This window comes from Bubalus kerabau, chromosome 4 (genome assembly GCF_029407905.1).
Source record: "Bubalus kerabau isolate K-KA32 ecotype Philippines breed swamp buffalo chromosome 4, PCC_UOA_SB_1v2, whole genome shotgun sequence".
In the NCBI taxonomy this organism is placed as follows: Eukaryota; Metazoa; Chordata; class Mammalia; order Artiodactyla; family Bovidae; genus Bubalus; species Bubalus kerabau.
The window spans coordinates 56,511,819-56,582,009 of record NC_073627.1 but is presented as its reverse complement, the minus strand read 5'-3'; the positions used below and the strand labels follow the sequence as shown (position 1 = coordinate 56,582,009).

The window sequence follows — 70,191 nt, the reverse complement described above, 5'->3', positions numbered from 1 at the left end:
AGAAGTAACTGGAGGGTCAGACTGTTGGAGAGCCAACTAACAGCTAAATCAGGTGTTATAGCATCTGGCTGTCCTCACTGGAGAAACTTTATAGGAAGTTCTTTATCTCTCTGGATAAAGGATAGAATTTGTACTGTGTCTATTTGACTAAGCTGGGGTGTGCAGTTCCCAAGATCCCTTTCTCTGTATGATTCCAGGTAGGAGCTGGCCAAAACAGGAAATTGCACGAGATTTGGAAGATGGAGGAGAAGCAGCAGCCATCCCCCTCCTTCATTTATCTCTACTGTACCCCATCTGCTGCTGCTGCTGCTAAGTCACTTCAGTCATGTCCCACTCTGTGCGACCCCGTACCCCATCTAGTAAGTTAAATTGGCAATTTTGAACATAAGAAAAGTTCTTTCTAGCTGAGGTATCCAAAGAGATATCTAGTGGTTGGAAGACACAAATAAATTGCCTAGGCCTCTTATAGAATCTGATATTAAATGAATATGCTTTAAGACCTTGTGAATTACATTAGAAACTTTAAAAACAATCACCAGGATACCACTGAGCATCTTTAACTTTTTTTAAAAAAACTTATTTGGCTGTTCTGGGTCTTAGTTGCTGCATGCAGGATCTAGTTTCCTGACCAGGGATTGAACCCTAGGCCCCCTGCATCGGGAGCGTGGAGTCTTAGCTCCTGGACCACCAGAGAAGTCCTCACATTGGGCATCCTTAGATGGAGCCCTGAAACATTTCACTAGAGGCTTGCTAAGATAGGCAGAAGACAGTCTGGCAATGAAAGAGTTGTTACCTTCTTTATTTTTGGACATTATAGAAAACAAGAAAATGAGAGAATGAGAAGTATAAGTCTTCATTTGGGAGCAAAGGAAATGAAAGATGGAGACTATTACAACATATCTTTACCACACTGAGTTTCCCCAGCCACAGACATGGTGTCATCTCTCTGTTTGTTTAGGAATCCTTTTAGGTCTTTGCTGCTCTAAGTCACTTCAGTCGTGTCCGACTCTGTGCGACCCCATAGATGGCAGCCCACCAGGCTCCCCCGTCCCTGGGATTCTCCAGGCAAGAACACTGGAGTGGGTTGCCATTTCCTTCTCCAGTGCATGAAAGTGAAAAGTGAAAGTGAAGTCGCTCAGTCGTGTCCGACCCTCAGCGACCCCATGGACTGCAGCCTTCCAGGCTCCTCCGTCCATGGGATTTTCCAGGCAAGAGTACTGGAGTGGGGTGCCATTAAGACTTTAAATTTTTTCATAGACATTTGACCATATATATGAATTAAGACTTATTCCTACATAGCTTTGTAGATTTTGATCCTATTATGAATGGTATTTTTTAAAATCTAATTTTCTAATTGTTTCCTTTCTCTTTTTTTTCAAGTTTGTTTTGTCTGGAAATGGTAGTCAACTTTTTCACCAGTTCTGAGGATTTGTCTGGAGTGGTTCTTGATCAGAAATTTTATCTCTTAATTTTGACACACAAGTTAGTTTTCCTTCTGTAAAACATGCAAATTCCACAATGTAAACCTAGGATTGTGGTACCATGTATTGACTTAACAATTAACATTTATTTAATTCTTACTGGAAGCCATATGGTCTATGGAAGTGTTTTGCAAAGCATGTCTCATTGACTAAGAGGAGGTTTTCATATTTCATACTATACTTATTTCTCAGAGATTCACAAAGGCCCTGAGAAGTCCTGCAAAGAACCCCCTCTACCTCACTTAAATCCTGCATTACAAATTTATTTCATCACAGAACTCCTTTTCAGGCAATACCTTTCAGCCTTCTGAGGAACTGTTTTTAACAAAGAGCTCCCTTTGGGAAATGATGGTCTCAGGGAATAGTTATTGTGAAAACTGGTTAACTCCAGGATTGTCGTAAAGAATCTATTGTCTCTGTCACTACATTCTGTGAAAGCTAACCTGGGTAGAACAAGGCTCTGTTTGGCATTTTCTGATCCTACTTTTGTATTTAACAATAACACCCTATGGGTTAATGCTATCATGATAAAAAGAAAGAAAAATATGCATATTGGTCTTCATGAGCCTACTTATTACCTCTGTTCCCTGGGAAAGGACCACAGCTGGTCACAGTGGGAGAACGTCCTTGAAATTCTATTGCTATCTTTTGCCTGTTATGGAGATGACATTTTTTCCTGCTGCTATTACTCTTCCTGTTAAACCCCAGGCCCTCAGCTCTTCTGTAATGTTTTTTCCTTACATTGTACAGAACCACATATGTTTACTGAAAGCAGTCCTTTCTGTGTTCTGGATTATGTACAAAGGCTACAGTTTATCAGAGTATAACTAAATAACTGGAAATGGAAAAGGCCCACAAGTAGGAACAACTTTTATCAGGGAAAAAGGGTTCTAGTTATTAATATATAAGTTTTCCTTGTATTGCTATTTCTTATCAGTGTTTATTAGAGCATTTGAAAGGATAATGATGAAGTTCATCCTCGTGTACATTAAAATCATTTGTGAGCTCTGAGAAAATATGTATAAAAAACCGGTCCCTATCTGGGACTTTCTGAATTGGAATCTCCAGGGAGCAGCTTAAGCATTTGCTTTTTTAAAAGCTCTGCAATTTACACCCTGGCTTTTATGATGTGGACTTTCTTTTTTCATAAACCACTTTCCCATATGGCTCTGCCTATGTTCTTCTTCTGATTTTGATGTAAAACAATAAAGAATATTTTTAAAGAAAATAAATCAATTTCAAAATCAGTTCCAACACCCTAACACATTTTTTTTTCCTTGTCTGGCCCTAGTTGCTGTTTATGTAGAGAAATTTTTGAGTTCCAAATTTGTCACTTAGCATTTTGTTTAAAAATGTTTCCAGGCTTTCATATAGTAATAATAATTGTCACTTTAGGAATCATAATATTCCAACAAGTACTTATTTGTGTTGTAATTTAGCTAACCGTTTCCTTACTACTGGACATTTAAGCTGTTTATTTTTAGCTGCTCTAGACAAAATGGCAATGAAGAACTTGGCGTGTATGCATTTTGCTTTTCTTTTGAATCAGTTCCCTTGGGATAATTTTCTTGAAATCTGGTTATTGGGTCAAAGGATATGAACGTTTTTTTATGACTTTTGTTAATGATTACTAAATTGCTTTCCAAAAGGTTGAAGAAATTCATAAAGTCATGCCTCAACTCCACAGCTTAATGGCTGAGGTTTTCAGGGAGTGGCAAGCAGTACTCGAAGTCTGTTGGGTGTTCCCATGACAGGTAGAAGAAATTGTTCTGTTAGCAGTCCTGTTACCCCACTTCTCCCTTCTCCAGCAGATCTTCTCAACCCCGGAATCAAACTGGGGTCTCCTGCACTGCAGGTGGACTCTGCCAGCTGAGCTATCAGGGAGTGGGTAAACGCATCTACAGTTCTCTGCCTCTTCCCCCGCCCAGAGGTGGAGCCTACTGACACTTCCCTTGGACCCTGGAACCCAGGCTGTCATGTTAACTTCTTTTGACCAATAGAATACAGCACAGTGACGCTGCCTAGGTCTGGACGTTGGTCTTAAGATGCCTGGCAGGTTCAGCTTTCATCCTCTCGGAACCCCAAGCCACTATACAGAGAGGCCCAGCTTCGTTGCTGGAGAGTACATGGAGGGAGAGGGAAATCCCTGGCCAGTCCAGCTGTCCCAGCCATAGCAGTTGAGGCACCAGACAAAGGTGACTCCATCTTGAATTCTTCAACCTCAGTCAAGTCACCCAGCCAACATCTGGAGGAAAAACAAACCTTCCTGATGAGCTGATAATCAAGGGTTGTTTTAAGCCATTTGTTTGGGGGTGAACTGAAGTAATGCATTTTATTTTGCTGAATGTCAAGTGCAGAGGCATACCAGTGATACATTCAAGCTTCCTTAACCCTGTTTCAAGCAGAATGAAACTCACTGACATTCACCACCTCTCATCCCACCTCTGTACTGACCTCTGTCACAGAACTGACCCTGCTGTGCCATCTTCATGTCCATTTGCATCTGCTTTCCCTACCACATTGTGGGTATTCACCTTGGTAACCACAACACTTTTCAGTAGGCCTGGCACAAAACAGTTGTTAACGGGGACTTCCCTGGTGGTCTAGTGGTTGAGAATCCACCTTGCAAGATAGGGGGGCCCAGGTTCAATCCCTGGTTGGGGAACTAAAATCCCATATGCCATGGGGCAACTAAGCCTGGGCTCTGCAACCATTGAGCCCCGGCACTCTGGACCCTGTGCACCACACCTAGAAAGCCCCCACACCACAACGAAAGCCCCCACGTAACACAACGAAACTCCTGAGTGCCACAACTAAGACATAATGTAGCCAGATAAACACATACTAAAAAGCAGTTGTTAGAACTTATTTGCTGAGTGAATCTTGACTTGCTCTTGATTAAGTGATAAAAGCACTTGAAACGCAGTGATAGTTTTTATTCCTGGGCTCAGCACTGTGCAAAGTATTTTATGCTGAATACCTCATTCAGCTGTCACAACAATCCCATGAAGCAGGTTTTATTATCTTCATTTTGCACGCAAGGAAACAGAGGCTAGGCAAAGTTACTTGAGGCAACAAGTGGACTTGTGCTGATCAAGGCAATGCTTTAGGCTTTGGCAGCAATAAGATGAAAAGTCACTTCAGTTAGGTGGCCAAAACCTACTGACATCTGGTTAGATGACTGTGTCATAGTGGACAGCACTCTCTCTGAGAGGGCTGCCTTCCAACTGCAGGAATGTCATGGAGGCTTGTGCAGGGCAAGTTCTGCACAAGGGTATCCAGCCCAAGGTCAGGTAGGGGCTAAAATCCAGGCTGTGCTCACCATGGTGCCTGGCATAGAGCTGTCTCTGGGGGAAGGGACACTTGTTGCTTAATCTGTACCGTGTCACTGGGTGGATTAGTGGCAGTCCTGGGTAAAATGTGCTAGTCTATGGGAAACTGAAATGCCTGATTAAACAGAAGACAGAGATGACTAAGAAACATGCCAGGTTTTAGAATGGATAGAGCAAGGAGACGGTTCCAGAGAAATAGCAGAGTATGTGGAACCTGGGGGCAATGGAAAATCTAGGTGTGGTATCTGAGTGCTGTTCACCATCCTAGAGGTGGGTCACTTTGGCTAAATGTCTCATCCCTGGGAAATTCCTGTCTCTCTGCCGTTGTTTGAGATTTCCAGACCTTGCTGTTTCAGTCCATCCCGGCTGCAATGGTGCACAGTAAGTTATGCAAACTAGCGAAAATATTTCATAAAGATTATAAACTTTGCCAGAGAGGGCTTACCGCAATTTTTCTTAGAGAGTCCAAGCAATTCAATGTCCAAACAGCACCCAGCATGTGGGGCCTTATGGATCCCGACAGTTAACCCAAAAGAGATGCCTCTCATGGAATAAAATGAGATAGGTAACAGTCTCTGATTGCTTTTCTATACGCATGAGCGGAGCTAGAGCTGAAGGACCGAAGCTGGTTTGGAGTAGAACTTCACCCTGTCCGAAGTAGCTTGCAGAGTTCCTCACGCTCCACGTCAAAACTGGGAAAAACTGGGAAGAGTGGAGAGGGCTCTGGGAAATGGCTAACCATACTCCTGTCAGACACCCACTGAACAGAACCAGAATTAAGATCTTCAAAATGTAGCTGGAAAAATTCCCAAGAACGGTGTGGCAGTGATGGTGTCTGAGTCTGGCTAGTACTTATCTGAGGCCCTTTCATCATAGCCACTTGGACGAGGCCTCTGCCTTGTGAACACATGGCACATGGGTCCAGACAGGCGGAAGGGGACAGCCCTCTTTTATCACCTGCCGAATGACATCACATTCTCTTGTACCACCTGGCATCTATGGGTTCAAGAAAGAAAGGCACTATTTCAGTTTCCTAAGGCTGCTGTAACAAAGTACCACCAACTGGGCAGCTTAAAAGAATGGCAATGTATTGTCTCACAGTCCAGGGGGGATTAAGTCCCAAATCAAGATGGTAGCAAGGCTCTGTTCCTCTGAAGCCTGCAAGGGAATCCTGCTCCTGGTGGTTTGTGGGCAGTCTTTGGCATTCGCTGGCTTGCAGATGCATAAATCCAATCCACTGTCTTCCCAGGATATTCTCTGTTCCCCTGTCTTCACAAGGCCATCTTCTTATAAGGACACCAATCATTTTGCGTTAGGGGTCCAATCTACTCCAATACCACCTCAGCACAACTGATTACATCTGCAACGGCTCTATTTCCAAGTGAAGTCACACTCGGAGGTACTGGGGGTTAGGACTTCCTCGCTGGGGAGGGGACAGGGTCACACTTCAATCCATAGCAGACACGCTCCTGTATAAAACTACTTTCTGGACTCCTAGATCTGCCTCTAGTATAGTGAACTGGTTAATCCATGGGTTCTGAGTCAGATTTCTCAAGTTAAAAATTTGGTCTGTCATACAGATGGCCAATAAACACATGAAAAAAATGCTCAACATCACTCATTATTAGAGAAATGGAAATCAAAACTACAATGAGGTATCACCTTACTCTGGTCAGAATGGCCATCCTCAAAAGATCTACAAACAATAAATGCTGGAGAGGATGTGGAGGAAAGGGGACCCTCTTGCACTGTTGGTGGGAATGTAGATGAAGACAGCCACTATAGAAGACAGTATGGAGATTCCTTAAAAAACTAGGAATAAAACTACCATCAGTTCAGTTCAGTTCAGTTCAGTCGCTCAGTCGTATCCGACTCTTTTCGACCCCATGAATCGCAGCACTCCAGGCCTCCCTGTCCATCACCAACTGCCGGAGTTCACTCAGACTCACGTCCATCAAGTCGGTGATGCCATCCAGCCATCTTATACTCTGTCATCCCCTTTTCCTCCTGCCCCCAATCCCTCCCAGCATCAGAGTCTTTTCCAATGAGTCAACTCTTCGCATGAGGTGGCCAAAGTACTGGAGTTTCAGCTTTAGCATCATTCCTTCCAAAGAACACCCAGGGCTGATCTCCTTTAGAATGGACTGGTTGGATCTCCTTGGAGTCCAAGGGACTCTCAAGAGTCTTCTCCAACACCACAGTTCAAAAGCATCAATTCTTCCGCGGTCAGCTTTCTTACCCAACAATCCAACTACTGGGCAATCCCACTACTACCCTGAGAAAATCATAATTCAAAAAGACACAGTTGCCCCAAATTTCACTGAAGCACTATTTACAATATCCAGGTCATAGAAGCAACCTAGATGTCCATCAACAGATGAATGGATAAAGAAGTTGTGGTGCATATATACAGTGAAATATCATTCAGCCATAAAAAAGAATGAATTTGAGCCAGTTCTAGTAATGTAGATGAACCTAGAGGTGGTTATATAGAATGAAGTAAGACAGAAAAAGAAAAACACATATCATATATTAACACACATATATATAGAACCTAGAAAAATGGTACTGATGAGTCTGTTTGGAGGGCAGGGATACAGATGCAGACCTAGAGGACAGACTTGGGCACTTAGCAGGGGCAGGAGCGGGCGGGATGAATTGATTGGGTTGCACTGAAACAAATATATTACCATATGTAAAACAGATAGCGAGTGGAAAGCTGCTGTGTGACACAGGAAGCTGAACCCAGTGCTCTGGGTCAACCTAGAGGGGTGAGAAGGGGTGGGGGGTGGGAGGAAGTTTCCAGAGAGAGGGGACACAGGTATATACTTCTGATTGATTCACTGTTGTTGTATGGCAGAAACCAACACAACATTGTAGAGAAATGACCCTCCAGTTTAAAAAAAAAAAACTACTGTCTCTACTTCTGTACGAATGAGGGTGGGGGAGGTTAGAATAAGGTGAAGTGCACAGCACTGGGTATTAAGTGCTCATTTAAGTACCAGCCGTCAGTGTTTTTACCTGTCACATCTTTCCACTGACTTCTCTGGAAGGAAATAATTTATTCTTTCCTGCAGACACACACGGTCCAGGGCAGAATCAAATGCTCTGCAGTTACGCGAACAGGGAGCAGAATGGAGAGTCGGAGAGGTTAGTTTCACTTGTTCATTCAGTTAGACTGAAGGAGGAAAGCCACTCCTTCACTGTATTACCCGTAAAGGAGACAGTTCATATTTGTTAGCACTGAAAAAGTTCTCTCTGTAGACGCTTCCAGTAGGAAAGGCAGGCATTTCTCAAACACATGCCCTTGACGTTGGAGAGGTTGCTGGGAGAAGACAACTGACTCATGCTTAAAGAGAGCCTCACAAGATGATGTTTTTGGTTTTTGGTTGTTTGTTTGGCAGAGCTGAGCTGCATATGGGATCTTTTTTTTTTTTTTTTTTTTTGACGAGGGTCAGACTTTATTGTGAGCAGGATGGTAGGGAGTGGGGCTCAGGTGCATGCGGGATCTTAAGTTCCCAACCAGAGACTGAACGAATGTCCCCTGCATTGGAAGTGCGGAGTCTTAAACAAGTCTTAGACCCTGGACTGCTTTTGATGAAAGCACGTTTGAGGATGTTTTGATGAAATTCCCTGTGGTCAGGTATCAAGCCCTCACTCAGTTTTAAGACAGGCTCAGAAACTTCACAACAAAGACCCAGAACTGAAAGCTGAGTCAAACAAAAAACATTCATAAAAATGTACGAGATGTCGAAAACCAGAGGGCCACTTTTATAATTTGCAGTGACAAAAATCTACATCTGTTGGACCAGAACTTTCCATCGGTCCAACCAATGGAAAGTCTAAGTCTAAGTCTCTCCTTAGACTTAATGGGCCCAAAAGGAAACGAATGATTCTCTGCCCCCATCTGGGTCAGTTGCACCCACTTCACACCCATAATCCAGGCCAGAGGAAGCCCGGTTCCCTCTTCTTTACTGTCCATGACATGAGCCAGCCTCGTCGCTACTACTTCTAAAACCTACCTTGAGTCCAAAGCGTCTCTCTTCTGGTTCACTGCCATGGCTCTTGCCTCAGGCCACATAATTTTTCATCTGAACCTCTGTACCGGCCTCCCAACTGGTCTCATTTTTTCTGTGCCAGTCTTCCTCTAGTCCATCGGTCCCCAACTTTTTTGGCACCCAGGGCTGTTTTCATGGAAGAGTGCTTTTCCACAAATTGGTGGGGGTGGGGGGCCATGGGTCCAGGATGATTCAAATGCATTACATTTATTGTGCACTTTATTTCTAATCTAATGCCACCGCTGATCCGAAAGGAGGTACCTCTGTAGCCTGGAGGTTGGGGACACCCTGCTCTAGCCTGTCCTTTCCGCAACAGTTACAGCTCCCATTTCAAAGCAGAAATTACAGTGTCACTCTCTACTTCATCCTCTTTATGGCCTCCCATTCATTCACTAAACATTTTTACTGAGTGCCCTCTCTGTGCTCTACCCTCAACAATGCCTCCATTCAGGAAAAGAAATAGTATGTAGATTGCGGTAAATGCCGTGAAGAAAAATTAAGAAGGTGTGAAGGGGCAGGGAATTGTGTGTGTGTGTGTGTTTACAGTTATTAAACAGGGTCTCTGAGGAAGGTTTCACTGAGACTGAGTAGGAGCTGAAAGAGGTGAGAGAGTTGAATTCTGCAGAATATTCCAGTGGGAGGGAATAACTAGTGCAAAGGCCCTGGGGTAGAACAGAAGCATGCCCGGGAGCTGAACAGAGTAAAACAAAATCAAAGCTTCACTATGGTTTATAAACTGACCCAGTTCCCTCACCCTCCAAAAAAACCCTTCCCTTGTCAGTCCTCCAACCTTCTCCAGCACTCTCCTCACCTCACTGCAGTCCATTCACACTAATCTAGTTCATCAGACGCTGTTTGCTGAAACACAGGCAATGTAGCTGCCTCTGCAGGAATACTTCCCAATCCAACTCTTAAGTACAATTTGCTAGATGGGCTCCTTCTCATCAGGCAGGTTTCAGTTTAAATTTCACCTCAGGCCTTTTTGAACCACAGAAATTAAAATAGGTCTCTTCTTATTACTTCTTTCCTAATTGTTTCCCTCCTGTCCCTAATAACATCATACAATTGGGATTCATATTTACATATATATATATATGAATTTATACTTACAACTCAATAGGCAAATGTTATATCATCATTTAAATTTGTATTTGAAAACTAGGGAGGATTAAGCATGTTCATAAGTAATATGAACTTATATGAACTTTTTTCATTTCCTGTCCCCACTTCCCTGTCCAGCTGGAACCCTACCCTGTCCACCTGTACCGGCGGTTGGGGGGGCGCAATTTATTTTCCTAAGTTTCCTCTTGGCAAGAATTATTCCAAATCCCAACCGTCTTTAGAGCAAAGTGTGTCACTTCGAAAAGGGGCAAAAGTGACATTTGAGTTGTGACGGGCACTCCCATTATGCAGTTGCTGCTAAGTCACTTCAGTCGTGTCCGACTCTGTGCGACCCCATGGACTGCAGCCCACCAGGCTTCTCCGTCCCTGGGATTCTCCAGGCAAGAACACTGGAGTGGGTTGCCATTTCCTTCTCCAATGCATGAAAGTGAAAAGTGAAAGTGAAGTCGCTCAGTCGTGTCGACTCTTAGCGACCCCATGGACTGCAGCCTACCAGGCTCCTCCGTCCGTGGGATTTCCCAGGCAAGAGTACTGGAGTGGGGTGCCATTGCCTTCTCCCATTATGCAGTTATTATCGTGCAATTATTAAATATCACCAAATCACGTACAATGCAATGATGAATCACACTGAATATATCTATTTAAGTGAAGGCGAGGGAGGCGCTGCCCACCAGCGGCCCCTCTGCCTGTTTCAGGGGCCTCCCGAGGCAGGCAGACGGTCTCACTAGCCCCGGAGACCGTCCGCGGCCGAGGCGGGCGAAGCGGCACAGAGCTCGGAGCTTCACCGACGGAAACGCGCGAGAAGCGTCCCAGAGCATCCAGCGCGGCCTGTCTCCCGAGCCCCACCGAGACGACAGCTCATCTCGCGAGAGCACGGGCAGCGCCCAGCGGCGGCGGCGGGCGGTGGCGAGCGGCGGGCGGCGGCGAAACGCTCTAGACCGCGCCCCCTCTGGCGCGGCCAGGAGCGGCGCGCACGCGCAGGGGTGGCGGGCCGGCGTGGGGGCACGAGGGCGGGGGGCGGGGCCTGCGTCGCGCCGCGGGCACGTCGCCGCGCGTCCTCGGTATTTAATGTGTCTGTGTTCCCCTGGCCCGGCCGAGCACGTGGGGGAGCGGTCAGAACGCTGCGCTGAGGGGCCGCGCGGTAGAGGCGGGGGCCGGGGGGCCGGGGGACGGCGGCGGCGGCGGCGCGAGGACTCTGCACCCTGACGGGGGCCGAGCAGCGGTGAGTGGGAGCCGCCGGTGAAACGGGGAGCACCTGCGGGGGCCCCGGGGGCGGCGCCGTCGGGGCGGCGCTGAGGCGGCCGGGCCGTCGCCGCCTGTCAAGCAGGCCCTCTCCCTCCCGCCGCCCGCGAGCTCCGCCGGGCCCCGCCTGACGCGTCTCTGGTGACCGGCCGCGGCCGCCCTCGGCAGCCTCGCGGGCCCCCGCGCGCGTCCTCGTCCCCGGGGGGCGGGAATCGCGGGCGCGGCGCTCCGTACGCCTCTCCGCGGCTTAACTTTCCGCGAGCTGCGGCTCACACCCTCCCGGGGCGCGGACGCCAATGCGTCCCACCCAAGGTCGCCCGGCCTCGCGCGCGTTTCCCTTTCAAAGGTCGCGTGCGCCCGGCCTGCGCCGGGAGAGGCGGCGGCGGCGGGCAGGGCCAGGTGCTCACAAGGGCGCGGGAGTGTCCGAAGGCCCGCGGGCGCCCTTCCCCCGCCCCCTCCGGGGTTGGAGCTGAGCTGGTCACTTCAGAGAGCTCCCCCCAACTTCTGGGCTCTCCCGTCGTGCCCCGGGTTTCGCCGCACCGAGGCTCGGCGGTGGCACACCCGAGCGGGCAGCCCAGCCCCTGGGAGCGGCACGCGGCGAACTCAGGGCACGGGGTCTCGGTCTGCGGGACCGCGAGGCTGAGCTCGGAGATCGGCTGTGCTTGGAACCCTGTTGCGGGAGGAGGGAGGTTTAGGGTCCTGGTATCGAAGGCTTGGTGTCTCTCGAGGACAAGCTCTCCCAGCCCCTTTACAGGGAGTCCGGGGAGACGGAGGCGTGCCGCCCTGGGCGCCGGCTGACCTGGCTCCCCGGGGTGGCCCGGGGGGAGCACGCTGGTTTCGGGGTCACAGGTCCCAGTGTGCGTGGGCAGGCTTTGGTCTGGATGCCTCGGGGGCGAGCTTTCACCAGCTCTCCTGTATTATGCCACTTTGGGTACGGTCGCTCCTATTTCCCACCCCTGGAGGAGGCCCAGAGAAGGACCGGAGCTGAGGGTGGCAGGTGGTGCCCAGTCGACTGGCTGGGAAAACTGCGCGTTTCGCGGTCCCCCTTTCCCGCGGAGATGACGAGGTTGGCGGGCGCCTTCTTGCCCCCTCGTCCTCCGCTAACACCAGCCGGGTGTACATAACTCCAGGTGTCAGAGGAGGCCTCTCAAGCCGTGTCGGGTGTATGGGCAGAGCCCTGAGGTTGAACTAGCTGTCTTTCCCCTGGGGAAGTACAGGCTGTCTGGTGTTTAAATGTATCTCCTATAGGTTAATCTGGGTTGCTGGACACTAGGTACAGTCATATCTTGTTGGTTGGTTTGTTCTCCAATACCCCCACCTCCTTTGTCGACATTATTGATAAAGAAATCCCATTCACAAAAAGCTGTCAATTCTGGGAATTAGTAACCTTACTTTGCTGCCACATTCTTGGAACTAAGTCCTTCCAAATAATTTTCTTTTAAATTCTAATTAGAAGTTTGAGCTCTTAGCACTGCCCATCCCCTTTGCTCTTAAAGGTACAGAGCACCTTTGAAGTGAAGAGAGGGGAGCATGACGTGCCCGTCTGTCAAATTCCTCTGTTCTTGAAGTTCAGGGGATCCCCCTGCTGATGATTTAAGACATTCTTAGCACTGGAGACAAGTGAAGTAGTCTTGGGGGAGCTTTTTTTGACTTGTGTTGAACCTTTCCTCTAACTTCTGAACTTGTTTTATGGGTTCTGGGAAGTAATTCCTGGGTGTGCATTTAGATGAAGAATGGCCTTGGGCTATAGTAGGTTCTCTGGATCCTACAGGTATGCAAATCATTGAAGCCTTGGTGCCTATCTGAATTAAATAGGCTGTATTGTCACACATATTCTCAGGCGAAGGCCCCTGAAGTCGCAGATAACTGATCCCCTCCCAGCCTGTGAGTGAGACTGGTCTACTGTCTAGCTCTTGGATTATCTGTGCTTCCGCCCAGCAGTTTCTAGGAAGTACTTGGCCACTGTAGGGTGTCGGTGAGGATGTTTGTTGAAGTGGCAGCTCAGGTGCCAAGGAGATATGTCTCCAGAATAAGGTTGCTCAGCGTAAATATTTTAAAGTAATTTATTCTACCTAGTAATGCAGATTATTCTTGGGTGTTGAACCCAGGCCAGGTCAAAATCACCGTTTGTGGGTGTAGGCTAGTTTTAAGCTTTTCAGTCTTCTTTCATCCTCAAGACAAATTGAGATAATATTTGTGGGGCGCGGCGCTGTGCCTGGCACATGTTGGGTACTCACACATTATTTTTTTTTTCCCTCCTTCTCATGAGTCTCTCAGACAGACTCTGTTTCTCTTGAATCTGTTAAGTGACTTGAATATTAATAAAAGGACTCGATTCCCCAACCTCTCACCTGGAAACTTGGTTGGAAGGAGGAAAAATTGGCTTCCTACACATTGCCAGCCAGCCTCCTGGCTCAAGCCACGTGCCTGGTGAGCTGGTGCTTTCCAGCGCATTCTCCCCAAGTGCTTCCTTCCTAATCTTCCTTGTGAGTCTTGAATGAGGGGTCTTCTCTGCAGTGTGGACTGTTGTGCTATGGTGGGGATGTTTGGGTGTGAGTTAATGCCTTCACCCTGCTATCTAGGGAGTTTATCCCCTCTGGGGAGGAGGTTGGTCCTTATGGGCCTCTTAGCCCGTTAAAATCATCTGATACTATTTGAGTTGCTAATCTGTGTGGGATATATTTTAATCCCAGACCTTCATTCCTAGGGCATGTGTTTTCATCTACATCCCTTTCTGATGTAATGCCTCACACAGATTTCACCTTTGATTATTAACATCAAGTACCGATTGTGTGTGGCATTCTCACTGAGCAAACCTCCTGGCCCTCATGCCTAATTTTAAACTTGGGCAATGCAGAACAAGGACAGTGCTCTGGGTAGGACAGAGTGGCTGGAGAAGTCACTTGTGGAGACAGAAGCTAAAATTTAGGGGGCGCCTTTTCCTTGATAGAGTTACAAGCAGGCACCTCCCTGATCCTTTAATCCTCACACTTCTGAGTACAGTTGAGGAGAGTGAAGCTGGAGGCCATTCGGGATTGTTTCAGTGGCAAATGAAAATACAAATTGAAGGATAGAGAAACTGACTAAATTTGGGTTTGAACTTACACTCAGTCCTCTGGAGGGCTTTTGTGAGAAGAACAAGGAGTCGTCAAGTCTATGGGGTTTTCACCTTTTCTGTCTGCTGCTTCCTAAGCAGATTGTTGCAGTAAAAGGAGTGTGTGTTGCCGTTCAGCATTCTGAGGACTGGCTTTCAGTCTTATGGACCTTTCAAGGTGTCCTCTTCCTCTCCTGTATGGTTCTGCTAAGTGGTCTTTGTTCTGTTCAGTTCTTGCCATCTGAATGTTTCCACAGTTCAGCTGAGTAAGTTTGCAGAAGTTGATACTAAACTTGCTGTCCCCATCTGGCAGTGCTGGTCCTCACTGAGGCCCATGCACTTGGGAACAGAGCAGGGCCCCAGGAAAGTTCTGGAAGTAAAGCTGAGCAGTGCTGAGGGCTTGTTTCATCCCTGAGGGGTTAGCTAACAGGAGTCTTGATTAGGGGTGGCAGGGTGGGGTGGAGGTTGAGGTCTCTACAGCTTTCAAGACTGAAACCTGGCTGGAGTTCTGGGCAGGTCTCAGTTTCTGCAGCTGGGGAAATAAAGTTAGTCAGCATGAAATGCATGCAGATTGTGCTTCTGGGAGCCCTGGAGTTAGTCTCCCCCTTACAGCTGCTGGGAGGTGGAGTTGCCTGCAGGGTGGGGTATGTTTGGGCCAGGGATGCCAGGATAGTACTGCTGCTGCTGCTGCTAAGTCACATCAGTCGTGTCCAACTCTGTGCGACCCCATAGACGGCAGCCCACCAGGCTCCCCCGTCCCTGGGATTCTCCAGGCAAGAACACTGGAGTGGGTTGCCATTTCCTTCTCCAGTGCATGAAAGTGAAAAGTGAAAGTGAAGTCGCTCAGTCCTGTCCAACTCTTAGCGACCCCATGGACTGCAGCCCACAAGGCTCCTCCATCCATGGGATTTTCCAGGCAAGAGTACTGGAGTGGGGTGCCATTGCCTTCTCTGAGGATAGTACTAGCCAAAGACTAAAAAAAAAAAAAAAAAAAAGTCAATCCACTGTTTTAAGTGCATTTGAAGTTCACTTAGCTCTCAGGTGCTACTGTATTAAATGTTTTTATTTCTTACTATATCTTTATTTTCCTGAATCCATCCTTAGGGGTGAGGGTGTAGAGCTGCCTGTCCTATAGATAGCTACTAGTTATGGGTGGCTAGTTAAATTTAAGCTTTTTAAAGCATTAAGGAAATTTTAAGAATTAGCTCCTTGGTGACATTAGTCACATTTCACATGCTCACATAGCTTCATGTGGCCCAAGGCTGCGGTACTGGACAGTGCAGATCAGGAACGTTTTCATCATCACAGAAGGCTCTGTTGGACAGCACTGGTCTTAGTTCTTTGCCCAACTCTAAGAGCTTCATTGTCTCGCCTTGTAAAGTATCACGTGTTTGGCCTTAGTCTTCTATATTCCACAAACCGAACATCTTTGGTGACAAGTTATTTATCAACTCTCTCCATGGCATGTTCAGAAGCAAGTTCTGGTCTGCCAGTTTGGAGGTCATTGATCAATTATGAAACAGTTTGAGAGAGGCGTGTAGCAAGGGGTCTGGGGATGGGAGAGAGAAGCGAAGGGCCGGATGCTAAGCCTTTGGAAAGCCATCTTGGCTCGAGAGACTGTTCATCATCGTAAAGGTCCTTGCTAGTTCTCCAAGGCCTGTGCTCATTGGCCTTGGTCATCATGTCAGCAGACTTGCTGTTTGGTCCTTCAGTGGCCTGGTGACTTTTGCAGGATCCCAGCGTGGGCCTTTCTAAGCCAGGTTGCGCGCACCTTACAGACGAGTATCATTTTCATTCTGTCCCGGCAGGCCGTCTGAGCGGTAGGAAGCCTGTCTTTACCGAAGGCTTTGGGGAGAGTTGGTTTCCAGTGGGGATCCCCAAGTCTTGGTGTGGGTCTGGCTCTGGGGAGCAGGCTTTATTTCCATATGCCCCTCATCTAGTCCTGGGTGTGCTTGGTTTGAACCCTGCTAGACTGGCCTTCAGCATATACTGTGAACTCTTTTCTTGGAGCCTGACAGAAGATGTATAAGGCATTTATTGAGCATCTGCTGTATACCTGATAACTTAGGAGGGTTTTTGCACATTATCCCTTTTTATTCTCTCTCATCCCTATGAGGTTAAGAATTTCTAGTTTTGTGTATGTGGAAGCCAAGGCTCTGTGAAAAGGAAGCTGATTGCAGGACACAGAGCTGGGCTGGGTCAGGCCCTCTGGGGCTCTTTATTAACTGCCCTGTTACCCCTCCATCCTCATCCAGAAAGTGAAACCAGGCTTTTAAAACGTAAATTTATTTATCCCACAAACTGAGTCAGACTGTTAGATCATTCCAGCCTCATTCAGCCCTAGGAGGGAGGTATTTGTATCTCATTTCTTTCAATGTTATTTTACGGGAAACGGGAGTTAAGGATCTTTAACGCCCTTATATTTCCAGTGTGTTTATCATCAGAATTATGCAACCGTCCAGTGCCTTCAAGCTGCACAATAATGGCAGTGACTAAGAGCAGACAGCCTCCTAAGTGAGGTAGCCCTGCCTTAGGGCCTGGAAAACTGCTCTGAAGACTCTATGGCTTAGTTCAGTCACCTGGCTGAAAAGGCTGTCGTGAAGCCACTCAGTCCTTGGCTAATAATAGTGTGGCCTGTCAGACCTTGCACAGGGTCACAGGACGGTCCCCTGGCCCTCAAGCAGGCTGCAGCCCAGAGCAGCCTGGTCCCTGTTGGAGGAGGCCGCCCCACCGCCCCCATCACTTCCCTCCAGCCTTGGCTTGGAGGACAGGTTTCCACCCCCATCCCCCGCCCTGTGGATTTCCACCCCACTCACCTCCCCCTTCCTGTCTCTCCAAAGAGAAAGGAGTGGCTTGCCCGGAGCTGCATGGGCTGGGCCTGAGAATAACCTCCTCGCTTTGTCCTTTGACTTTGGTGCGGCCTGCCCGGCCAAGCATGTGCTGTCATGCTATTTTTAGCAGGTGGTTCCTTTAGGAGGGCCAAGTGCGTGCGGCTTCAGTGTGTGGGGCAGGTCCTAGCGCCAAAGCCGCCGCCTCTCTCAATCAGGGAGGAAGAGGGAGAAAGCCCCCTAGAGACCGCCATGGGTGTGGGAGTGGCCACTCATGAGGTCCCCGGGGCTGCCACTTCTATCGGGACCTGTGGCAGGGACCCAGCCCTTTCTTCTGGGCAGGCAGACATGTGACCCAGGCAGTCCTCTGAGCGGACACTTGTAGGTCAGGACTGCCATCCTGGGGAAGGACAACCCAGCGGCTGGGTTCTGTTTCCATGGGAAGTCACCCAGCCTGAGGACCGGCCACTGAAGAACCGCAGCCTGGAAACCGGCGTCCTCTGGCTTAAGCCAGAAGAAAACCACGAGGGAAGGGGAGCTCATGCCATTCACGGGGAATTCTTCCTGGGGAGTCACTGAGGCCCAAAAGAGACGAAAAAGGGGGCTGACGGATACGTTTTGTCCCTCATTGCCCTCCTTCCTCACCCTGCTCCTCCCTCGCTCCTTCTTTCCTCTGACTCGGAGCTGCCGGCTCCAGCCCCTCTCCCTGTTTCTGATTAAGGAAGCTTCGAGCCATATAAGGTCCTCTGTTGCCTATGGTTTATGTTGGCTGGAGACAAGATTGTTTTCGCAAAGTCTGATTGAAAGAAGTGGCAAGGGCTTCTGTGGGGCTGCGTATATGTGTGTGTCTGTCTGTGCCTGTGTCTGTCTGTCCGTTGCTGCCCTCTGTCCCCAACCCCCCTCTGTGGAGGGGGCCTGGGCCCCCTTATTCTGACAGATTCGTTTGAAGGTGTGAAGGGCTGAGGGTAAGAGCTTAGTTCCAGTTCCCCAAGGGTAATAAGGGGTGTGCCCCCGGGGCTTCCTGGCAGATGAATTTGCTGAGGGAACCTCTTGTCACAGCGTCCCTGCTGTGCTACCAGCCGCAGGGGCGCTCTGTCCTGGAATGGATTCTGCAGTCAGCTTCTGTTTATTAAGAACCTGCAGTCCTGTGGCTCTTGGGGCGCCCTCTCTGGAGGGAGTTGGGTGAGCTTTAGCTCGGCGTCTGCCCAGCGGTGCTGGGAATGGCTCCTCGGGCAGCAGCCCTTAGTCCTGCCCTGCCCTCTGCTTCTGGCCGGCTCTTGAGTCAGCCAGGCTTGTGACTGCCGCAGGACTCTGGCCTGGCTTCTCCCTGCTGGAACTTCTCCCCCTCCTTTCCCATCCTCTTAGGTCTTGGCAGAGCTGCTCCTTGCTGTTCACGCTGCTGCCACCTCTGCAGAGACCTTCACTGACCATGCTGTTTAGAGCTAAAGCTCCCCCTCTCCCGGGCGGGCTTCACCTGGCTTTCCTCGGCCCGGGCTCCTCGTTTAAACTACACAACACTTTCTCAGCTCTCCCAGCTGGTACCATTCAGGATGCCGTTCAGTTCAGTCACTCAGTCATGTCCGACTCTTTGGGACCCCATGGACTGCAGCACGCCAGGCCTCCCTGTCCATCACCAACTCCCTGAGTCCACCCAAACCCATATCCATTGAGTCGGTGATGCCATCCAACCATCTCATCCTCTGTCATCCCCTTCTCCTCCTGCCCTCAATCTGTCCCAGCATTGGGGTCTTTTCCAGTGAGTCAGCTCTTCACATCAGGTGGCCAAAGGATTGCAGTTTCAGCATAGTTCTTCCAATGAATGTTCAGACTGATTTCCTTTAGGATAGACTGGTTGGATCTCCTTGCAGTCCAAGGGACTCTCAAGAGTCTTCTCTGACACCACAGTTCAAAAGCATCAATTCTTTGGCGCTCAGCTTTCTTCACAGTCCAACTCTCACATCCATACATGACCACTGGAAAAACCATAGCCTTGACTAGATGGACCTTTGTTGGCAAAGTAATGTCTCTGCTTTTTAATATGCTGTCTAGGTTGGTCATAACTTTCCTTCCAGGGAGTAAGCGTCTTTTAATTTTGTGGCTGCAGTCACCATCTGCAGTGATTTTGGAGCCCCCAAAATAAAGTCTGACACTGTTTCCCCTGTTTCCCGATCCATTCCCCATGAAGTGGTGGGACTGGATGCCATGATCTTCGTTTTCTGAATGTTGAGCTTTAAGCCAACTTTTCCACTCTGCTCTTTCACTTTCATCAAGAGGCTTTTTAGTTCCTCTTCACTTTCTGCCATAAGGGTGGTGTCATCTGCGTATCTTATATTTCTCCCGGCAATCCTGATTCCAGCTTGTGCTTCTTCCAGCCCAGCGTTTCTCATGATGTGCTCTGCGTGTAAGTTACATAAGCAGGGTGACAATAAGGATGCACAGGAGTGTGGTTAATCCATTGCACGGTGGGATGCCCAGGGCTCAGTCCTCTGTTGAGAGGCTGCGGGTTTCTTACAGAGGTTCCCACATCTCTGCAGTGTTATCTTATTACCTGAAATGTGACTCCCTACCCCTCCCTCTATCTTTGCTTCCTGAGGGCTCCCCCATCTGCAGTGGAACCTGGCTCTCTGTGGGTCTTTAGTCTTTATTAAACTGCTGGCTCTGAGGGGTTCTGCTGCCTGAGGCTAGCTTGCCCTCAGTAAGCCTGTTCTCCTTCTGATTGTTGCTGTGTGTCAGGAGGCAGTTGGGGGTTTCTTGAAGCAAGACTGCTATCAGTATTTGAAAATAAAGCAGTGTAAGTTTGTACATAGATGGATTAGCACTGATACATATTAATCATATAGGTAAAAGTTGTATGGTAATAGAACATCCACTGTAGTTAATACTTAGGAGCATGTTAATTTATCATAGGGTTGCTTGTAGAAGGATTTGACTTGACTCTGCTAAGGTTTGAAAGAACAGCCCTTTGCCCAGAGTGTTCGCCCACCTGTCCTGACCCCTTCTGGAGGGGGCTGGCCTCCCTCCCAAGTACTTCTGCAGGGCAGCCTCTGGGTCTCCTGGGGGGTCGGGTCCAGACCTCCGCAGATCGAAACCCGTGCACATTCATGGCCCTGTAGGCTCTGTCCTTGGGTTCTGCGTCCATGGGTAAGGAGGGCCGGATCTGTTTCTAAGCAGTGTACTACTTTATTTTTTTCCTTCCTTCCTTTTAAAAAGTGCTGTCTGTTTTGTTTTTCTACTCTGGAAGATACGGACTTGGCCCATTCCTCTCCATTTTCCCCCTCATCGTCTCAGTAGAGGGGCAGCTCAGCATTTGGTCACGTTACAGGGTTGTGGTATTTATATTGCCATGGCTGCAGAGTTCTAGCTTCTCCGAGTTTCCTCTCTGGTCTTCTCCCTTCCTCCTCTTCCCCTAGTTGATTTCCTGTGTTTCTTTAGCTTGGTGTTCTTTGAATCTCTTTCCAGCCTCTGGCTCTCCCCTGGGCCTTGGCCACTGCAGTCCACTGGTGGGAAGCTCCTCTCATGCTCACCGCGTGCTCAGCATCCCCGGGCCCCTGCGTCCTGGAACCTCCTCCTCCCCTTCTCTGGTGTTGTTTCCTTCCTCTCCTTTCTGGTTTTACTCCCTTGTCTTGGTGAGGACGTGTGCAAAGGTGGGCAGCCAACCAGAAGCAAGCTGCTCTGAGCACAAGGACAAGCCCCTTTGAAGGCAGGAGTTGGGGCTGTGTGGCTGAAGGCAAAGGGTTGGTGGAAAGACGGCAGAGAAAGCCAGGCCCTCAGATCCCTTCTATCAATACCACGCCCGCAAAAGACGGCTTTACTCTCGGAGTAGTTGGAATGAGAGCGGATCCAGATTTGGGTACCAGGTAGTGGCGGGAGCGAAAGTCTGCGTGCTGAACGGGCACCCTGCCCCGCTTGACTGGCTCAGTGCTGCTGTTCATGCTCCTGTCTTCTCTTACCCTGGGACAGTTCAATTTGGGACATCTGGTGGCCAGATCCCCCCCCACCACAACCAGAACCCTTGATTCCCTCTTGGGCTGAACCTGTCACTTGGTCAGTGGCAGTACCGGGCCAACTGAGGAAGAGGTCACTGGGGGATTTTCCCCCAAAGAAACCGACAGGCTTGGAAGAAGGCCGTGTTTCTGTCTGGTTCGTGTCTGTGCCCCGCTGAACTTTGTACCTTGTTGGCACCAATGAATTTTTTGTTGAGTAGAAATTAGCTTATGCGTTAGGTCATTTCTGAGTTAGTCCTGTTGCACTGGCTGCCACTGGGGAAGTCGTGTCGTATTCCCTCTTTGCGTCTTTTGCCTCTCCTCAGCATCTTTTCTGACTCCTTTTGAAGGCATGTGCCGTCCTTAACAGCTTTCAGGTGAGCTTGCTGTCCAAGCACACCTTCATATCTTTGGGGCAGTCTTGTGTTCTCTGGTCGTGGGTGGGAACTCCGTGTGCCTGGGAGCACTACCCTGGCACCTGATCTGTCACCGTTCTCAGAGACCTGTCAGAATTCACTGGTAAAGCAAGAAGGTTGCCAGAAGCCAGGGATCAGGGGCAGGATGGATGTGACATCGTCGTTCAGGGATGCAGTGGGAAGGTTTTTGTAGGAGATGCTGATTTTATCACCTGAAGTTGAGTGAGGCTAGATGGTTGTGGGTTTAGTCGGAGGAGTCAGGGGATTTGGGGCGTTCCTTGCACGGGTTTATGGTTTCTGAAGTTTTGCAAACTGGAAGTTTAATTTTGAATTGAGCTGGAGGAGGAGGAGGAGGTCTTGATTTGAGACCATGTCCAGATGGGATGTTTTGCTTCTGACTTCTTACCTGGAGCTCTGGTACTGGACCCCAAGTTTCTGCTTCAGCAGGAGAAGCCTTCCCTGAGCAGATCTCTCACCCAGACATTACTGGGAGAAGGCTCCAGTCTCCTGGAGGGCAGCCGGGAAGTGCCCTGTGACTTGTGGGACCGCGGGTCCCACCAGGGTGGGCAGTGTGGCGGGGCTGGCTGCGCTGGCTGCCCTGCTGCTGCGCTGGGCCGTCACAATGGAGGGTGTGGAGGCAGCCCTCTCTGTGAGCTAGTGTGGAATCTCTAGGGTGCTCACACGAGTCACAGCCCAGCCAGGCCCCCTAAGGATGAAGGTAACAACCCTGTGAACACGGGCTGGGTGAGACCAACCGCCTGAGGATGGCCGCGGCAGTCTAATTCCGGGGCCTCAGTCATGCTGCTGAGGGTCTGCGGCCCAGCGCACCATCGTCCCCCACCCTCAGGGGCAGGACCACACTCTGCCCGGCAAGGTAGGCACTGGCCATCGCGCCATTGATCCGGCTCTTGTGTCTCCTTCGGGTGCTTGAGGATGCCCTCTAGCACCGCGTCTGTGCTCGGGACTCTAGGCCGCCACTTGCTGCACGTGGCTGTTTGGGTTTAAGCTGATATTAGATTTAAGGTTCAGTTCCTCTGTCGCCCCGGTCCCGTTTCCAGTGCTCAGGAGCCCCTTGTGACTAAGTGGCCTCCAGTCCTAGCCTTCAGTTGCCCCTCGGGGATGGCCCAGGCCTTTGCATCTTGCGACCTGCTCTGCTTTGGCTGAATCTCAGCTGCCACAACTTCTCCCTGCCGTACTCGTCCTCACGGCAGAGGTCACACTCCTTTGTCCTCCCCCACCAGCTTTTTGGCTCTGGCTCCCGACTCTTTCTTCCCCTCTCTGCTGCCCCCTTCACTCCCCAGTGTGTCTTGGTTTAGAAGCTCAGTTTCTGTTGTTAGCCCCATTACAACCTAAGGAGATCCTGGCCTTCTTTGAGACAGCCTCCTGGGGTGAGTTCTCTTTGCCACATCTGAAGGTGGGCTCAGCTTGGTGCAGTTCTGTGTGTGAGAGACACCCAGAGTCTTCCATTGGCATTGTGAGCTTCTGGTGACAGGAAGTTTTTATTTGCATGGTTTAAATGTATGTGCATAACCTCAGCCTGGTGAGGAATTGGGTAAATGCGTCCTGTACAGATCCAGAGACACCCTGGTAGTCCTATACACACACCTCTGTGTGTGACCTTCCTCCGGGGTGGAGGGTGGTGAGGGGGGCGGGCCGGTGGGGGTGATGTTGGCCCAGCCAGAAGCCTGCTGTTCTCTGAAGGCGGTGGCATCAAGTGCTGGGTCATGTAGCTATTTCCTGTCCTTGGAAGGGACCCCTTAAGAGGAGAAGCTCCTTAGCAAGAGTTTGATGTGCTGGACACGCAGAGATGGGGTGTCTTGCGCCCCCTGTTGGTGAACACCCCGGGACCGTAACACATCATGCTGGAATAATGGAAGAAACATTCCAATTTCCACTTGGAGAGTGTATGACAGTCCATTCAGAACACAGGAGTGGATCCAGGCCCAAGCCCACACTGGACTTGAGAGTCTCTTGGTGTTCGCTCGGCTCTTGTGTTATGATCAGTTCCCCCGCCCACCCCGTCATAAATCACATGCCACTCTTTTTCTAACAATAACCGCAGCCAAATTGACTTAGTTACTGGGACCAACACTTGTTTTCTTGTTTAATAAATCTCCTGGAAATTTGCTTTCTTAATTAGCAGAAGGCTCTAGACTGCAGTGACTGAACTGGTCATCAGGCTTGGGGGTGAGACCAGTATTTCTCCAGGGGTAAGCTCTTCTGTGGAGAAGGAAATGGCAACCCACTCCAGTATTCTTGTCTAGAGAATCCTGTGGGCGGAGGAGTCTGGTGGGCTGCTGTCCATAAGGTCGCACAGAGTCAGACACGACTGAAGAGACTTAGCATGCATGCATGCATTAGAGAAGGAAATGACAACCCACTCCGGTATCCTTGCCTGGAGAATCCCAGGGACAGAGGAGCCTGGTGGGCTGCCAGCTATGGGGTCGCATGGGGTCGGACACCACTGAAGCGACTTAGCAGCAGCAGCAAGCTCTTCTGAGAAGCTGCAGCTACCTCTGGGAGAAGGAAGAACTCTCTTTAAATCCTGGGGCTGCTGCTGCTAAGTCTCTTCAGTCGTGTCTGACTCGGCGCGACCCCATAGACGTCAGCCCACCAGGCTCCGCCTTCCCTGGGATTCTCCAGGCAAGAACACTGGAGTGGGTTGCCATTTCCTTCTCCAACGCATGAAAGTGAAAAGTGAAAGTGAAGGTGCTCAGTTGTGTCCGACCCCATGGACCGCAGCCTACCAGGCTCCTCCATCCACAGGATTGTCCAGGCAAGAGTACTGGAGTGGGGTGCCATTGCCTTCTCCGTAGATCCTGGGGAGTCCAGGTGAATGCTGCAGTCTTGTGGGGCTGTGGCACGTGCCAGCCTTGGGCTCTGTGTGACCGCTGGGAAGCCAGCCAGCCTGCATCTATTCCCCAGCAAATGGACCTGCTAAAAATAAACAGGCAGCTATTCAGTTCCACCAGATTCAAAATAGCCAGGCCGTCCTACCCCCCAGTGTTAAGGTCCCTTCTGCATTCTTCTGCGAGAACGGGAGGCAGTGTCCTTGGCCTCCCGGGTAGTAGGCCCTAGGGGAGGAACCTGCCTTCCCAGCGAGTGAGTGTGAAGGCTGCTAGACCTACAGTGCTAAATGCCACTTGTATCTTCAAAGGTTCAGGTTAAAACAACAAGTCACACATGCACAGAACCAGGGCCAAGAGAGCAACTCGTGATTCTGTGCCCAGAGAAGGAAGGTAGCAGTGGGCCGCCGGAGGCTGCAGAGTGTGTGTGTGTGTGTGTCTGTCTGTGTGTGTGTCTGTGTGTCTGTGGTCAGTGTTCAGGAGAGGCGGGTGCTTCCTACACCACCTGTCCAGGTCTGTCAGACCTTGTGAAGCAGGGAAAATCGGCACCTCACTGATTCACAAGTCTATCCAAGTGACATTAGCTCAGGTAGGGCCCTTCCAGACTGAAGAGCCAAGGAAGTGAGGGGCAGTTCTTGACTGGTGGGAAGTGGGGCTCCCTATGAGGTGCTCCCAGGCCGCCGTGCCCTTGGTGAAACCCACTCGCCTCCTGAACGCGCTGCCTTTGGGTGGAGTGGCTGCTGGTCCAGGGGCTTCTGGCCCTGGTCCCAGTGCCCTTGCTGCTCTGCGCCCACTCCCGTCTGGGGATCCGCTCGCTCTGAACTCGGGAGCCGGGAGCGGCTCCTGCGGGAGGCGGGGCAGTGCAGGGCCAGGCGCTGCTGCTCACACGTAAGCGGTGGCTCCTCGGCGCGAGGCCCGGGTGAGTGGTGGCGCTGGGGCTCCGCTGGGACAGCCCGGGGCCTGTGGGCAGGTGACGTTGCCTCACGGGAGCAGCGCTTCCCGCCTTCTCTGAGGCCCTTTTGGGTATTTGTCCGGCTTGGCAATGTAGGAAGTGTTTCCTGAGCTGTCATTAACCGAGTGGCCTTTTGGGCTGGGTGAGGCTATATAGGTGGTGACTCCTGCTGGGAGTTGGGCCTCAGTGTGTGCGGACCGAGCTGGGCTGGAGGGTGAGGTGGGCAGGTGGCAGGCGTCGTGGCCCCAGTCTGCACTAGGAAGGGAGCAGAACGGGGAGGCGGCAGGGGAGGCCTGGCAGGGGGCAGGTTGCGGTGTGCGTGTCCTGGGTGCAGGACCGAAGCTCGACAGGGGTCTGTGTCTGACCTCTGCCTCATGGTAGCACAGATCTGATCCGGGAGTGGGGCAGGGCCTGCGGGAGAACAGACCCCTGCCATCAGCCTTAGTTCCAAGGGAGTGGGGAGCGGGTTCTCCCAGCTGTTTTGAGAAGCAGTTTGTATCTTGGATAGCAGCTCCCCACTTACACCCTGATTTTTAAGACTGTAAAAGTTGGGCCCCTGGTATGTAACGTGAGGAGACTGCCCACTCTGGGTTGTTAAGATGTAGGATTCTTTTTCTTCCTCTCCGTCCCATTCCATTTAATCTCATACCTGAGAGTAGAGAATGGCTAGAATACGATGGGAATCACAGCTATAAACTCTGGGATTGCTGAATTAATGAAGAAGTAGAATAGGAATTTGCTGATGAGAAGAAAACCTGGGTCCATACCCCAGCCCCACTTCCTGTTGCGTGTGATCTCTTGGGTGGGACTTGATCTGATACCAGGCCAGGGACGGACTGCCTTATCCTGAGTGCCCCCTTCCCCCCAACCTGTTTTCCTTCTCAAATTTCATATTTAAAATTTTTTATGTGAAAGACATTGAACACAAAGCAATTCTCCTTAATCTCACCTTTTCTGGGGTGTGCGCAGGTTGTTACGGAACAGTGATTCCCCAACTTGACTGCACTTTGAAATCATCTGGGTTGATTTCAGGTGAAATCAAAACCTGACGCCCAAGTCTCAGCCTGAGATTCTGATTTAATTGATCTGGGTGCCACCTTGGGGTTTTAAAGGTTCCCAAATGGTACCGACAGGCAGCCAAGGTGGAGAATCTCTGTTTAAGAAATTTAAAATTCTCTTCCTGAAAGAAAGAAGACTATCTCTATTTACAGATAAGGATAAATAAATAGACAGGTCTGGGAAGATTTGCAAGATCGATGTACAAACCTCTCCCCTTCCACAACCAAGAGTCCTGATGCGGATCTTTCCCAGTTTTTCCTTGAGATTATGTGAACGTAATCACAGATGCACACTGGTCTACAGCTTTTGTTTTCTGTATCACGGCAGTTTTCCCATGTCAGTACATGAGATCAGCTTCCTTCTCCAAAACTGGTATATGCATAGGTTCTGCAATACATTTAGCAGTCATTCCTCTGAGTTTTGCTTCAAATGATACCCCAGTGAATGTTCTTTTTTATAACTTTTTATTTTATATTGGAGTATAGATGATTAACAAGCAGTGTAATAGTTTCAGTTGAACAACTGTGAGGAGTCTCCACCATTCATATACATGTATCCTTTCTCTCCCAAACGCCCCTCCCATCCAGGCTGCCATATAACATTGAGCAGAATTCCATGTGCTATACAGTAGGGCCTTGTTGGTTATCTGTTTAAAGTGGAGCAGTGTGTATATGTCGATCCCAAACTCCGTAACTATCCCTTCCTCCCACCCTTCCCCCCCAACAACCCTGAGTTCCCAGTGAACATTCTTAATACATATAGACGTCTGCCTGTGTTTTTTTTTAAAGGAAAGATTCTGGGTGTGGGATTTGGGCGTCATAGGATAGGATCATTAAGTTTTAAGAGAAGTACAAACTTCTTTCCTTGCTCTGTACAATGCCTTGTTTGCACACACCCTTGGGTTCTGGATTTAATGTGGAGTAGACTCAGGTTCTTTTCCATGGGGATGGTTTTGATTCCTGTCTCCTGTACAATGTCACGAACCTCAGTCCATAGTTCATCAGGCACTCTATCTATCAGATCTAGTCCCTTAAATCTATTTCTCACTTCCACTGTATAATCATAAGGGACTTGATTTAGGTTATACCTGAATGGTCTAGTGGTTTTCCCTACTTTCTTCAATTTAAGTCTGAATTTGGCAATAAGGAGCTCATGATCTGAGCCACAGTCAGCTCCCAGTCTTGTTTTTGTTGATTGTATAGAGCGTCTCCATCTTTGGCTGCAAAGAATATAATCAATCTGATTTCAGTGTTGACCATCTGGTGATGTCCATGTGTAGAATCTTCTCTTGTGTTGTTGGAAGAGGGTGTTTGCTATGACCAGTGCGATCTCTTGGCAAAACTCTATTAGCCTTTGCCCTGCTTCATTCCGTATTCCAAGGCCAAGTTTGCCTGTTACTCCAGGTATTTCTTGACTTCCTACTTTTGCATTCCAGTCTCCTATAATGAAAAGGACATCTTTTTTGGGTGTTAGTTCCAAAAGATCTTGTAGGTCTTCATAGAACCGTTCAACTTCAGCTTCTTCAGTGTTACTGGTTGGGGCATAGACTTGGATTACTGTAATATTGAATGGTTTGCCTTGGAAACAAACAGAGATCATTCTGTCATTTTTGAGATTGCATCCAAGTACTGCATTTCGGACTCTTTTGTTGACCATGATGGCTACTCCATTTCTTCTAAGGAATTCCTGCCCGCAGTAGTAGATATAATGGTCATCTGAGTTAAATTCATTTTAGTTTGCTGATTCCTAGAATGTCGATGTTCACTCTTGCCATCTCCTGTTTGACCACTTCCAATTTGCCTTGATTCATGGACCTGACATTCCAGGTTCCTATGCAATATTGCTCTTTACAGCATCAGACTTTGCTTCTATCACCAGTCACATCCACAACTGGGTATTGTTTTTCTTTGGCTCCATCCTTTCATTCTTTCTGGAGTTATTTCTCCATTGATCTCTAGTAGCATATTGGGCATCTACTGACCTGGGGAGTTCCTCTTTCAGTATCCTATCATTTTGCCTTTTCATACTGTTCATGGGGTTCTCAAGGCAAGAATACTGAAGTAGTTTGCCATTGCCTTCTCCAGTGGACCACATTCTGTCAGATGTTCAAGCTGGTTTTAGAAAAGGCATAGGAACCAGAGATCAAATTGCCAACATCCGCTGGATCATGGAAAAAGCAGGAGAGTTCCAGAAAAACATCTATTTCTGCTTTATTGACTATGCCAAAGCCTTTGACTGTGTGGATCACAATAAACTGTGGAAAATTCTGAAAGAGATGGGAATACCAGACCACCTGATCTGCCTCTTGAGAAATCTGTATGCAGGTCAGGAAGCAACAGTTAGAACTGGACATGGAACAACAGACTGGTTCCAAATAGGAAAAGGAGTACGTCAAGGCTGTGTATTGTCACCCTGCTTATTTAACTTATGTGCCGAGTACATCATGAGAAATGCTGGACTGGAAGAAGCACAAGCTGGAATCAAGATTACCGGGAGAAGTATCAATAACCTCAGATATGCAGATGACACCACCCTTAGAAGTGAAGAAGAACTCAAAAGCCTCTTGATGAAAGTGAAAGAGGAGAGTGAAAAAGTTGGCTTAAAGCCCAGCATTCAGAAAACGAAGATCATGGCATCCGGTCCCATCACTTCATGGGAAATAGATGGGGAAACAATGGAAACAGTGTCAGACTTTATTTTTCTGGGCTCCAAAATCACTGCAGATGGTGACTGCAGCCATGAAATTAAAAGACGCTTGGAGGGAAACTTATGACCAGCCTAGATAGCATATTGAAAAGCAGAGACATTACTTTGCCAATGAAGGTCCATCGAGTCAAGGCTATTGTTTTTCCAGTGGTCATGTATGGATGTGAAAGTTGGACTGTGAAGAAAGCTGAGTGCCGAAGAATTGATCCTTTTGAATTGTGGTGTTGGAGAAAACTCTTGAGAGTCTCTTGGACTGCAAGGAGATCCAACCAGTCCATTCTAAAGGAGATCAGCCCTGGGTGTTTTTTGGAAGAAATGATGCTAAAGCTGAAACTCCAGTACTTTGGCCACCTCATGTGAAGAGTTGACTCATTGGAAAAGACTCTGATGCTGGGAGGGATTGGGGGCAGGAGGAGAAGGGGACGACAGAGGGTGAGATGGCTGGATGGCATCACCGACTCGATGGACGTGAGTCTGGGTGAACTCTGGGAGTTGGTGATGGACAGGGAGGCCTGGCGTGCTGCGATTCATGGGGTCGCAAAGAGTCGGACATGACTGAGAGACTGAACCGAACTGAAGTGAGACCCAAGTTCAGCCCCTTGAGGTATTTTAACCTTTAGGATGGTAATAGGTATTCCAAACCAGGTAGTTGAGGATTAAGCAATGCAAGGGAAAGCATCTAGTGAGGTTGTGTTTGAATCTGAAGCTCCAGGGTAGCATCTTTGAAGCTTTCTGCCTGAAGGGATTAATACAGTCTTCTGAGCCCCGGCCATTGCTTAGCTTTGCTTTTGTATTTTCCAGTCCCATTGCTTCATCTTTGAATATTAGCAAGAAGGTTTCTCTTTACAAACAAGGGAGTTTCTGGAAATGACTGCTCCCCAACCCCTTCACTTTGGAGCAGAACACTCTTTCCTGGACCCCTTCCCCAGCTGCCATGTGCTGGGGGAACCTTGGTGGTCCTGTTAAATGGCAGTGTGCGATTCATTGGCCCCGGGGTGGGCAGCAGGTTCTCAGGTGACGCTCAGTGCTTCTGGTCCATAGACTACGCTTCAAGAAGCAAAGTTTCCAGGCCTGTTTTTGCAGTGGTTGAACTTTCTTTTGCCTTGGCTGAACATTAAAACCACCTAGGAAACAAGAGTGCACTCTGGTATTTCCCGAGTGCGCTGATGTAAATAAATTCAACTAGTTGTTGTTTAGTCACTAAGTTGTGTCTGTCTCTTTGTAACCCCGTGGACTGTAGCCCGCCAGGCTCCTTTGTCCTTGGGATTTCCCACGCAAGAACACTGGAGTGCGTTGCCATTTCCTTCTCTAGGCCATCTTCCTGTCCCAAGGATTGTGAACCCACATCTCCTGCTTTTCAGGTGGATTCTTAACTGCTGAGTCACAGGGGAAGCCCAAATTAAACTAGTGCAAATTTAACAGTTAAAGAATTGTTAAAGCATTCACTTATATCCACAACAAAGCACGAACCACATTAAGGAATAATTCACCGTAACAGTGGAGGATTTTTCATTTTAAGGATTCTTGTCATTTTTGCAGACAAAATAAATTTTGCTGGTAGGGAGGCAGTGCATGCAAGTGTGTGTTCTAGAACACGTCTGTCACATGCCTCTCGTGAGAGCTAACCCTGCTTTACCAGCACTTCATGTATGTCTCAGCTGACCTTAGCCAGCCATTCCTTACAGTGTGTGCCCGCCTCACAGGTGGAGAAAGCCGTTTCCATCTCTTGTCTACTGCCTCTTCTGGGCTCTTACTCCTCTTTGCCTGGATCTGACGGACCAGGTACTCAGCTTCCTTTCATTTGACGTGCTCCTGTAATAAGCTAGCAGCACAGTTTGGGAGTGTGTGTTCCTTGCAAACCAAAGCTGGTTCTCTGTTGACTGCAGAAAAAAGCGCAGCTTCTGCAGTGGGTGCAAGAGCCTCACTGAACCCGCTGAACAGCTTGACTCGCAAACCACTCGATTTCCACAGCCCTGTGTGTGTTGCTGGCCCCTTGCCTTGGGGCACCCCCCATCCCTTGAAAAATCTCACTTGTCCTTTGTTCTGACTTAATTGTGGCATAACTACTGTTTCCTTGGCTGATGATTTGGGGGATGATTTTGAGGGGACGTGTCCACATGGATTTCCATGGGTATTGAAAAGTGCTGCAATATCACCTGAATAGAAGTGTTCTGGGAGTTTAGAGAATGAAAACACTAAACACAGCTAGTCCCTTGTCCGTGAACCTAGGGAGAATTGGGCATCAAGAAGTGACGCAGGAAAGGACTTGGTTTCGGGAGTGGGCTCAGTGTGTTTCAGGGGAGTGTGCCTGGATGAGCGGGCAGCAGGCCGGGGGCAGTGCGCGCCTCCCCAACCCCACCGCGTGGGTCACTGGCCGGCGTGTGCCCAGAGGGAGGGCTGCACCTTCCAGGGGCCAGGGGCGTGGCTGGCCTTCCTGGGCCATCAGGAGCCCTCGCCGGCTCTCACGGCTCCCCCTTGCTCTCCTCTTCCCGCAGGTGTAATTACTCCTCGCCTCCAGGATGACGATCCAGTTCCGTTCACTCTTCCCCCTGGCCCTGCCTGGAGTGCTGGCGCTCCTCGGCTGGTGGTGGTTTTTCTCCCGTAAGAAAGAGCCCCTCGACAGCCACGACAGAGCAGCGGAGGCCGGTGCGGTGGCGCTGCCGGCCGGCCCTGCGGCCCAGGAGGCGCTCCCAGCGGAAGACTCGCGGCCTGGAGCAGCCAGCCCGCCGCCTGAGAGGGAGCTGTGCGGTGGCGGCAGGCCCTCGCCGGAGCCGCCGGCCCTGTTGCGGGCACACCCAGCCTGCCGGAGGTCCGAGTCCTCGGGCGGCCTTCCGAACCCCGCAGACACGAGACTCCGCCCGGGATCGCGCAAGGAGGTGGAGCTCGCCCTCGCGGGCGATGAAGCCAAGGTTGTCCCTCTAGAGTGTCCCCTGCCAGCCCCCAAGGGCCTTCCGTTCCCCCACGAGGCAGTCGAGGTGTGTAAGCGAGAGGCCGTGCTGGGCCGGCCGGAGGGACGGGGCCGCCGGGGTCAGCCTGCAGCCCCCGCGGAAAAGCCGGCCCCTGAAGAGAAGGCCCGGGAGACAGGGGGCGCCGAAGGCACGGGGGACGCGGTGCTGGGAGAGAACGTGCTGGAGGAAGGGCCGGCAGCCTGGGAGCCAGCCCCCGAGTTAGAGTTACAGAGCGGCCGGGCGGCCGGAGCGGGAGAGAAGGGCCCGGGCCGCCCGCTGGACGAGGCCGTGGTGGAGGCGGCGCCCGAGGAGACGCTGGCGCCGCGGGGCCTGGCGGGCCAAGCCTGGGATGGAGCCTTTCCCCAGGAGCAAGGCGGGGAGGAGACCTGGGACAGAAGCGAGGAGACCTGGGACAGAAGCGAGAAGATCGAGCAGGCTGCCTTCCAGATCATCTCCAAAGTGATCCTGGAGGCCACCGAGGAGGTGCTGGCCACCACCATGGGCAGGATCGCGGGCCGGGTGTATCAGGCCTCAGCCACCCAGCCCCAAGGGCTGAAGAAGGAGAGCTGTGCCCCCGCCAGCCAGAAAACCCCTCTGGGCCTGGAGGCCTCGGAGCCTACCCTGGCTGCGGTGGAGGCGGCAGGGGGTCTGGGGGACACAGCCCTCCCCTCCGCAGAGCCTCCAGAAGGGGACCTGCCAGCGCCAAAGACCTACGTGAGCTGCCTGAGCAGCCCTCTGTCCAGCCCCACCAAGGACAGGAAGCCAAAGAACTCTGCACACCACATCTCCCTGGCCCCCTGCCCTCTGCTGGCTGCCCCCCTCCGCGAGTTGCTGGACGAGGCAAGCGGCCCCGGGGAAGAGGCCACCCGTGTCCCCTGCGTGTCTGACTGCGGCCAGGCTGTCCCCTGTGGGGCGGCCTCTGGGCAGTGCTCAGATTCCGCCAGCACCTCGGGGCTTGAAGACTGTTGTCCGGAGACCGCCCCCAGCCCCAGGGGCGAGGCTGACACCCCACTGCTGCCCGAAAGTACTGTGCCCGTCAGCAATGGGGTGCTGAAGGGGGAGCTGTCAGACTTGGGGACTGAGGACGGATGGACCGTGGACGCGGAAGCAGACCATTCGGGAGGTAGGCGGGCCTGGGGTGTCCCCGAAAGGAGCGGGGTGTCTCCCCTCATTCAGCTGGGAAAGGTGGCTGGCCTGCCTCTGCTGCTTCTGTAGTCACGATGCTCTTCTACACTGTGTCCCAGCGGCTTGCAGAAATCGGGGTACAGGAGAGAGCTGGGGGGCAACTGAGAAGTGAACGCTGCCCTGAACCCCAAAGCCATGGGAGCTGTAACTTGGTTCTGCAGCCGGGGACCCTCCTCAGCCCTTCTGAAGGAACCAGCTCAAAGTTGGGTTCACCCAGTAACTTAAGTGTACACACTAACTTCCTAATAGCTTTTGTAAAGACGGAGAGGCCCCTTTAGCTTTAATCCGCTTGAGTACCAAGAATGGGTGAGCTTTTTCAATGGTTTATTTCCTTTTAATAATGTGCTTGTTCCCATGTCTTCACCTGCTTTCCTTCTCCAGAAGCTCTTTCGGGGTAAGTGCCCAGAGAATGGCCACAGCCTCGAATCCTTGCGGGAGGCTCGCGCCTCCTGCCCGTTGCTGTCACCTGTTACTTCGCAGAGAACCTCAGCCATTTCCTTTCTGTGCAGCTGCAGTTCCACCCCCGGGAAAGGGGCACTTTGGTAATGAAGTGTCCAATGGGTTTTTCGAGTGCTGACCCCAGCGTAGACAGTTCAGACCGCTCACTTACAGGTCAGCAGCTCCTGACCCTGGTTTTGCAGCTTCCCTGGGGTATTTGCACTTATCTCACGGAAAGAGGCTGCGGATTCCTCTGCGGGTCTGCAGCCTGCTTGTCCTGGAGATGTTCCCTGTCATTTCAGCCCCAGGAAGGTCAGGGCTCTTCTGGGGAACGTTACTGCTCTCAGCAGCATCTTGTGGCACCCCGTGTTGTCACCTGTAAGATGCTGTTAGTGACTAAGACGCTGCTGTTTTGTGTGTACCTGTGATAGAAAAAAAAGTGCTGCCAGTCACCAGTGTAGAAAAGTCAGAGGCCAGAAGATGCACCCGACTTCAGGGATGTTAAATTACTTTTTTAAAGTTATTTTAAAACATCTTAAAATGGACGGAAGTCTTCTGGAAGTAGAGGAGCCCCTCAGCCTCGTCATGCGGACCCCAGTTTGGCAGTGGCGGCTGCTGGGATGAGTCTTGGGCACAGCAGGTGGGGGCTGGTGGAGTTGCGGTGTGGTCTGAGCCCCCTCTAAGCGTCATCAGGGTGGAGGCCCATCCTGCTTGGTCGGGCAGCAGCTGGGGGCCGGGTACGAGCCGAGCCCGCATCGGCCAGGTTGGCTAAGCAGACTTCTCTCCAGAAGGGTGCTTTTCCCAGCATGAAGCCCCTAGTGTCGAGGGAGGCACCTCGTCGTAGCTGGGAGGAGTGCCTGCCTCCTCTGTCTAGGCAGGGCTGGGATCGCTCGGTAGGGGATTATGTCCAGGGCTTAGAGAAACCATGTGGAAAATAACCTAGTTAGTAGCCTCTCAGGAGTGATCTATTTCTGGCAGTCGAATCTTCCATATTTCAGCCAGAGCCACTTTCTGAAGCCGTCTGACCCCTGTGTCTGGGCTGTGGGCCCCTTGGCAGACCCTGAATGGGGGTGTCCTCTTGGGACTGAAGACCCATTGGGAGCGCTGAGAGCCTTCAGCGGTGTGCGAGTCAGGCCTCAGCAGAGGGAGGGGCCTCCTCCCGTTGCCCACTCTTCCTGGCCCTGACCGGGATAAGGGCAAGTGGGGACTCTGTAGTTCTGATTGGCTGAAGGCCCCTGCGTGAGTGCCCCGGCCTGGGGCCTTGGGGCCCAGGGACCCTTCATCGGAGGGGCCGCTTGGTTGTGTGTAGACCAGCTGTGACCAGTTGGGCTCCACTGAGACCTACACCAGGCGCAGGCCGCCGAGACCTTGGGGACCGGCTGGCCTGTCCCCTCCCCCGCCCCATGGACTCCCCTTGCTGAGCCAACATCAGTTTCTTCCCAGTTCACCACTTGTCTCTGCTCCAGCAGCTGTGCTGGGCGCGGCTGCCAGTTCAGCAAGTGGGGCTGTAAGTGACAGGCTAAAATTAGGTGTGTCTACACCCCCAGTCCGCCTTTCATTGGGGCTGTTCTGAGCCTTCTAGACTGCGAGTTGACAGTCACCTGCCAAGCCTGAGGAGGGGGCGTGGGGCGGGGGCCTCCTGGGAGTGCCAGTTTGGAAGTTGTACGTTATTAACTGCTCTGGGCCCGTGTCTGTGCGTGCTGCTTCCTCCCCTGCAGGTTCAGACGGGAACAGCATGGACTCGGTGGACAGCTGCTGTGGCCTCAGGAAGCCTGATGGTTTCCAGAATGCCCAGGCAGGCTCCAATCCCAAGAAGGTCGACCTGATCATCTGGGAGATCGAGGTGCCAAAGGTAAGGGCTGCGAGTGCTAAGAGACCCCAGGTCCCGGGTCAGCGGGCTTGGGAGAGGGGGCCAAGGTGGGGACCTAAACCAGGAGAAGCCCCCTGGGAGCTGGAGGCTGAAGGGATGGGAATGCTCCGCTTTGCCTGGAGTCTGGAGAGCTCCGGCAGCACGGAGTCCCTCCAGCTGCCCTTGGGGGTGGCGTTCTCACACTCCCCGGCTCCTCCCTTCCTCAGGGCTCTTCTTGGCGTGCAGGGCTCAGATCAGTTTGGAGATGCTAGCAAAGCGAGGCTGAGGACAGGGGCTGGCCAGGAGTCCCCTCAGCACGCTTTCCTCACGCTCTCCAATGCAGACTGTATTTTATAATTGAGCACAGCATAAATCCATATTTTAGAGAGCTTGAGGAATATAGCAGTGTAGGAAGAAAATAAAAATCAGCTTATTCCTACCCCCGAGAGTGACTAGGAAGACTTTTATTTCCTTCTCATCTTGCACCCTGTGGTTTTTAAACAAAACTAAGATTATGTTGCTTTAATTAATGCTTTTAAATATTTAACAACTTAATTTTCCTGTGTTATTCTTTGAAAATGGAGTTTTAACTGCATGATTCACTGTGTGAATGTCAGTTTACTTCACCAGTCCCCCAACTCCAGGGTGCGTAAGTGATTCTAGCTTCTTGCTTTTCTAACTTACATCTTATTAACTTGATCTTGACGTTTGTCTCGGGTTCAGAAATAATTGGCCAACTGCATTCTTCTGGGCACTTAGCCTCCTGCCGAGGTGGAGACTTGGCCTGGTGTGACCTCGAGGTCAGGTGGGCCGCTCTGACCCACATGGCTGGCTCCCTTGTTATGTCTTTACCCCAGTGACCCTGAGGGCAGAGCTGCCCTCTTTTCTCTCCTTCAGTGGTTGCATAGGGCACACCCAGGCAGCTTTGGGTGCAGGGTGACTGTCCCTAGCAGCTCCGCCGGGTGGGGTCATTGGGGATTGCTTCAGGGTTTGTCTTATATTGGGCTGAGTTTGGCTTCTCTTGCCCACAGGGGATGTGTGCTCTGGAGTTGGCAGCCCAAGGGTTCTTTCTTAGACCTTTGTTTTCAAACTGAGGCCATTCTTTGGACCTGAGCAGACTTGGAGAGGTAGAGGACTCAAAAATCCAACCTTGTGCTTAGAAACATCCCAGTGTCTAGGAGGAGAAAATGCTGCCTTTGCAGCCTCTGAATGTGAGCCCCGTTGTTGGGGAGGAAATGGAAACTGCCGCGTCCTGGAGCTATTGCCTGGTGCAGCTGCTGAGTAGCTGTGTGCAAGGGAAAGGCGCTCAGTTGAGTCCGACTCTCTGCAACCCCATGGACTGTATCTCCATGGATTATACAGTCCATGCGATTCTCCAGGCCAGAATACTGGAATGTGTAGCCTTTCCCTTCTCCTGGGGATCTTCTAACCCAGGGATCGAACCCAGGGCTCCCACTTTGCAGGTAGAATTCTTTACCAGCTGAGCTATCAGGGAAGCCAGTAGCTGTGTGAGCCTGGCCAAATTAGCTTAACCTCTCTGGGTTTGTTCCATCAACTGTAAAATGGTGATAAACAGATGCTGTTTGTTTTGCACTCAGAACCATGCCTGGTGAGTGAGTGCCGAGAATACGTGTGAGCCTGACCTGGTGTGAAGCAGAGATGGGTCTTGGGGATGCTCGAGCTTGGCTTCTTGTTAACCCTCTCACCTCTCTCTCTCCCCCAAAGCACCTGGTTGGTCGGCTGATTGGCAAGCAGGGACGCTACGTGAGTTTTCTCAAGCAGACATCTGGTGCCAAGATCTACATCTCCACCCTGCCTTACACCCAGAACATCCAGGTCTGCCACATCGAAGGTCAGTGGCAGCCGCTGCCTGGGTTTTATGACAGTTTTCTTACCTGGAACGTAAGTGACTTGAAGCATTTGAGTCCCACTTGCTCCCTTTTGGAATCTAAGTCTCTGAATAGAAAGCCCTGCTGCTCACCCCTTGTGAAGGGAGTGGGCAAGTCTTCCCTTTAGCCTCATCTTCACTTGCGGTACTTGAAGGAGACTCGGGGTCCCCTAGATCTTCTGGCGGGAAAGGGGTGGGCACTCGGGGACTGGCCAGGGGTCCTGGACTGATGGTGGACAAAGGCCGGGCCTCCCCGTCGGCTAAGCTCCCGTTGCATTAGTGCAGGCATAACCAATAGAGGCCAAGTGTGAAAGGGCAACAGGCTTCCAGCTTTAGATGCGCTTAACCCTAAGGCGAGGCTTGGCATTTTGGCACCTTAAAGGTGCACCTGAACTCGGGGGAAAGTCAGTGCGGGGCGGGGCGGGCCTGAATTCCGTTTTGCTCTCTGTCTGAGCCCTGTGACTGTGGTCTGGCCCCACATTCAGGCTCTCAGCATCATGTGGACAAGGCGCTGAACTTGATTGGCAAGAAGTTCAAAGAACTGAACCTCACCAACATTTACGCTCCCCCGCTGCCTTCGCTGGCACTGCCTTCTCTTCCAATGACTTCCTGGGTGAGCATGCCCCTTCCTCCCGGCCGGCCCCAGATGGAAGCTCCCAAGGCCGTGGGCAAGGAAGGCCCGGGGCACACTGAGGCCTGCCCCCTCACCTCCGGCCGGCGGCCAGCTCTGCTTTTAGTTCTCTGGGTTGGGCTGGGGACCAGGGTGCTATAGGAAGCCGGAAGCCTCTCAGTCCCTGCTTGGAAGGACCGCTGTCCCCGCCTCTGCCACCTGGGCAGTCTGTTCTCCAGGCAGTTGCCTGGAAAGGACTACTCCCTCCTGACTGGCCGTGTGCAGGCTGGCTCGGGACGCCTTCGAGCTGTGCCTTGTCCTGATCACCCTGAGACCTGGTTCGGGGACCCCCCCGGTGGAGTCGGGTCCAGCGGTGGCCCTGGTGAAGGAGGCCCTTCCCCTTAAATCCTCACGAGGGTACCTGTGTCATAAAGGGAAAGAACCCCTGCTCCACCTCCACCCCTGGGAGCCCTAGCAGAGGAGCTGGTGTTTTGGGGCCTGTGTGCTGGGGCTGTGGGGTCTCTGGGGCCTGTCACCCCTTGCTGCTGTGTGCCTCCAGCCCTGTGAGCCTCGTCTCACTGGGAGCAGAACTGTAGGTTTCTGGAGGCTGAGAGCACTGTGTGTCACACGTAGGCTGGGTGTGCACTCCAGGAGAACGTTCAGGATGCTGGCCTTTTCATCCTGTGTCTCCTCCCTCCCGGTACCCTTGTGCTTCGGGGGAAGGGTGGGTGTCCCTTCCTTTCTTGTGGATATCCGGGAGTGGGCTGACTCCCACTCCACGCTTCACTTCTGAATCATCGGGGTTTCCCGTGAGGCTTGGCCCAAACCCACTCTCTCTTTTTCAAGTAGTTGGGCGGTTGGTGAGGCCTCCTCTCCTTGGGCTCTGAGTGGCTGGAGCCATGGCTGTCAGCCTGCAGGGCCGGGGGTCGGCGCGGAGCTCTCGCCCGAAGCTCTTTCTGTGGCCTGGCTGGAGGTGGCGTGGATGCCCTTCTGTGTCCACAGTGCCTCGGTGTTGCCTTAGCTTGGAGGGATGCCAACGGTCACGCTGGAGCTCCTGGAGTCAGCTGCCGTTCCAAGGAGCTGGCAGAGCGGCCCTCAGGCTTGACCATCTCTTACTGTTTTTCTCAGTGGCCACCCCATTCCTGTTTGCCTTCCCTGGGTCTTACAGAGTCTGGAGAAGAGGTGGACTGGGCAGAAGCTGTGCCCAGCCCCGTGGGCAGCCAGACGCTCCATCCACCGCGGACGCCTGGGGGCCTCCTTGCCCAGCTGAACTGAGGCCACCTCTCGTGGTTACTTGGGGCATTGCAGGGCCAGGGCCACAGGGGAGCCAAACACTTTGAACGGCTTAAGAGAATTTTCCTTGCACCTCTGCTGTCTAGGAGCCATGTCGCTTTGGTTTGCTGTGCCTTTTTCGAAGATGTGTCGATGTGGAGTCTTGCCCTGGGGCCTCAGAGTTTACCCCAGGTGTGTGAAGGGTCGCTGAACGCACTGCCCCTCCCCTGTCTGCAGCTCATGCTCCCGGACGGCGTCACCGTGGAGGTGATCGTGGTCAACCAGGTCAATGCCGGGCACCTGTTCGTGCAGCAGCACACACACCCCACCTTCCACGCGCTGCGCAGCCTGGACCAGCAGATGTACCTCTGCTACTCTCAGCCTGGCATCCCCACCTTGCCCACCCCGGTGGAGAGTAAGCGCTGCCCTCGGGGCCAGAGAGGGGCGCCTGCGCTCTGGCCAGGCTCGGGGAGAAGTTTTGGGGGGGGGTCTTCTCTTGTTCTGCCCATGGTTTTAACCAGCAGGAGGCTGTTCTGGGGCTCTTCATGGGAATAGCATCCCTGAGTTCTTGGTGTTGGCTTGGGGAGCGCTGGGCTCCATTTCCTAGCTAGCTCAAACTGGTGTTTCCATAGGCTGACGGAAAGAAGGGGTCAGAATACAGAGTTGGCGCGAGGGTTCAGATCTCAGCTCTGCTGCTCGCCTGTTGAGGGCTGGGGTGGCTACTGTGTGTGTCAGACATGCACAGTACCTGCTGCAGACGCCACTCCCATAGACCGTCGCAGAGTCTGGTGACGGTGGGTTGGGGCATCTCCAGTCAGCGGGTGAGAAAACGAAGACTCTGAAGTCAGTGACTTGCCCAGGTGGCCCCTACCCCGGAGCTCTGTTACCTTGATCACCCTCATTAGCAGAGATCTAATGTCTCTAACCTAGCTTGACTCCTAACCTGAAGCCCCCAGTGGGCGTTAAGACATAAGGAAAACTTGAAATTTGGGGGGCATTTTATATTAAGCTTTTCCTTTTGGAGGAATATTGTCAGGTTCTCTGATGTTGCTTCAACCCAGAAGTGAAGACAGAACTGGAGGCCAGGAGGTGACTGGACTGTACTGGGGCCTGCCCTTCAGGGTCAGGACACAGTGTGGCCAGCCATGTCACAGCCCCCGCCCTTGCTGCCCCAGGCTGGGGTTGGTGGCGCTCAGGGGCACTTGCGCTCTGGCCTGGTTGACTGCCCCGAGCATTCCTGCTCTCAGCACCGTCCTGAAGCAAAGGCCAGAAGTGGGCTTCCGGCTTGGGAGCCCTCGGTCTGGTCTGCGGTGGGCCAGAGCAGGCCCTGGCAGCCAACCAGAGATCTGCTGTACTTGAGGCTCTGGGTTCTTTCTGAGACATTCCCTTCAGAGTATAAGGCAGGTGCTGGTCCATTCCATGAATTCTGGAATTTACCTGGCTTATATCAGGTAATCTGTGTCTACTTTTGGCCTCAGAGAACGTCTCAGAGAAAGAGGTGCGGGTGGGTACTTTCTGGTCTGGGGGGCGTTGGGGGCAGCAGAGATGCACGGCTGGCAGGCCTTGCCCTTGGCCCGTGCTGGGCCCAGGATGGCCTGTGGCCGCCCGCCCTGCGCCGGCTCTGGGCACACGCTCTCGTCTGCCTGCAGTAACAGTCATCTGCGCTGCCCCTGGCGTGGACGGGGCCTGGTGGCGAGCCCAGGTGGTGGCCGCCTACGAGGACACCAACGAGGTCGAGATTCGCTACGTCGACTACGGTGGCTACAAGAGGGTGAAGGTAGACGTGCTGCGGCAGATCCGGTGAGTCGAGTCGGCCGCGATGTCTGCCGAGCGGGCGCCTGGGACGAGGGTGGGTTCTTCCTGCTGCTGCCCACTCTGTTTGGGAGAGGATGAAGCAAACGAATCCCGTCCTTGCCTCAGCAGAGAGGCCGGTCCGGTGGAAGAAGTCCAGGTGTCGCTGGGCCCAGGGAGGCGGCGTCCCTTGGGTGCTCGATGGAAGCAGCGCCGCCAGGGCCGGGCCTGCGCGGGCGAGCGGCAGCAGTGGCCTGTGCCTGTCGCGTGCGCCTCTGTGTGGCTTCACTGGGTTTCGGGGTCACGGCGCTGAGCGGGAGGGGAGTGTCAGCCTGGCGTGAGGCAGTGTGGTGTCCGGGTTCAGCTCGGGCCTTGCTTGTCTTTCAGGTCTGACTTTGTGACCCTGCCGTTCCAGGGAGCGGAGGTGCTTCTGGACAGCGTGATGCCCCTGTCAGGTAACAGGTGGGGCTGCGGGCCGGGGCGCAGCAAGTGTTGAGAGGAGGTCTTCTCTGTGAGACCCTTGTTCTCAGCTTCCAGGCTTAAGCAGCACAGGTTGCGGCCACTCTGTTTCCAATGGACTGGTCTGGGTGGAGGCCCAAGAACTTGCGTTTCTAACAAGTTCTCCCGTGGTGCTGGTCCCTGGACCCCCGCTTTCAGGCCCACTGCCCTGGTCTCCACCCGGGCCTCTGGCTTTGAGTGGCTTCCTGCAGAGACACTGCTCCGTCCCTAGATGCTCCCAGACCTTAGCCCTGTGCTCCCGTCCTCCCTGCCTCTCACCCTGGGCGTGTCCTTGTTCGGGAGTCGCTGCGCAGAGTGGACTGTGTGGCCACCTGCCTGGTCTGAGTCGCACCTGCCTCGCTGTGGGAGCGGGCTGACCGTCAGCCACTGACCCGTGTCTCACGTGTTCTCACGTGTAACATGTGTTCCTGAGTCCGTGAGATAACAGTCCATTCAGCCCCCATCAGTGTCGGTGGCAGCGATACTTCCACTGGAGGCAGCGTCTGTCCCTGAGCCCCTCCGTCCCCTGGGGGTGGCATGCAGCAGGCACCCCGAGTGTACCCAGGGAGGCCTGGGCTCTGTCCCGGGAGGTCCTGCTGCGTGGCAGCGCGTGACGTCTGCTTGGAGAACACCTGCGAGCTGTGTGACGAGTGCTCGGCCTCCGAGTCGAACGCTGCTTTTCCCTCTCCTCAGACGATGACCACTTCTCCCCCGAGGCGGATGCGGCTATGAGCGAGATGACGGGGAACACAGCGCTGCTGGCTCAGGTGTGTGGTGTGGGCGGGCTGGTGGGTCTGTCTCGGGAGCCCCCGCCTGGCGCCTCCAGCCTCTCTGAGCTCTCCCGGCTTCTTGGGAGCGGACCTACAGCGCCTGCCTTCCCATGGCCCACGCCCTGGGTCGACCAGCAATCTTGAAGGAGGGGGGCCTGGGGTAGCTTATTAACACTATGGGGGTTTTTCTCTCAGGTGACGAGTTATAGCCCAACCGGCCTTCCTCTGATTCAACTGTGGAGCGTGGTTGGAGATGAAGTAAGTTCTGGCCTCCTCTCCCCCGTCACGCCCAGAGACGCTCTTGGTGGCCGCAGTTGGGGTGGGGATGCCGCGGTCATCTAGGGGGTGGCGGCTGGAGGTGCAGCTGACGATCCCCGCGGAGCTGTGGCGGCCCGTGGCAGGACGTCCCTGGGCTCTCTTGGCCCTGTGCCTTGGGGTTCCCCTCCGTCCCCTGGTACTAGAGGTGGGCAGCCCGCTCGCCCGCTGGTCGAGCCTGTCCGTGAGCCCCTGGCGGGCCCGGCCCAGTCACTCGGGCGCCGCTGGTGGGCTCTTGGCTGAGGGGGACCCGGAAGGTGGGCCTGGTGCCGTGGCCGCGCTCCAGCACCTTTCTCTCCTAGGTGGTGTTGATAAACCGGTCGCTGGTGGAGCGAGGACTCGCTCAGTGGGTGGACAGCTGCTACTCAAGCCTCTGACCCGCTCCACACCGCCTCTGGAGTCTGTTTTGCACTGTTGAAATTGGGCTTGGCACTCAAGGCAAAGACTTTACAGCAGAATTACAAACACTTGTCTCCAGAGACTCCTTTCGTTCCGTACTGTAGTCATGTTGAGCTGTTTCCGTCTCTGAGATGAGGGAATTGTGGGTTCTTTTCAAAGCCATCAGATGGCGTGTATCAAGCCAGTAGGCTTAACCTGGTTCCAAGCTGTTTATAAAACAAACAAAAACAATGAAAGGAAAACTGCCTCAGCTCGGTTGTCCTGCCCTTCCCCCCATTCCCTTCCTCCCTTCTTCCTGCCTCTATATTTCCTCCCAAACCCAAACCCCTGTAAGCAGACAGGCCAAGGGATGTGTTCTTGCTTTTGGGGAAGGGATTCTTTTACCTTCGGGTCTTTCTTCAGGGAGCAAGACATGAACTGACTGATGGGCGTCAATCGCTTGTATAGCTTACAAATGAATTTATGATTGTTTAACCGTTTTTTATGAACTCCATCTAGGTCTCTTAAGAAGACAGACTTTTTAATGCATCTGTAAATACAGAGCAATCGTACCTCCGGCCTCAGTCAGTGATAGAGGAGGGGGGGAACTTATCTTGCCAAGCCTGGTTGTAATTTGTAACCATTTTCTATTTGTGCAAACTCTGTAAATATGTTTAAAAAAAATGTAATTATTTTGTACAAGATACACTGGAGAACAAAGGGAACTCAAGGTTTTTCCATATCCCGTGTCATCTATGACACTGCCTGTCCCAGCTCCCATCGCTTCCTGCATAACCGGACAGGGTGAGCGTATGGTATAGGGTGTGACCCGGGGATTTTTTTTTTTTTCTGTACAAATTTGTTTAAAAAACAAACAAACAAAAAAAAACCTCATTGGATTACCTTGCAGTGGCGTGTGTTGATTCTTTTTTAGACTGATTTCATGCAGCATTGTGCAATTTAAGTAACTTAAACATACAAACATATAAATCTCAAATTGTGCACACTGTAGCTTCTGTTTTTTCCCGTGGTGAACACAGCTGGGGAGTCGTGGGGTGGTTGTGAGTGTGGCGGGCTCTAGGGCGCCACTTAAACTAGGAGACTCATGGCTCTCTGAAGACAGTTTAGCCAGAAATTTCCATCTGGTCTTTTCCTCCCCTTTGCTCCACAAGGTGGCTGCCAGCCTTCCCCTGGCTTCTTCCTGTGATGTTCTCAGACAGCCAGGCTTGAGGAGCAAGCACTGGTTGCCCAAATTCTTTGTGCACTCTTAATAAATCTGCGAAGTGATTTAAGAGCAGAACCAAGTCTTGATCAAAAGGCCTCTCCTCTCGAACATAGGCTCCGGGCCTTGAGCTGTGGCCTCTGGGCCTGCCCACCCCTCCAGGGTCCCTGGAGTGCTAATAGAGCCCCAGGGCACAGAAGGCATTCTCCCCAGAGCTGCAGTCTCTCTCCCTGGCTTTGGGTACCAAGTGGGTAAAATACAGGCTTCAGTTTCCATGATCAGATAATGGTGGTGGTGGATGTTCAGTGGCTCAGTCATGTCCGACTCTGACCCCATAGACTGCAGCACACCAGGCTTCCCTGTTTCACTCTCTCCTGGAGTTTGTTCTAACTCATGTCCATTGAGTTGGTGATGCCATCCAACCATCTCATCCTCTGTTGGCCCTTTCTCCTCCTGCCCTCAATCTTTCCCAGCATCAGGGTCTTTCCCATGAGTTGGCTTTTTGCATCAGGTGGCCAAGGTATTGGAGCTTCAGCATCAGTCCTTCCAATGAATATTCAGGGTTGATCTCCTTTAGGATGGACAGGTTCGATCTCCTTGCAGTCCAGAGGACTCTCAAGAGTCTTCTCCAGCACCACAGTTCCAAAGCAGCAATTCTTTGGCGCTCAGCCTTCTTTATGGTCCAACTCGTGTCTGCACACTACTGGGAAAATCATAGCTTTGACGATATGCACATTTGTCGGCAAAGTGATGTCTATGCTGTTTAATTCGCTATCTAGGTTTGTTATAGCTTTTCTTCCAAGGAGCAAGTGTCTTTTAGTTTCATGGCTGCAGTCACCATCCACAGTGATTTTGGAGCCCAAGAAAAAATCTGCCACTGTTTGGTATCAGCCTCATAAGGCAATGAAATGGAAATATCCCTGTTGGAATGGAGCTTGGCCCTCAGCGAGCTCTTGTGTGGTCTTAACTGCCAACAGCCCTCAGTCCCAGCCATAAGTGGGTTGTGACTTTGGTCAAGTTGGGTTATACGCGGGGCTAAGATTTTTCTTTACAGCTTGCATCACTGGAACGGGAAGTGGTGTGTGGCAGCCTTTAGGCTAGTCTGAAGAGGGCTGTCACCGCCGGGGGTGCAGGCGTGGCTTCTCTCTTGGGAAGCAGCGGAGGGCTTTTGACGGCCAGAACCCATGATTCTGTGCAGGGCGGAGGGCAGGGGAGGTGACAGAGTGGAGGCCAAACCAGAGCGGTCTGGTCAAGACAGGCTTCCTCTGGGAAGGCTCTTGGGCTGACAAGTGATGGGGTCAGGACCAAGGGCCCAGGCTCATGGCAGGGATGTTGTGCTTGGTGTCTCAGGGCTTAGCTCTCAGGGCTGGGGTACTGGAGAAAACGTAAGAAGTTACTGAGGAGCCTGTACGCTTTGGATAGATGCTATTTAGGTTGCCGTGGGCCTTGGATTAATTTCCAGAGTTCCGAAAAAGTTCATTTTGACCATTTTGCTGGTACTTGTGTTGCTTTTACTGAGGAGTGGATTTCCAGGTTCGTGGAGGTCCTTATTCTGCCAGGCCAGATGGCGTCCCTCTGCTTGTTGGTGTGTTCTTGGAATTACCCGGGGGAGCCTGGTGGGCTGCCGTCTATGGGGTCGCACAGAGTCGGACACGACTGAAGCGACTTAGCAGCAACAGCTTAAGTGTAAGCTTGAACTCTTAAATTGGAGAAGCTGGGGCTGGAGAGGGCAGGGATGATCTCCCCTGGGTGTGAGGGAGAGTGGATGGCTGAGCACAGGAGCCCGAGAGCCAGCCTGTTCTCACTGCAGGTGCTTGTGTGGGCTGTAGCCCCTCTCTGGTCCTTGGGGCACTGCTGCGGGAGAAAGGACCTAGAAGGGTGTCGATGTCTGTTCCGGGGTTAAGATCAAGGTTGAGCGGGAGTTGTGGAGAACTTACTGTCAGGTGCTGTGCTGCTTTACAGTAATCCTTGGTCCTCAAAAGGCTCAGTGGTAAAGAATCTGCCTGCCAATGCAGGAGACACAGGTTCCATCTCTGTCATGGAAAGATTCCCTGGAGGAGAAAATGGCAACCCACTCCAGTGTTCTTACCTAGAGAATCCCACGGACAGAGGAGCCTGGTGGGCTACAGTCCATGGGGTCTCAAAGAAGCTGAACATGACTTTGCGGCTAAACATCACTTGGTCCTCATGACCACCTCTGGGGTGAGCCAGGGCTGACCTCAGAGATAGACGGTGGGGACGGCGGTTTGCAGGTGGAGCGGATGTGAGGCTGAAAGCCAGATTCTCGACCACAGCTCCTCTGTGGCAGTGTGAGAATGATCGTTCCCCCTCCTGTGTCCCCAGACACCTCAGTGGCTCACTGACCAGCCTCTTAGGAGAGTTTCAGAACTGAGAATTGGGAAAACACAGATGGGAGAGAGCCATCATTTCACCTCTTAGAAACATTAAAATTTATGTCAACAAACCCAGGAGAAACTCATGGCACCTAGGCCAGACAGGAAGCATTTTAAATCTGATCTAAAAGGAAAACAGTCTCCGTGGGCGTCAAAGAATGTGGACAGAACATTGAAAACCCAGACCCGTTTCTAGACCAGCTCTGTCCAGCGACATGGAGTGTGAGACACGTGTATAGTTTGAAATTTTCTAGGAGTCTCAATAAGAAGGAAAGAGCAGATGAAATGAATAATGGTTCATTTAACCTATTTCAACATGTAATGGGTGTTAGAAATACTGAGATATTTGGGTGTTTTTATATTAAGTCTTTGGAATCCCATCTGTGTATTTGCAGTCACGGCAGCTCAGGTGCTCCACAGTCACGGGGGCTGGAGGCTGCTGGTCTGGGCAGCTCAGGACTGGACTGTTGCCTTCTCACCATCGCTCCGGTACTGACAGCCTCGTGGGTATATTCTTACTCAGAAAATTCTGGGTTCTTTGGTGCATTTATTTCTCCAGGTAAACTCTAGAATGATTTTTTTGCGGGGGGAAGGGGATTGTGGAAAATGTTCTGCCACACCTGAAAATAATGCATTATTGTTGGTTTGGTATAAAATTTTATGTGATCTATTAAATTCAGCTTGTAAATTAAATCTGTTTTCCTTTTTTGCTGTCTCCCTCCACCCCCTCCCCCAATTTTTTTCTTTTTTGCCTGTACTATCCATTTCTAAGAGAAGTACATTAAAGGATTTTGTATGTATTGGCATCATGTTTTCCTGTCTCCTTGACAACTTTTTGGTGAAATCTGGAAAGTCAGTAGGTGAATTTCACTTGTTCATTGTGATCACTTGTTGTAATATTATTTGGTGTTTAGTTCATTTTCCTGTTGCTTTCTGATTGGCTCTTTTTTTTTTTTTTTTTGCTTTCATCATTATTTGCTTGGTCAAAAATTTTCCCTGTAGTAAATTTAACAACATTCAACAAGTATTAATTAACAACATTAAGTTATTAATGTTATTAAGTATTAATTAACAACATTTAACAAGTATTCAACATCTTGATTCTGTGTTATCAGTGAGTTTTAAGTTACCCACTTTTCTCCCTAAACAAGAAGAAACTCAGCAGAATGTCAGATTTCTGCCCTTCCTACAAGTATGTGTACACACACACACACACACATACACACACAGGTTCTGTGTCCCCTGAATTGTGTTGAAATATCTAGAATACAGTTCAGAATTATAAACTTCTCACATATGCCTCTATCTCAAGAATGTTTTAATGGTGACATTGAACTTCAGTCATGTTGTCAACGATTTTTGCCCAACTCACTGTTAGGAGCTTTATTGCTCATCTATTTCTTTTTTTTTTAATTTTATTACCCAAAATGAAAAATTTGTTATCAGTTGAAGGATGATTTCAATATTGTGTTCTGATCCATGCCAACACGAATCAGCCATGAGTGTGCATACGTCCCCTCGCTCTTGAGCCTCCCTCTCACCCCTCTAGGTTGTCTCAGCCCGTTTGGGTTCCGAGTCACAGCAAGTTCCCGCTGGCTGGCTGGCTTACACGTTAGGGTGTGTGTTTCTAGGCTCCGCTCATCCCACCCTCTATTTTACCCTTCCCCCCATTGCAGCCTGTATGTAGGTTCATCAGTACCATCTTTCTAGATTGCATATGTATGGGTTAATACACAACATTTGTTTTTCACTTTCTGACTTCACTCTGTATAATAGGCTGTAGGTTCATCCACCCCACTGGTACACACACATGGGCACCTTAGCATTGACAAAGGAGGCAAGAGTATTCGGTGGGGCAAAGATAGTCTCTTCATTAAGTGGTGCTGGGAAAACTGGACAGCTACCTCTAAAAGACTGAAATTAGAACACTTCCTAACACCACACACAAAGAGAAAATGGATTAAAGACCTAAATGTAGGATCAGAAATAATCAAACTCAGAGGAAAACAGGCAGAACACTATTTCTTATATACCTGTTCCTGAGTTATTTTGATTCACTTTTAACGTTATTTTGGGTTGGGCTGGCTCCTCGCTGTGGTGAGTGGGCTCTCTAGTTGCAGAGTGGGGCTCGCCTTCTTTGCGGTGCCCAGGCTCCAGGGCGCGCGGGCCTCAGCAGTTGCAGCACAGGTGCTGGCCCCAGGCCTGTGGGATCCTCCCAAACCAGGCGTGGAACCCGTGTGCCCTGCATTGGCAGATGGGTTCTTATCCACTGGGCCACCAGGGGACTGCTTTTGATTCACTTCTGTTTGTTGTATTTCTTCTGACTTTTCTGTGTTCTCAAAACACGTATGAATCGTTGGTCATCGGAACCTGTCTTTTTGTCCTGAGGTCAGCCTTGGTGTCTCTACTGAAGCAGACGCCTGCCAAAAAAACTGCCCTCCCTCCCCCTCCGCGCAGTAGGATCACACATTCTGACACCAGGCGCCGTTAGCGAAGGGCGGGTCGAGGTGCCCTCGGTCCCAAGGCTGAGGTTTCAGGAGGCAGCGTGTGCCCCGCTGGCCCAGCATCCGCTGAGTTCCGGGTGGAGACTAGCCTGCGTGCCCGGGTGCCCACAGGGAGATGGTGAGGAACGGAGCTGCAGTCACCCGCAGAGGGGGTGTGGGGTATCCCAAGCGGGTCTGTCGTGAGTCGTGAGGTCTGGGGGCTACGTGTGGCTTATCAATGGTGTCGTTCTGGCCCCAGACTTTTCTCTGAGGGCACAGCTCTGGCCGTGGCCTTGGGGGCAAGTTCCTAACTCCCCAAACCCTGTCTGTGAAAGAGTGAATTAGGTGCGTACAGAGGTGTCTGCTAGGTTTGACTTTACACTGATCTCTAAGGGCCGTCCTGGCGATTCCTCTTAGGGGGCTAACTTATTTTGTATTTTTACAAAGCACATTATCTAGGAGAGATCTTGGGTGTTTGTCGCTTGCAATAGGCCCAGCTAACAGGGTGGGGACAGACGGCCCCTCCTATCTCGACCCGGGGTGGCTGTCTGGTCTCCCAGCCCCTGGCTCAGTGATGGACAAAAGCTCTGCCTGCTCCCACTGGTCTCTTCTCTCCATTGAGCGCCTGCTGTATGCCAAGCATCCTGCTGTGCTGTGCTTAGTCTGTCAGTTGTGTCTGACTCTTTGTGAGCCTTCCAGGCTACTCTGCCCTTGGGGATTCTCCAGGCAAGAATACAGGAGTGGGTTGCTATGCCTTCCTCCACAGGATCTTCCCACCCCAGGGATTGAAGCCACGTCTCCCGCATTGTAGGCAGATTCTTTACCTGCTGAATCACAAGGGAAACCCAAGAATACTGGAGTGGGTAGCCTATCCCTTCTCCAGGGGATCTTCCTGACCCAGGCATTGAACCGGGGTCTCTTGAGTTGCAGGCAGATTCTTTACCAGCTGAGCTGCCACATAAGCCCAAGTATCCTGCCAGGAGACTGCAAAGATGGGGCACATTCTCGCCCTTTGGAGGCATCTCTACCTGGGGAGGCGGGCTTGGCGAGTCTGCACAGCTGGTGCTTCACCGTGGAGCCGCCCTCCCGCACTTCCTATGGGATCCTGGCAACTGCTGGTGAGGTGGGCACCGGGGGCTGAGAATCAGCAGAGCTGGACTGGAACCCAGGCCTTCCGGACTCCAGGCTGAGCTTTTCTCTGCATGTGGTGCCTCAGCTTCCCTTTATGAAGCCAACTTGCCTGTCCTCAGCAGGAGGCGTGGAAAATCCCATGGACGGAGGAGCCTGGAGGGCTGCAATCCATGGGGTCGCTGAGGGTCGGACACGACTGAGCTACTTCACTTTCACTTTTCACTTCCCTGCATTGGAGAAGGAAATGGCAACCCACTCCAGTGTTCTTGCCTGGAGAATCCCATGGACGGAGGGGCCTGGTGGGCTGCAGTCCATGTCGCTAGGAGTCGGACATGACTGAGCAACTTCACTTTCACTTTTCACTTTCATGCATTGGAGAAGGAAATGGCAACCCACTCCAGCGTTCTTGCCTGGAGAATTCCAGGGATGGGGGAGCCTGGTGGGCTGCCGTCTATGGTGTCACACAGAGTCGGACATGACTGAAGTGACTTAGCAGCAGTAGCAGGAGGCGGCCTCCACCGGGCTCCGCTGAAGGAAGGGGAGGCCGAGGGAGGTTGGCAGCGGGTGGTGGGGGAGAAGCGGGGCGTGCTGCTGAGACGGAGTTGGCCTGCGGGTCTGGCTCCCTGGCACTAGGAACAGAGCTGGTAAAAGTGAGGGCAGAGGAGGCCTCACAGTAGGCAGTCTGCAAGTAGGTCCTATGTGCAAGTCTTGTCTGTTTTTTGGTCTTTAATAGGTGATGAAAATAACACAATACATGATTCCAAAGGAAAACGAAGAGAAGAGGGCACAGCCACCTCCTTTCCTGTCCCCCAGACACACGTCTCCTCTTCGGGGGACTGTTATGAGGTTCCCCTGTTCCTGCTCAGCACATGTGAGCGATGCTGCTGCTGCTGCTAAGTCGCCTCAGTCGTGTCCGACTCTGTGCGACCCCATTGATGGCAGCCCACTAGGCTCCCCCGTCCCTGGGATTCTCCAGGCAAGAACACTGGAGTGGCTTGCCATTTCCTTCTCCAATGCATGAAAGTGAAAAGTGAAAGGGAAGTCGCTCAGTCATGTCCGACTCTTCGCGACCCCATGGACTGCAGCCCCCCAGGCTCCTCCGTCCATGGGACTTTCCAGGCAAGAGTACTGGAGTGGGTGCCATTGCCTTCTCCAATGTGAGCGATAGGGCGATGCAGACCATGGTCACAGGGCAAGGCCTGAGTCTGTAACGGTGTTGGCTGCACAGAGCAGCAGCTGTGTGTATACTGTCCAGGGCTGCGTTTCTGCTGCAGCCACGCAGTTGAGCACCTTGGATAGAGGCCACCCCGCAAAGCCCCCAAACCCAGTCCTTTATAGAAAGTTGGCTGACCGCCCCTGGCTGTAAACATTTGAAAGTCAGTATGTCCTGCCTCTTTCAACCAGAAGTTCCTTTGTTGAGAATTCCAGAGCCTCAGGTTCCTTGGGAGGGTGTCTGGTCCGCAGCCCCCTGCTGGAGGTCTTGTTCCTGAGCAGGTGAGCAGGCCAGAGCCTGGGGTGGAGCAGGCAGCAAAGAGTGGGCCACTGCCCAGTGCACTGGCAGCACCTGAGTGGACGCTCAGGCCCCCCACTGACCCACGTCTTCCTCTTAATAAGACTCCTGGCGATTTGTGTGTACAGCAGGATCTGAGAAACACTGATCCAGGGGTTGTCAGTCATGTCCGACCTTGGCTGTGTATTTGGAATCGCCTCAAAAACCACATATGCCTGGGACCCATTCTCAGAGATGCAGATTTTTAAAAATTATTTATTTGGTTGCGCTGGGTCTTAGCTGCGTCACGCAGAATTTTTCCACCGGGCGCATGGAGACTCTGCGGTTGTGGCTTGTGGGTTTAGTTGCTCTGCAACATATTAGAACTTTGTTCCTTGACCAGGGATCGAACCCTCATCCCCTGCATTGCAAGGTGGATTCTCAACCACTGGACCACCAGGGCAGTCCCCAGAGATGCAGATTTAATTGATCTCAACAGCCTGGGCATTTATTTTATATATATTTAATATTAAATATATATATATATATATTTAATAATGAGAAAACAGAAAGAGAAATTAAGGAAACAATTCCATTCACCATTGCAACGGAAAGAATAAAATACTTAGGAATATATCTACCTAAAGAATCTAAAGACCTATATATAGAAAACTATAAAACACTGGTGAAAGAAATCAAAGAGGACACTAACAGATGGAGAAATATACCATGTTCATGGATTGGAAGAATCAATATAGTGAAAATGAGTATACTACCCAAAGCAATCTATAGATTCAATGCAATCCCTATCAAGCTACCAGCAGCATTCTTCACAGAGCTAGAACAAATAATTTCACAATTTGTATGGAAAAACAAAAAACCTCGAATAGCCAAAGCGATCTTGAGAAAGAAGAATGGAACTGGAGGAATCAACCTACCTGACTTCAGGCTCTACTACAAAGCCACAGTTATCAAGACAGTATGGTACTGGCACAAAAACAGAAATATAGATCAATGGAACAAAATAGAAAGCCCAGAGATAAATCCACGCACATATGGACACCTTATCTTTGACAAAGGAGGCAAGAATATACAATGGATTAAAGACAATCTCTTTAACAAGTGGTGCTGGGAACTCTGGTCAACCACTTGTAAAAGAATGAAACTAGAACACTTTCTAACACCATACACAAAAATAAACTCAAAATGGATTAAAGATCTAAACGTAAGACCAGAAACTATAAAACTCCTAGAGGAGAACATAGGCAAAACACTCTCTGACATACATCACAGCAGGATCCTCTATGACCCACTTCCCAGATTATTGGAAATAAAAGCAAAAATAAACAAATGGGACCTAATTAACCTTAAAAGCTTCTGCACATCAAAGGAAACTATTAGCAAGGTGAAAAGACAGCCTTCAGAATGGGAGAAGATAATAGCAAATGAAGCAACTGACAAACAACTAATCTCGAGAATATACAAGCAACTCCTACAGCTCAACTCCAGAAAAATAAATGACCCAATCAAAAAATGGGCCAAAGAACTAAATAAACATTTCTCCAAAGAAGACATACAGATGGCTAACAAACACATGAAAAGATGCTCAACATCACTCATTATCAGAGAAATGCAAATCAAAACCACAATGAGATACCATTTCACACCAGTCAGAATGGCTGCGATCCAAAAGTCTACAAGTAATAAATGCTGGAGAGGGTGTGGAGAAAAGGGAACCCTCTTACACTGTTGGTGGGAATGCAAACTAGTACAGCCACTATGGAGAACAGTGTGGAGATTCCTTAAAAAACTGGAAATAGACCTGCCTTATGATCCAGCAATCCCACTGCTGGGCAAACACACTGAGGAAACCAGAAGGGAAAGAGACACGTGTACCCCAATGTTCATCGCAGCACTGTTTATAATAGCCAGGACATGGAAGCAACCTAGATGTCCATCAGCAGATGAATGGATAAGAAAGCTGTGGTACATATACACAATGGAGTATTATTCAGCCATTAAAAAGAATACATTTGAATCAGTTCTAATGAGGTGGATGAAACTGGAGCCTATTATACAGAGTGAAGTAAGCCAGAAAGAAAAACACCAATACAGTATACTAATGCATATATATGGAATTTAGAAAGATGGTAACAATAACCCTGTGTACGAGACAGCAAAAGAGACACTGATGTATAGAACAGTCTTATGGACTCTGTGAGAGAGGGAGAGGGTGTGAAGATGTGGGAGAATGTCATTGAAACATGTAAAATATCATGTATGAAACAAGTTGCCAGTCCAGGTTCGATGCACGATACTGGATGCTTGGGGCTGGTGCACTGGGAAGACCCAGAGGGATGGAATGGGGAGGGAGGAGGGAGGAGGGAGGAGGGTTCAGGATGGGGAACACATGTATACCTGTGGCGGATTCATTTTGATATTTGGCAAAACTAATACAGTTATGTAAAGTTTAAAAATAAAATAAAATTAAAAAAAATATATATATATATTCTTTCCTAGTGGCTCAGCTGGTAAAGAATCTGCCTGCAATGCAGGAGACACATGTTCAATCCCTGCGTCAGCAAGATTCCCTGGAGACGGGAATGGTAATCCACTCCAGTATTCTTGCCTGGAAGATCCCTTGGACAAAGGAGCCTGGCAGGCCACAGTCCATGGGGTTGCAAAGAGCCGGACATGACTGAGCGACTAACACTTTCACAACTTTCACTTTTCATACTAATATATATAATATACAAACACACATATATAAATGATTACCTTTGGAGTATAACGTATACTCTCTATTTGTGTATAGAGTGCACAGATCTTGAGTAGAGAATGTACACATTTTTTTGTATAATTACACCTAGGGTAGCCATTATCCAGTGAAGAAAGAGGAACGTTTCCCGGGTTTCTCTCACGATGTTTTCTGGTTGGGACCCCCTTCCAAGGAATCATCATTCTTGTGTCACCCTAGGGTTAGCTTCACCTGTTGTGGAGGGATCACCCAGAGGTGCGTGAGGTCACGGTGCTGTGTGAGAGGCGCCGTGCCTCGGTGGTGCCTTGCTGTGCGAGCTCCTCCTCGTGAACACGCCACAGCTCTCTGATCCAGCCTTTGGACGACTGTCATTTCAGTTTCCACATTCAGGCTGTAATGAATTAAAGTGCTGTGATTTCTTCTTGTGTTTTTAGTGGCTGCTGCTGCTAAGTTGCTTCAGTCGTGTCTGATTCTGTGCAACCCCATAGACTGCAGCCCACGAGGCTCCCCCGTCCCTGGGATTCTCCAGGCAAGAACACTGGAGTGGGTTTTAGTGGCCACGTGTATCCATTTTTCTTGAGCCCGCACCTGGGCGGGTGCTTGCTGGGCCATGGGGGAGGACTAGATTTAACTTGAGTAGTCACTTGGGTACTGGGACTTTAAAATGCTCAGCAGGTGACTCTGATGGCTTGCTGTTGATTTCTTCCAGCTGCTGTTCTGTCAGTTTCCCCAGTCACCTTCCAGTAAATTCCTTACCCACCTCTTTCTTGCCACCCGTAAGCCCTGTTTACCAGACTCTGGGCAGTTCCCACCCCACCCCTGAATCCCCTTCAGTGTTTGAATCCCTCCCCATCACCCCTATCGACGGGATTCTGTCCAGCCTCACTCCAGCAGCCTAGCTCAGACTCTCGACCCAGTTCTTCCTCCTGGGCCCTCTAGGCATGGACACGGTAGCAATCGACCACAGGGATGTGGTATCTGTCGATTCCCAGCACCCTCCCTGTTGAGAGGCCTAACACTGGGTTAACAAGAGGGTGAGCAGGCATAAAGCCTATAAAGCACTTGGCATAGGCACTGTGGTCAGTACTCAATAAATGACGCCCAAATGCAGATAACAGAACATTTCCGAACTCACTCCAAGTTTTAATGGACAGTATGGCATCGAGAGCTGCGTTGTCTGATGGGGCAGCCTCTGACCACAGGCAAAGAGTGCCGGGGTCCAGCCCCGGCTGATCCAGGGTATTCGAAGCGGGGACGGCATCGGCGACCTATTTAATTATTTATTCATCAAAGATATAAAGAGTAATAGAATGAGGATAGCTCAGTAGGAAAATTCAGTGGAGAAAAGAGGCTGAGTAGCTTGGTTTACGCGGGAGACCAATAAAACTTCAAGACAAGAAGTTTGCACCACTTACGTAGGTCGCAGGCGTCCTTCCGTTCTCCCGAAGGAGAGGAGACACTGAGGCCTCCCCGGTCGGATCTTAGAAGCCCAGGCATAATTAGCAAGCATGGCGGGTTCCGCGCTCCAGATGGAGACTCAGCCAGAAGTTGAAAGAGAGAGCGACATGGGGAGACCAAGTTTTGGTGAACAAGGCCCGCACTTTATTTTCCAAAGTAGTTTTTATACCTTAAGTTATGCATAGAGGATAATGGGGGAAGGGGTGGAGTCATGTAAGGACAGCAGTTCCTGATTCTAATCTAAGCCAGGCTTTCAAACTTATCATATGCAAAAGTTCAGGTGATTGACATCATCTTCTGGCCCGGAGGCCTGTTAACATTTTAAGAAACTTATTTTTCTCTAAAGGTGATTATTCCAAAGTCAGGCACCAGCCTTCCAAAAAGCATTGGACAAAGCTGCATTTTACATTTCTATACACCCATTATATCAATCAATACACTGCCAAGGACACAGTAGGTAAGGAGTATGGAGACTTAGCAGCAAACATTGGCCCAACAAGTGAAAAACCCTTCACCAATACAATTTCTAATCAATCTTTTAACTACTCAAAGGAATCTGTGTTTAGGCAGTTTAGAACATCTCCTGCCTCTCACAGTTGGGAGGCTCTGAACAATCACATGTGGCCGGAAAAACCCATTCAGGCAGGCTAGAGGATTTCCAAAGGAGTTTGTAGGTTAAACACGCACACCCAGGAATTATTAACTGGAGCTGTAAGCTAACTCTTTTTTCAGAGAGAGGTAGTGGGAGACAGCCCCCCGTAAAGTCAGAGGTGTAGGTGAAAGCACAAAGCAGAAAGTAGGCAGACTCTGGTTTTGGGGGTAGATGCTCGAGAATTTCCAGGGGGACTCCTGAGGCTCGATCCCGCCTTTGCGTATGCCGAGCCTCCTTCCTCATGACCTTTGTCATGGGCGGAGTGCCTCACGCTGGCTCCCGGCAGTGATAGAATTCCAGTTGAGCTATTCCGGATCCTCACTCAATATGCAATATGCCGGCTCCCGGCAAAAGAGCTCTTGAAAAGTGACTTGTCCAAACTGAGGTGTGTTGTAAAATATATACTTTGTGAGAAAAATGATTGCATATTGAAATAATATTCCGGATGTAGGGGGTTAAAGAAAATACACACCCTGTACTTTTTTTTCTTAAAAAAACTGTATTTTTTGGTTTTTCTTTTTAAGCTGGATAATTGCTTGATTTATTCTTTCTAAACATGTTTATTTTCTTTCTTTTTGGCTGCACTGGGTCTCTGCTGCTGCGTGCAGGCTCTCTCGTTGTGGCGAGCAGGGGCTGCTCTTTGGTTTTTCTTTTTAAGCTGGATAATTGCTTGATTTATTCTTTCTAAACATGTTTATTTTCTTTATTTTTGGCTGCACTGGGTCTCTGCTGCTGCGTGCAGGCTCTCTCGTTGTGGCGAGCAGGGGCTGCTCTTTGGTTTCTCGCTGCGGTGGCTATTCGTGTTGTGGAGCCCGGGCTCCAGGGTGCGCAGGCTCGGTAGCCGTGGCGAATGGGTTTCGTTGCTCCACAGCATGTACAATCTTCCCAGACCAGGGATCGAATCCACATTCCTTGCATCTCAAGGCAGCTTCTTAACCACTGGACCACCGTGGAAGTCCTGGTGTTTTTCAATTTTTAATTAATTTTTTTTCTTTTTGTCTTTCTCTTTCTTTCTTTGTGTTTTTAAATGGCTGATGGGCATGTGAAGATGGCTCACGTGGATCACAGGTTCCTGTTGGACTGCGCTGGGGAGAAGCACGTCGTTACAGGAGGTCACTTTTTCATAGAGTGTTTCTCAAATTAGGGGCTCATGTCTTTTGCTTCAGCGTTTATCTGGAGTGACTCTTAAAAATGCAATATGCGGGGCCCTAACCAGAAACTCTTATTAAGAGTGAGACTGGGAATCTGCATTTTCAACAACCTCCTCAGCTAACTCCTGCCCTCTTAAATATGAGATCTACTTCTCCTAGAACTTGGGGTATTCAATATTCCTCTTTAACAGGTATGCTCCCGTGCTTCAGATTGTGAAAAGATGGAACTCTTATTTCCTACTTTGACTTGGCTGCCAGGAAGTGCTGAGGACTGCTTTGGGTTAAATTAAATCAGCAATTAATTCCTGTGTAACCCGTGTGGCTATCTTGCTGTCTGCCAGTATGTTGGGATTGTCATGCCTTAGGTTGGAAGCATCTGGGGGACACACACCAAAGTTTGTATTGTTGAGTTTCTGGCTTCAAAAGACTTGTCTTCCCGTTGCATTTCTGCCTGTGGTTGTTCGGAGGATGAAAAGAATCATTTAACTTCAATAGGAAGTTTACCTAAAGAAAAAAAAAGGAAGAAAGAAAGAAGAGTTAACCAAGGGAAATGCACTCCACACAAGTCAACAATTTCTTGAGTCATTTACAAGGGTCTGCAATTCATCCTGCACAGATTGCTGCCACTGTGGTCTTAGACCACTAGATGGCACCATAGCACCAGTTTCTGGAAGTGTTACCTCCCTCCAACTTCTCTCCCAACTGATTGAACAGTGGTTCTTCAAGTAAAGTCTCAATCTCAGAATTTATTAGAGATGCAAACTCTCAGGTTCTACCCCAGATCCACTGAGTCAGAATCTGCTTTAACGTACCATCCAGGTAGCTCTGCTGCGCGCTAAAGTTTGAGAATCACTGTCCTAGAATCCACCTTGGGGTTCAGTTCAATTCAGTTCAGTTTAGTTGCTCAGTCGTGTCCAGCTCTTTGCAACCCCATGGAGTGTAGCACACCAGGCCTCCCTGTCCATCACCAACTCCCGGAGTTTACTCAAACTCATGTCCATTGAGTCGTTGATGCCATCCAACCATCTCATCCTCTGTTGTCCCCTTCTCCTCCTACCTTCAATCTTTCCCAGCATCAGGGTCTTTTCCAATGAGTCAGTTCTTCGCATAAGGTGGCCAGAGTATTGCAGTTTCAGCTTCAGCATCAGTCCTTTGAATGAATATTCAGGACTGATTTCCTTTAGGATGGACCGGTTGGATCTCCTTGCAGTCCAAGGGACTCTCAAGAGTCTTCTCCAACACCACAGTTCAAAAGTATCAATTCTTCGGCACTCAGCTTTCTTTATGCTCCAACTCTCATATCCATACGTGACTACTGAAAAAACCATAGCTTTGACTAGACGGACCTCTGTCAGCAAGGTAATGTCTCTGCTTTTTAATATGCTGTCTAGGTTGGTCATAACTTTTCTTCCAAGGAGCAAGTGTCTTTTAATTTCATGGCTGCAGTCACCATCTACAGTGATTTCCGAGCCCCCAAAATAAAGTCTCTCACTGTTTCTACTGTTTCCCCATCTATTTGCCATGGAGTGATGGGACCAAATGCCATGCTCTTAGTTTTCTGAATGTTGAGCTTTAAGCCAACTTTTACACTCTCCTCTTTCAATTTCATCAAGAGGCTTTTTAGTTCCTCTTCACTTTCTGCCATAAGGGTGGTGTCATCTGCATATCTAAGGTTACTGATATGTCTCCCAGCAATCTTGATTCCAGCTTGTGCTTCCTCCAGCCCAGCATTTCTCATGATGTACTCTGCATAGAAGTTAAATAAGCAGGGTGACAATATACAGCCTTGACATACTCCTTTTCCTATTTGGAACCAGTCTGTTGTTCTATGTCCAGTTCTAACTGTTGCTTCTTGACCTGCATACAGATTTCTCAGGAGATAGGTCAGATGGTCTGGTATTCCCATCTCTTTAAGAATGTTCCACAGTTTGTTGTGATCCACACAAAGGCTTGGGCGTAGTCAATAAAGCAGAAGTTTTTCTGGAATTTTCTTGCTTGTTCGATGATCCAATGGATGTTGGTAATTTGATCTCTGGTTCCTCTGCCTTTATTAAATCCAGCTTGAACATCTGGAAGTTCATGGTTCATGTACTGTTGAAGCCTGGCTTGGAGAATTTTGACCATTACTTTGCTAGCATGTGAGATGAGTGCAATTGTGTGGTAGTTTGAACATTCTTTGGCATTGCCTTTCTTTGGGATTGGAATGAAAAATGGACCTTTTCCAGTCCTGTGACCACTGCTGAGTTTTCCAAATTTGCTGGCATATTGAGTGCAGCACTTTCACAGCATCATCTTTCAGGATTTGAAATAGCTCAACTGGAATTCAATTCCCTCCACTAGCTTTGTTCAAAGTGATGCTTTCTAAGGCCCACTTGACTTCACATTCCAGAATGTCTGTCTCTAGGTGGGTGATCACACCATCGTCGTTATCTGGGACATGAAGATCTTTTTTGTACAGTTCTTCTGTGTATTCTTGCCACCTCTTCTTAATATTTTCTGCTTCTGTTAGGTCCATACATTTTCTGTCCACTATTGTGCCCATCTTTGCATGAAATATTCCCTTGGTATCTCTAATTTTCTTAAAGAGATCTCTAGTTTTTCCCATTCTATTGTTTTCCTCTATTTCTTTACATTGATTGCTGAGGAAGCCTTTCTTATCTCTCCTTGCAATTCTTTGGAACACTGCATTCAAATGAGTATATCTTTCCTTTTCTCCTTTGCCTTTTGCATCTCTTCTTTTCTCAGCTATTTGTAAGGCCTCCTCAGACACCCATTTTTCCTTTTTGCATTTCTTTTTCTTGGGGATGGTCTTGATCACTGCCTCCTGTACTATGTCACAAACCTCCATCCATAGTTCTTCAGGCACTCTGTCTATCAGATATAATCCCTTGAATCTATTTGTCGCTTCTACTGTATATTTTCAAGGGATTTGACTTAGGTCATATCTGAATGGTCTAGTGGCTTTCCCCACTTTCTTCAATTTAAGTCTGAATTTGGCAATAAGGAGTTCATGATCTGAGCCACAGTCAGCTCCCAGTCATGCTGAAGAAGCTGAAGTTGAACGGTTCTATGAAGACCTACAAGACCTTCTAGAACTAACACCCAAACAAGATGTCCTTTTCATCATAGGGGACTGGAATGCAAAAGTAGGAAGTCAAGAGACACCTAGAGTAACAGGCAAATTTGGCCTTGGAGTACAAAACGAAGCAGGTCAAAGGCTAACAGGGTTTTGCCAAGAGAATGCACCGGTCATAGCAAACACCCTCTTCCAACAACACAAGAGAAGACTCTACACACTAGCAAAGTTATGGTCAAAATTCTCCAAGCCAGGCTTCAACAGTTCGTGAACCTTGGGGTAGCTTGGGTGAATGAAGGTGAGTGGAAGTGGCTAGAGGCCTTGCTGGAGAAGGGTGAGGTGAGTTGGGGGAGTGGGGAGGCTGGGAAGGGAGACAGTGAAGGTCCCAGGTGCAGGGACAGGTCCACACTGTCCGTATTTGGACAGGGCTGGTCCAAACAGGGCAGCAGTTAAGGAAAAGGGAATGGGTGGAGATTTTATATCTTTCTTTTTAGGTTAGGCATGTCAAATGGTATCAGCTGGAAGGGGGTCACTAGGGAACCCCCACCTTAGATGAAAGGTCCTGAACTGGGAAAAGAAACACAGGCTACTCAGCCTAGGTCTCCATTATGGATGGCTATCTGTTTCTGCCCATTCTGAAATTTCACCAAAGCAGCCACTGTTAATGAACAAAAATCTTGCAACCCTCCCGAGATGATCCACGAAGATGGATGCTCAGAAATCAAAAAGAACCTTGAGACTAGGGGGAACTATCTCTAGTGTATTAAAATCGTGTCTCTGTCAAGCCTATCTGTATCCTAAGGGGAGGCCAGTGCCAGAATTAATTCATATCTTCTTTTTCCTTTTGCACACAGACAAAAATTCCTCTCACAGGTGGTTCCTGTTCTTTCAAAGGAGCAATGCATCATGCAAATACTTTTTTTTTCAGCTGTGACGTGTACAGTTTAGTTTGATTTATTTTTGATGTCAGAAACAAAATGGAAAGTTGGCGCTTTAAAAACGAGAGTGGCTGGCTGAATAAATAAATAATATGCTCTGGGCCAGAACCTGCCAGTGCCTCCTTAATTGCCCATTGATTCTTTAATTCTCTGCACTTTAACATCTGCGGAAATTAAGAGGCCACAAAGCATGGAGATGTCTTTTGTTAAACAAATGAAGGAAGCTGGGTTTTAGAAGGTGTAGTTCTTCCTGGGCTCTGACCTGGTATTTAAAGGCGGGAGGAGGAAAGCCAGGAGCCCTTGGTGGTTTCTTCCGGAGCAAGCGGGCCTCACTTGTTTCCAGCCATGAATATTTATGGTCTGTTCCCAGCCCTGAGAACACGGAGCGACTTAGCACCGGGACATCATGCGTCCCTCCTGGGGTTTCCTGGGTGTAGGGAGGCGGCCTGGCTAGGTCCCTCTCTGGAAGGTCAGGGATTGATGTTCTACCCTCGCCCACTAACCTGAGCGGGCAGGCCACATGTCCCGGGGAGCCACCTCCATTTCTCACAGGAAGGGAAACCTCCCCGGAAGATTTCTTTACCTCATTTCCAGGCTGGATGGAGGCACCAGCCATTCTCACCACCCAAAAGGGTTCAAGAATCCCGTGGCCTCCAGAGCATCCGAGCTTGCCACCACCCTTAACCTTCATCTGTCATTCCAAACTTTGGAAAGTTCGAGCGCTCTCTGTCCTCCGTGCCTCTGCCAAGATTGTCTCCGCTGCTGCTTGCCTCTTCTTCTAACACATGAGGTTCTCGCTTCTAGGAAAGTACTTCTGAGTTCTTTCCACCCCCCAGACCCCCAGCTTCCTACCCAGATGTGGAATGGTGGCCTTCCCACCCCCGCTGGGCCACTGAGGCACTTGGAACACCCTTCTGCTGAGACATTGCCTCCTACTATTTGTGAGTCCCTAGGGAACGGGGCACGTCTTCTATTTCTGCAACTGGTCTATGAAACAGGCCCCAGAACGTCATCGGCACTCAAAAATGTTTGGTCGAATGAATAAATGATGAAGTGCATCAGACCCCAAGTGGATACTATAGAAACTCAGTTAACAGAGAATGGAACCCTCAAAAGGGAATTCCATGACTGTTTCCTTGTTTTTTTTGGCTGAGACTGGCTAAAAGCTGTGTTTTCTTGGGGAAGTTACTTAACTCCCTGGGCCTCAGTTTGCTCATCTGTGAATTAGGGTCAATAATAACAGCGTCTTCTCCAATTGTGGGAGTTTAACGTAAAGTTTCTGGCATCTAGGATGCACCTGATATTTTGTTTATTATTTAATACCTTCAGCTGCTAAATGGTGTACAGGCAGCACCAGCTGAGTGGTTCTCTGGAGAAGTCTCTTGGAAGACAACTCCATCGTCATCTGCTTCTGTGGGTTCTTACAGGGTGGGGTCCACCCCTTTTCCCTGGATCCAAGGGACCCATCATTCCCTCCACACTCAAGACCCAGCTCCTGGTCCCTTCGCCACTCTCCCCTTGAACCTCTGTGGGATGCCTCCTGGGCCGTAATTATGGCTCCAGGGGGACCCCGCTGTCAAAACGCCTGCTGCCCAGGCCCCCACTTCCAGATGCCCTTTCCTTCTCAGCTGGGAACCGCCCCCCATCCGGGCACACGTCCTCAGCTGGCTGCCTGCGGAAGCCTCCCCTTTCTCAGTCCCAATTCCCCTTTCCATCAGCATCTCCATTACATTCGAATTCTCGCCCTTCCACTTATCAAATCAGCATCGCACCTGCCTGTCTCTGCCACTGTCAACATCCCTGCCTGTGTGCTGCCTGCAGCCTGGGGCCCACCGCTCCCCCCTCTCCGGCAATTATGATTCCCTCCCCAGCTCACGTCGAAAGTCTTTGTTCTTCTCCCTGAACATTCAAGTTAATTTCTACCGACTGTTTATTCAGCCTTTGTACTGGCGGGCCCGCTACTTACTCAGGAAGCGAAGCCCCTAGAGGGAGAGAGTGCAGCACTTTAGGACAGGAAGGAGACACTTCAGAGAGAGGGGGGTGAGGCAGGCGCTGGGGGGACCCTGGACGCGGGCGAGGGCTGGGGAGATGGGCTCAGGCGCTGCTTTTTGGGTTAGCATCCCAGTGGTTGATGAGGCTGTAAGCGTGTGTGCGTATGCATATGGATGCACACGCACGTACAGTTACAAACCTGTGTATATGTAGGAGGCTGCAAAGCATAGCTGTCCGTGGCCACAAGTGCCTCTCAGTTGGTCTTTTGTTCCACCCAGCATTTGGAGTTTGCAAAGGGAGTTCTGGGCAGGCAGCCCCGCCCCGCTCTGGAGCAGAGATGAGGTGGTCCCACGGGGAGGGGCACAGAGGCGAATGGGAAGCTGTGAGGGGGGAGGGCTGGGCGGGGTGGCACAGGAGAAGCCCTGAGCAGGGAGGCCCAAGGAAGAGGAGGCCTTTTTAAGCTGCCTGCTGGGAGGCGCTGCTGAGACGCTGCAGCCTTCACAGAAAACTCAGTTTGGGGAGCAGCAGCTTTGTATTTGAGGTTGCTTGGAGGGTAGCCGTGTGTGCAGAGAAGAGTTCATTTATGAACTAGTGCGGGGGTGTGGATTCAGCCACAGCCAGGGCTGGAAGCCTCCAACTTTCAACAGCTGGGAATTTTGAGAAATCTTGGTGAGAGCTTCAGCCTGTGCGATGAAGGGGTTGAATCAATGTCACCCCTTAGGGAGCCTGGGATGCTCTATATAAACACATGTGTACACATCAGAATATGTTCATAATATAGAAAATGAATAAATGCAGAATTTTGTATAACATGTATGCACGCTAAGTCGCTTCAGTTATGTCCGATTCTGCTACCCCATGGACTGTAGCCCTCCAGGCTCCTCTGTCCATAGGGATTCTCCAGGCAAGAATACTGGAGTGACTTGCCATGCCCTCCTCCAGGGGATCTTCCCAACCCCGGGATCGAACCCACATCTCTTATGTCTCCTGCTTTGGCAGGTGGGTTCTAGGTACACTAGCGCCATGTGGGAGGCCCTATATAACATACACTATGTATAAATTCAGACCTCCCTGGTGGCTCAGTCAGTCAAGAATCCGTCTGCAATTCAGGAGACCTGGGTTCGATTCCTGGGTCGGGAAGATTCCCCTGAAGAAGGGAATGAGAAGGGAATGACAATCCCCTCCAGTATCCTTGCCTAGGAAATCCCATCAACAGAAGATACTGGCGGGCTACAGTCCATGAGGTTGCAAAGATTTGGACACAACCACCACCACCATGTATAAATTATACACAGCATGTTAAATATAAATGTATAAACTCATATATGGTAAAATATAAAATACATAAAAATCAAATATATTTGTATAATACAAATACATCAAAGTATATATATTGTAGTATATAATCACATATATAATTATACACGAAATACAGAACATGTAATCATGTTTTAAATATGTATAAATGTGGATATATACACAAAATATAGTAAAACCTTGGACCATAAAATAAAGTCACTCTTCTTGTTTTTCCCCTTCTATCTCTAACTTTTATTTGGAGTGGTTACTCCGTTTACATTTCCCAACTTTGTGTATAATTGATGCATAATTGGTATACAATCAGTTGCACATATTTAAAGCACATGGACAAGCCTGCGAAGCATTGCCAGCCAAGATAATGAACATACTCATCCCTCCCCAAATTTACTCCAGTCCCTGTGTAATCCCTCTGCTTGCTCCCCACCTCCCTCCCATCCCCAGGCGATCAGCAATCTGCTTTATGTCACCGCAGATCAGCTTGTGTTTCCTGGGACTTTGTATAAACAGAATCGTACAGTGTGTGCTCATTTCTGCCTGGCTCCTTTCACTCAGCCTCCTTCGTGGAGACCGTGTTGGTGCCAGCGTCAGGGGCTCCTTCCTTTTTATCGCTGAGATCCGCTGAACAGATGGACCACACTTTGTTTATTCAGTCGTGTGCAGAAGGACACTTGGGTTTAATATTCACGTGAGAATATCTCTACCTCCCTCCCCACCATGCAATGAATTGTAGGAAGTTCCTCTTGCTTCCCAAGTTTCTCTTTATTTCTCAATAGCCCAAAGAGGTGCAGAGTTCATTTCTCCAAGGTAAGTTCAGGGCCTGCAGCAAGCACAAGAGTGCCTGCCTGGGAGGTGGCCCGCATCACTTCACCCCCATCAGCTCCTCCCGGGGGCAGGCTGGCCGTGGGAGGCCTCCTAACACCACTCCTTGTGTCTGCGGCAACTTGGTCTCAGGGAACTGGGTCAGGAGAGGTGCCAGCGGCTGGCCTGGCATGGTACCCAGGTCACTCCTATGCAATCTGTTCTCTTCATGCAGAGACATATCTGAGACTCCCCACTGTGTGTCAGGGTGGATTCTGGGCTGTACCCAGGAGTCAATGTGGTTACACTCCTGTGAAAGCTCACACTATGGGTGCTCAGCCCCTGCTGCTGACCTAGAGCCTCAGTGCAGCCCTAGAGTCTCTAGCTGTTGTTTCTGGAAGGCTCCGGGCAGCCCCTCACATTCCATCCAGTCTCTTACGTGGTTCCCCGCCCCCACCCTCCCTGCAGCCTCACCAGCTCTCTTGCTGTTCCTCAAGCACACGTTGTGTTCCTGCCTCAGGGCCTTTGCACTTGCCGTTCCCTCTGCTAGAACGTTCTCTCCCTGACATCTGCTCCTCCTTTACCTAAACTTTCACCCCCACAGCTTTTCATATCTCCTTTCCCACTTTTTTCCCCTCTAGGCATCACCATCTAACATATTGTATAGTTGACTTCTCTCTCTCTTATTTATCATTGTCTCCTCCACTAGATTCTAAGCTCTATGAGGGCAATAATTGGTCTACCTGATCCGTCAGTAGCCCTAGCTCCTAGACTGCCGGGCACATAACAGGTGCTTAAATATTTGTCGAAAGAATGAACAAATAGGTGGACGCCTGGCTCATGTCCATTCCACTGGAGAAGAGCATCCCAGTCCCTTCAGGATGAATAGCCTGAAGAGGCAATTTCAACCTAAAGAGGGTGTGAAGCTTCCATACTGAGAGCTGGGGACTTGGCTCTTTTTAGCAAGTCCTGGTAGAGCCAACATTGCCGGAACTGTGCCCCCGGGGGCTGCCAGGGTCGAGTCAACTCCATGGGTCATCTCCTCCAGGTGTCTGCAAACTGTTTCCAAAAACAGTGAAATCTGAATAAAATCTAGCTTTCACTTAATAGTAACACACCCAGGTTGGTTTCTTATTTCTGACAAATACGCACTGTAATGCATGATGGCAAATATTAGGAGAAAATGAAATTAATTGGATGCACGTATTCAGGAACTCTTGGGACTATAAGTCCTCTGTGAATATAAAATTAGCAAAAGGAAAAGGTTATTTTAAAAATTTTTATTGCATTAGTAAATGTGAGTGAGTGTCAGTGGTTCAGTCGTGTTCAACTCTTTGCAGCCCCATGGACTGTAGTCCGCCAAACTCCTCTGTCCACGGGATTATCCAGGCAAGGATACTGGAGTGGGTTGCCATGCCTTTCTCCAGGGGATCTTCCTGACCCAGGGATTAGAACTGGGTCTCCTGCATTGCAGGCAGATTCTTTACCATCTGAGCCACCAGGGAAGCATTAGTAAATTAAATTCATAAAAAATACAAATTTGAAATTATGGGCGACCATTAGCTTCTACAATAGAGAACTTATTGCTATGTGTTGCTTTGGTTACACAGCGTTGGAAAAAAACCTCGGCTTCCTCAGTGGAGCAGTTGAAAAAACGGCAACAGATTTAACAGCGGCCGCCCTGCGGTCCCGGGATGTGCTGGGCTGAAAGAGGAAGGTGGGGAGCTCACTCTGAGGTCTGTGAAGGCAGCGGCCTGCGAGGGGTTAATATTTTGTACAAAGCCCATTGGAGTGTGCCTGTTGTTCCCTTCAGTTTCAAAACAGTTTAAAACCTCTTTGAAGGTGGCATTTGCATCTAAGTTTGCAGAGCCCCCGTGAAGCCTCTGCAGGGCTTTGCCAAGCACGCTTTGAAAACCACAGGTCTAACCACAAGTTCCCATTTTACAGAAGAAACTGAGGCCTGGAAAGAAAGGACTAAGGTCTTACAACAAGTCCAGGGCCAGTCCAGGTTTTACTTTTTCCAGCCATGAGGTTTATTCCTGTGGATGGATGTAACCGGATTATTCTTTCTAACTGCTGGATAGAAAGTCTTTGAATGCTTCAACTTACGTTTTTCTCTTGATGTCATGGACTCTATTTCCATTTTTTCAAAGCTCCAGTGAAGCATCTTAAGCATATTTCCTTATTCACATGTCTAGAGCTTCTTTTTCTGTGTTAGTTGCTCAGTTGTGTCCGACTCTTTGCAATCCCACGGACTACAGCCTGCCAGGCTCCTCTGTCCAAGGAATTCTCCAGGCAAGAATACCAGGGTGGGTTGCTATTTCCTCCTCCAGGGGATCTTCCCAACCCAGGGATCGAACCCGAGTCTCCTGCATTGCAGGCCGAGTCTTCACTATCTGAGCCACCAGGGATAGAGCTTCTTTCTGTAGGACATGATTTCTAAATTGCAGGATATACATACCCTCAACTTCACCAGAAAACACCAGATCATTCTCTAAGTGCTTGTAAGAATCACACCTCGGGACTTCCCTGGCCGTCCAGCGGTTGAGACTCTGTGCTTCCAGTGTAGAGGGCCTGGGTTCAATCCCTGATCGGAGAACTAGGATCCCATAAGCCGTAGAGCCAAAAACAAAACAGAGCAAAAAGAAAATAAAACAAAACTCTATGCCTGTTGTGACAGCTGCCCAATTCTGTAAATTTACCCCAATTCACAGAATTGTGCAAAAAAAGCAACGGAACTTGCTTGCTCTGGTATGCAAATTGTAACTCAAAAATTTAAGAAGAGTTGCATGCCTCCAGAGCAGAGCACACCCTCTGTGACTCCCCACCCCACCTGTAGTGGATTTGTCAGGAAAGAAGGGAGCGGAGCCCCCCATTCCTCTAGTGTGATACCCTTCCCTCTGGAAACCTTGATGGTCCCAGGGCTGGGTTCTTGCCCTAAGCCGGTCCCCACTCGCTGGGTGGCCTTGGGTGAGTCACTTCCCAGCCCCCCAAACCAAGTCTGACTCTCATCTGGGATGTGGGGACGAAGGCCAAGCTGGCTTCTAATCTGAGAGTTTTCACTCAAAACTTCACCACCTTCCTCATAAAAACAGACATACTGACGGATTTCCATGATTGAGAAAATACGCCACCATCCTAGGCTACTCTGAGCTCATGAATGATTTACAATGAATTTGCATTTCATTAAACATGGCAACGTGCATTACATTTTGAAATGGTTGTAACGGTATCTGTGATCAACTTGTTTCTTCGTCACCATGTTTTATACGCACCCGCCACCCCCGTGCCAGCGTCCCCTCTCCATCCGTGGCCGGAAACTGCTGGACTAGAGACGTCTGTGACGGGAAGGTGGCCTCGTCTCTTCAGGAAGGACCTGAATCCTGCTTTTGCCGTCTGCCACGTCGCCTAGCTTCCTGGGGCCCTAGTTTGTACTCACGTGTGCGTGCGTGCACACGGCACCATTCTGAGCACACGTCATGTACTAAATTACATGCGGAACGCAGTCCCTGATCCCGTGCCCTCTAAATGCTAGTTCTTCTTATTATTGCAATTAATCCTCCCATCAACCCTACGAGGGAGTTATCATTCATTCATTTATTTGGAGATTTATATCTCGTTTATTTGTTTAGATATTTATTGAACATGACTGTGTTCCAGGCTTCAGTTAGGCACTGGAGATACATCAGGGAACAAAAACAGTCGCAAATCTCTGCCTTGATGAAGCATACCATTATTCTGATTTTACACTTAAGGATGCTGGAGCACAGGGAGGTTAAATGCCTTTTCTGAGTAAGAAAGAAGGTAAAATCCCTTCACTTTCACCCGGGAACTGCTTCTCCTCGCACCCAGTCCGTCCACGTGATGCGGTAGCTGCTCTGGTCTCTCACGGTCCTGCTTATGGCCCCTGGACCAGGCAGAGGACAGGAGTTCAGCTCCATGGGGTTTTGGACCTGGGATCAGAGAAACACAGAGTCAGCCCCTGGAAGCAATGAGAGAAGCTGGGGACGTTTTCTTCCGTGTCGAGAATGTCACTCTGGAGGGACCCGGAAGCAAGGCATGGAGAGGTGCAGGAGAGACAGACAGACAGACACGCCGGTGTCATCGCTCCAGACTCAGCCATTCCTGAGACCCAGCCATATTCCTCTCTGGATTCCCGGAGACCCCAGTACTTTTAGACCAAAATCTCCCTTTTGGCCTCAATTTGCACCCAAAGGGCTCCTAGTTAGTTAGCAGACCGGGAGCGGCCAGGGCCCGGTGAGAAGGTGC

At 50.3% G+C, this 70,191-nt stretch overlaps 1 protein-coding gene and 1 long non-coding RNA gene across 2 annotated transcripts in view; both read left to right on the top strand.

Annotated features, from left to right (window-relative positions):
• LOC129651436 (uncharacterized) overlaps positions 1-513 on the top strand; it is a 15,015-nt gene extending 14,502 nt beyond the window's left edge. The window contains exon 3 of the long non-coding RNA XR_008714139.1: positions 198-513. This is a non-coding gene — a long non-coding RNA (uncharacterized LOC129651436). The remainder of the gene's footprint in view (positions 1-197) is intronic.
• A 10,571-nt stretch (positions 514-11,084) lies between these two features.
• Positions 11,085-47,482, top strand: AKAP1 (A-kinase anchoring protein 1). Its single transcript, XM_055577554.1, has 11 exons — positions 11,085-11,215; positions 31,615-33,190; positions 35,409-35,542; positions 37,265-37,391; positions 37,913-38,040; positions 39,547-39,724; positions 40,959-41,109; positions 41,488-41,555; positions 42,292-42,365; positions 42,564-42,626; positions 42,986-47,482. The coding sequence occupies exons 2-11, from the start codon at positions 31,639-31,641 to the stop codon at positions 43,058-43,060; spliced, it is 2,550 nt and encodes an 849-aa protein (XP_055433529.1). The 5' UTR covers positions 11,085-11,215; positions 31,615-31,638; the 3' UTR covers positions 43,061-47,482.
• The last annotated feature ends 22,709 nt before the right edge of the window (positions 47,483-70,191 follow it).

Bases quoted from the DNA above. Each gene is read 5' to 3' on its own strand.
- AKAP1 (XM_055577554.1), top strand. From the start codon at position 31,639: ATGACGATCCAGTTCCGTTCACTCTTCCCCCTGGCCCTGCCTGGAGTG. The intron at 41,110-41,487 runs GTGAGTCGAGTC...CTTGTCTTTCAG, and splicing joins GACGTGCTGCGGCAGATCCG to GTCTGACTTTGTGACCCTGC. The intron at 42,627-42,985 runs GTAAGTTCTGGC...TTTCTCTCCTAG, and splicing joins GGAGCGTGGTTGGAGATGAA to GTGGTGTTGATAAACCGGTC.